The sequence below is a fragment of the Haemaphysalis longicornis genome, unplaced genomic scaffold (genome assembly GCF_048455015.1).
Source record: "Haemaphysalis longicornis isolate Haplotype H1 unplaced genomic scaffold, Haemaphysalis longicornis Haplotype H1 scaffold_7, whole genome shotgun sequence".
Lineage (NCBI taxonomy): Eukaryota > Metazoa > Arthropoda > Arachnida > Ixodida > Ixodidae > Haemaphysalis > Haemaphysalis longicornis.
Genome location: NW_027526422.1, coordinates 118,605,516 through 118,677,604, shown reverse-complemented (window position 1 = coordinate 118,677,604; position 72,089 = coordinate 118,605,516). Strand labels below are relative to the sequence as shown.

At 44.6% G+C, this 72,089-nt stretch overlaps 2 protein-coding genes across 2 annotated transcripts in view; both read right to left on the bottom strand.

Annotated features, from left to right (window-relative positions):
* The window catches only part of LOC144144965 (trans-aconitate 2-methyltransferase-like), a 23,325-nt gene extending 21,876 nt beyond the window's left edge, over positions 1-1,449 (bottom strand). The window contains exon 1 of the mRNA XM_077676465.1: positions 1,188-1,449. Coding sequence (XP_077532591.1) covers positions 1,188-1,438 — 251 coding nt within the window. The 5' untranslated portion in view covers positions 1,439-1,449. The remainder of the gene's footprint in view (positions 1-1,187) is intronic.
* Positions 1,450-14,106: 12,657 nt separating this feature from the next.
* Positions 14,107-37,834, bottom strand: LOC144144964 (juvenile hormone acid O-methyltransferase-like). The gene is made up of 5 exons (XM_077676463.1): positions 37,483-37,834; positions 34,907-35,156; positions 24,557-24,923; positions 22,580-22,739; positions 14,107-14,682 (listed from the first exon to the last, which is right to left on the bottom strand). Exons 2-5 carry the CDS (start codon positions 35,140-35,142, stop codon positions 14,513-14,515), a joined length of 933 nt encoding a protein of 310 aa, XP_077532589.1. The 5' UTR covers positions 35,143-35,156; positions 37,483-37,834; the 3' UTR covers positions 14,107-14,512.
* Between the last annotated feature and the right edge of the window lie 34,255 nt (positions 37,835-72,089).

Below are 72,089 nucleotides of genomic sequence, written 5' to 3'. Positions count from 1 at the left end.
CAAAGAAGGCTGGTGTGTTTAACGGTTCGCCTTTTGTAGAGAAGGAGTACAAACATTTATTTTGTAAATTCAACACCAAGTAAGGACATCCACATTAAATAAAATTAGGTATCATAATCACCCTATTTGGCCTCTAAACCAAAATTAACTAAGCTTAAAGTGCGGTGTTTCTTCCCACCTACCATCATTTGAAGGAGCCATGAAGAGAAAACACAAGTTTGGTTCATTCAAAAGATGGCCTCGTTAGACATATACTGACACCACTTTTACCGCAAACTTCGCTCAAATAAACTAAATAATTAGGACAAAAGGGAATGACCATGCATCCCACTATCTCATTTCCCGCAACAATACCTAAGATGTCTCACCAGACAGCTGTGCGATTGGCGGAGGGCGGCAAAAGCAAACGCAAATTAGGCAGAGCTCATAATCCTGCCGAACGAGCTATTTGCGCTTAAATTTAGGACACATTCTTTTTAAAGCCCTAAGAATGGTGGGACAAAATGGAACTTACAAAAGCGCACGTAAACGTGGAAGTACCCATGCGTATGATGCTGCTGTTGGTACTGCGTCCACTATGCTTGGTTTAGCTGCACAGGACTGCGGGGCTTTGGGGTTCTTTCAGACGACACTGGCCGATTGACGCAAGCGACGATGTCTTACGTGACTTTATTTGTCTAGCGAGCCCCATGTTTTAAGAAACGATTGCCTCTATGAACAAAACAAACCAGGTACAAAATACGTTCACAAAACAACTAAAGGCAGGAAACGGTGTGCCGTGGTGTGGTGGCGCCATCTAGGTTCACTAACGGTAAACAAGGCCCTGTGATGTCATTGCAGATGACGAAAATGTACAGTTTAAAGGGAAAATCAAAATTTTACCTTAAATTAATTAGTTTATCAGCGAATAGAGCCTCGTATGCATTCGGACAAGTGCTGGGGGCACTATAAAACCACGAAATCTTGCGAATAACAGAAACTTGTGTTTTGTCTTCATGGCTACTTTAATCTTATTCCACTTCTCTGAACATGCTTCCACTATCTTTCACATATTATTTTGTAGTACTTTAAATACCGATCGGCAAAGACATCTGAAGGCTGCAGTGTGCTGCAGCTATCAGTCCAGTGACGCTACAGGAGGCGAGAAAAGAAACGGCCCCAAAATTGTTGTGATTACTGCATCTTACCTCCCAGGTCCACAACCGATGTCAAGGACGGTGTTTCGCCGCTGTTCCCCGCCAGGCTGTGCGGCAGATTCCTTTTCCGTGTCAAATGCCATTTGGAATGTGTCTAATAAAGCGTTCACGCAAGCCTCAATCGGCTTTGCCGCTGCATCGTATATCCTGACGGCTTCCGCGGTGCCGAATCTCGCCGAGTGTTTTGTGACAACGTTCTTGCTGTCGACGTCAGCGTTTGCGGTGTTTGAGGGGAAGGTCATCCTGTCTTGAAGGTGTACTGGAATTATGGTGCGTCGATACACTTATTTTGTGCAAATCAATACATTGGAGTGAAAAAAATACTATCAGTGGCATTTCATTTCTCATTGACCTCCCATTTATAAGCACACCAAAGCACTCAGTATATGGATCCCTTACACCTATCTTACTATGGGTAGAAATGCGCGGAATGGCTTTGGAACTCTGCTTCCTGAAGCTGCGAAGCTTGTTCACGGTTATATATTAACACCCGTTGTTCATACGGGGGAAACGCAGAGTGTAGTTCGTATTGCGTGATCATGACTAGTTTGCGGTGGTTCTGGTCCTAACAAGAGGCCGGATTTTAGGCAAAAGTCTATTTTGTTCCGTCCGCTCTTATCGCGCCACCTTGATATATGAGCATTATAGAGGTTGAGAAAGGCTTTTATGGGGTTTTTATATGCCTATAAATGACTGTTTTCAAAATCAGCGCCAATATGAGCATTATATAACGTCAACTTTCGCTTTTGAGTGCAGAGCTAGATCGTTAGTCATGTGGCCGAGCAGCTTGCATTGACTGTTCGGAATACTGTCAGGGTCAACCTGGTCCCCTAGCCCAAGCCACTCCCGTAATACAACCGCTATCAGCAGTGGAATCGTACGCAGAGAAAAGCGGCACAATTTTGAGTTCAATAATCTGCAGATGGTGGTAGCTTCTACTGTTTTCACAATTTTCACAGTAATTCTTATGCTACGTAGCGCATGCTCTGCACATCTCTTCAGGCACGTGCAGTCTCATCCTCGTTTCTACAAGCATACTAAAATAAAACTCAATTTTAAATCGAGCGGTTGAGCATCGACACACCATTGATAGTAGGTCTTTCCCGTATTGAAAACGCGACGGTTAAACATCATTGAGCAGCTGTATTTCCTCACGCTTTGCAAGGCACACTGCCAGAGGTCTCTAAGACACGTTTTTCCCAGAAAAGGTGTGGCTGCAAAAAACCTCTTGAAAATGCTCTTTCAAGGTGTGGTAGGGTACTTCGCCATGGTACGTCCTGTCTGAATAATTTCGATGATATCAATGTACATAGTGAAATTTCTAGAGTTGCAGCAAACAGTTCTCATGCAAGATCATGTTAATTTCTTGATAAACCGTCGCCTCTAGCGATCATTTTACGCCGAGTCGTTTTAGTCCTTCGCACCAAATTATCGTAGCCTAAGAAAAAAATAGGCTTAGGGAGGTCCAAAGAATCGAAACCAGTAGCTTAACGCAGTGAAACCGGCAACCTAACCACTGGGCCACCCAAAAGTCCCGACGTGTACGGGGTTATCAGTGGCGGAGAAAAATAGCATTTGCAGCCAATTGGAAAAGAAAAACACCCTTTCCATAGTGGGAATCAAACCTTGGTTCCTCGCTTTACGTAACCAACGTTTTTGTAGCGCGAACCTTGGGCTTGGACTTCGACTAGGGTTCTAGCGCATGCTAACGAGGTCCACTTTGGAGGAGGTGTGAAGGCCTGCGGACAAAGCGTTCTGGCCTAACAGTGATGGAGAAATTTCAGCGGAAAGTTCAGAAATATATTTGAGGAGGAACATTTAGGTCTCGACTAAAGAAGAGGGGCCTCAGGACATGCGGTTTCTCCAGCCCAGCACCACTAGTGTATGCAGCGCCAATTTTTTGTTGTGCCGTTAACAATTTGCGCCAAGCAGACATAAAGTAGCGCTATATACATCTGTCAAATATTCTTTCTGTCAAATTTTCTGTCAAATATCAGTATTTCCAGCTGTCAAATATTCTTTTTTATGCCTGTTTTACTATATGCGACGCTCGGGCAAGCGTCAAAGGCCATTCAACCCGAATATGAGCAGTAAGCGTCTTGAATTCGGCAAATGGATCTTCATCATTGCAGCAGTTTTACGGGACAGTTGAACGGCTATATTCAACTGTTGCCGTATTTGTCCCGTCATAACTAATAACTTTTTGGTTTAGCTATCGTAGATAGAGTTCGCGAACGTCTCTGAGAATATTTACAATAATGTAGCGTTTATTCCGCCTTTATTTATGACGTCGCAGGCCTAGAAATGTGTTTTGCCGGCCTATTTTAAGGCCTAAAACGTGCTTTTTTAATGCATCAAAATCTGTTCTCTGGTCATAACAATGGCGGGCTACATAAAATCACTTCCTGACAAACGGCGTTAAATCCCTGCTCGACGTGCAGAAGTACTCCAACGGAGCCCACTGCCAAAATAAAGGCTCAACAAGTGCTGTTGCGCTCAATTTTTGCGTAAAGAAGACCAACGTGCAAAGGGTATTCTTAGCCAGTGGCATTCTCTCTCCTAAAGCCAATAGTGTGATGAGTGTACGCCCTGCCTGTTTACTCGCAGATTAAGCAGAGGGGATGGAGTTGTTGACTTTCTTTGGCGACGCTTTGCATACGAAAAAATACACAGGTTCCTCGTGCATTACCACGTAAGAGGCAGTTTAGAGTACCGAGTAGCTTCAGTCTAAGTGATGTAACGATTAGTTAATTGCGTTCATGTCAAAAAATAACTTGCACGCAGTAATAACGCAATATAAACGGTTTTGTGAAACACAATATTCTTTCTCTGGCTACGCCAACGAGGAATTTTTGTCTGCCTGTAGCGCTATACCCCACCTCACGAAAAAAGAACACATGACAGAACTTTTAACGGGATGATGAAAGGCAAAACGGTACTAAATACTAAAAATGCGGTCATGGCCTATGCAGTCACTGTTGTTAAGCGAAAACCGAATCTTAGAGATATTTCTGGCAAGATATGGGTACATTCCCGAAAACACAGGCGTCTTTTTAGATGACCGGTCTGCATTACACACACAAAAAACACCTTGAAAACGCTGTCGGAGAGAGATGCGAGAAAAGGAAACAATAAAAACATGGCGTCTGAAGTGGTTGTAGTACCCCAGAAAAAAAGCTCTGCACAAAAAGAGAAAACCGACAGGAATTTAGCAAACGTTCATTGCATTAAAATCAGGGGACCAAAGGAGCAGGTCGAGAATGTGAGTGTTAAATGGGGAGAGGCTGTTCATGCAGATACGCAGCAATTCGTTTCCTGCCGTAGTAAAAAAATTTACAAAGTAACTGCGCAAGGACATTGCGATTTTTATTCTGTAGTTTTTCTGTGTGCTATGTAAAGCACTAGAAAAACCGGACGTGCAGATAAACGATTCCACCGAGGAAAAGCTGTCCGCATCGTGAAAGCATGACAGCCGCATTAAACTTCTGAGGGTATACTGGCGATCCTAGTTCGTGGCCCGCCCTGTCACTCCCACTTTTGTCCAGACGTTTGACAGCGTTAGTCGGCCTTTCTAATCAATTTGTGCCAGCGCAACTATGCGCACAAGCTTTTCCTGCGTCACAATCGCGCCGGCCCATATGCCAACTGTACAAAACCTCGGCACTCAAACTGCGAAATTTTCTTTTTACAGTTATCGTCCAATGCTCCGAATTCTATACTGCCCCAAGCATTCTGAGAGCGGAGAAATGCTTTGTTTTTACCGAGATTTTCGGTCTTTTTTTTATCTTTCCTTCTTTTTCCCGCAATTTCCTTCTTTTCTATAAAACAATAGGCAGGCAATCAGGTCGTTTGAATTACCTAGTTGCTGGGCAGCTGAATTGGGCACTGGAATGGAGTGGATTTTAAAAAAGAAGAATAACCGTGGAGACGCGTGCTTAGTTTGACGAAGTATCAGGGAGGATGGCGAACATTTTATATCACAGCACAAACACCTCATGGCGCGTACACATTACATATATCTTTTGTTCACAAAGTTTCTGACTCCCAAGGCCAGCATTGGAGAAGTTCAGGACGTTTAGGCCTTTTCCCGCAGGTAGGCTTTTTTCGTAAGTTTAGTACTTACAGCCACACTCACAGAAACAAGCAAGAATTGTAAATCTTTTTATCTTTTCGCTTCAACTGAGGTAATCCAATTTCGAACATGAAACTTTCAACTTTCAAATTCAGTTTTGGTAAAGGGGCTGTTACTGGTCACAGGAATACAGTGTAACCATACTGACGGACTCTGTAAGCAGTTATATATTAGAGGACAGCTTGCTACCAACCCGCACAATATTAAAGGACAAACACAGCGCATCGGCGGTCAAACACTATAATAGGCATAAATGTGTGAGTTTGGGTAGTTCCAAAAACATCATTTAGGGCTTGGGTGCCGTAAAAAATACCTCAAGGCACCTAAATAAGCTTGTGTGCTTTGCAAACGAAAGCCTCCTGGCGTTCACTATAAATGTGTTTGCTGATGATGATTGATGATTCCTATTGGTTTCCCCTTTGAATCGGGGTGATGACATGTCATCTTACCAAAAAGGACTAATGTTTTACACTCTTGGTTTATTACTAGCGCTGCTTATAAGCTTATTAGGCCCGAAATACTTTCTTTTCCCTGTTACAGGTGGTAACTGTCCTAGGCAATATTCCCCTCTCTGCTTTTCGTCCACCAGCATTCTAATCTTCTTTTCGTCCCCTCGACAGACTTGAAGTTAGCTTCCTCTCTGATACCCTTGAATCCTAGGGCTTCTGAAAGCCCAATATTCTCTTCATGCAGATTCGGATGGATACCCTCACATTCTAACACTATGTGCCGCATAGTTTCTGTTTCTTTCCCGCAGACCACACATACCCCATCATTTTGTGAATACTTCCCCACAAAACTCTTAGTTCGCAGGCAACCTGCTCTAGCCTCAAAAAGCAAAGCACTGCCCTGGGAATTATTGTAGAAATTTTCCTTTCTGATGTTCATCTTCTCAGCCCTGTACATCTCTAACGACGTTTTAGCTTCCATTTTTTCCCTCCATTTATTTGTTTTAATTTGCCTTGCCTCTTTTTTGGTTACCTTGGCTGTTTTGGACTCCCCACTGTTCTTTCCGTATTTCATCGTTAGCCTTCTAGTCTTTCTTAACCACTGCGTGTCCACGCTTTTTAATTATAGGTACCTAAAAACCTTAGCTGCCCACCTTCGTTGATCCATTGCCCTCAACCTCATCTCAAAGCATATTTTACTCAAAGCATATTTTACTCTGCTGACCCGTCGTATTTGCCTCTTTTTCTTTTTGGTGTCTTCTATTATTGATGCGAATTGCATCGACAGCAAAACTCTTGACACTAAAGAGCAGCGCCTTCTCACTGTCAAAATTATGTACGGCCGGGGTACACCTGTTCTTCTGAGGTGCAGTGTCGTCAAGCGTGATGCGGAACGCACTAGGGTAATTCTTGCTCCACCGCCGAAGTCCTACGGGGAAAAGAGTTCGCAAGAGAGTTATCAACTGAAAGGAGTTTTTATGTACTCATTGCAGCGCGCGTCATTTTCGCTACCAGACCACAGCAGCAGCCACTGTTTGTCGCAGAACTGAGCAATCCAGGCTTCCTCCATAAAACAAATAGCAAGTCAGTAAGCTACATAGTTCTGCATTACTTTAACTCATTTTGTGTACACAACCGGCTTAGCATAAACATCTGGAATACGCTGTATAGCACCTAGAAAAAGAAGACTCAGTAAATAAGTAAATGTACTGAGTAGCGGGTAGTACGTTCAAAATAGGAGGTGACCGAAAAAAACTTACACGTTGCCTCAAACAGTTGTCCTAGAAGATTGCGCGATATCGTCGGATGGCGACCAGGTGTAGGCAATTGTGCTTATATCTTTAGGACTGTGCGTTTGCGAATCTCTAGAGGTACCCCCCATAGATGTGACCAAAGCAGAAAATAAAAAATAGCGCTGCCCGTTGTCTTCTTGTCATGGCGTTTGCGATGTCTGATCTGTGTCAAGCTGTCGCTTATGTGGAGTCTACGACCACACAGGCGACGTTTTCCCGACCGGCCGCTCAATGAAAGCAGGCTTGTGAAGCACGCTGTTCGCAAGCCTGTCAAGCGCGGATTGCGCGCAGAACTTGATGACCTACATTGCACTGAATGAACTAATATAAAAAGGCCCCCAGAAAAACTTCCCACAGGGAAAGAGCGCTATGTTTCGGCATTCCTTCTATTACAGCTTGAAAGACAACTTTCTTAAGTTTGTAGGTGGTTCTGTTGGTTGAGTCTGTGAAATAAAAAGTACGGTATGTTCGTATGAGGTTGCTGAGGTGGTGATGAGTTCACAATTATTGTGTAGTACTCACAATAAATAATATTTACTATATTCTGGAAATTAGTCTGTGGTAGGACCAGGAGATAATTACTTGATTGAGCCCCAATGTCGTTGAGGCAGCCTTTGGCTAAACAAATGAGCACGGAGAGAGCAGTACGAAGCGGCAACGGTGAAGGCATTGGAGCACGGCATGTACGCTCAGACTCAAGGCAGGACAGCTTGTCTCTCTATCTCTCTTTTTCTCCATGTTAGACGAATACCATGCTTTAGCGGGCCACAGTCTTAACTGAGTAACTGGCATGCTCGTTTTAACAGCACCTGTGTGTCTTCTTTGTGAGTATAATTTGGCACAGAAAAAGCCGTATATGACTTCAGTGTTGTGCATTATTGATCTGCGCGAGCCCATAGAGTTTGCGACAAAGCCAACAATTCCGCGGACGCTCAGCAGAAAACGCCTGTCACTAATGTGTTACAAAACTTTCCAAACAAAAACAACATGAACATGGACCGCTAAGATGACCCTATCATGACGACACATTTCATTTGCCCGTCGTAATTTTTTCAGAGGGACCTTGGGACGTCATAGAATTTTCGACTGCTGCAAATACATTGCACATAAACGATAGAAGAATAATCACAAAAAACGGGTCTAACTCTTCCTTTACTCGCGGCTGAATTCCCAGATGGCTTCAAAATGTCCCCAGTCCAACGTTTTTCTTTTATTCACCTCAAAGCACTCACTCACGCACTCACTTAGTTGCTCACTAACTCGCTGTAACTATTTCTTTGTATCTGGTAAACTCCATGATGTGGTAGAAATGCCCCCAGTTTACCTCTTGTTTTCGCAGCATTTTTTTGCAGCATACCCCCTTTCTCCTCCCACCAACCAGGACAGTATACCTCTCTGCATTTACACAGAAATGCATACTTGGCGGAAGTAACACCTCTAATCGTTATAGTAGCATAAATGAAGATAATTGGTCGAAAAAAATGTTGAAAACCAATAAAAAAGAAAATTATTGAAAAAATAAATTTTTCACAAAAAAGTTCTGACAAAAGAAATATTCTTGTTTTATATATCCCTCCAAAAGCCAAGAATAAACAAAATTGTCCCGAAAGAAAAACGTTGAAAATACAGATTACAATGGCGACAATAGCAAAAACCGTGTAACGCCCACAATTTCCGCAAACTGCAGATTTGGCGAAAAAAAAAAACTGTAATCGTTAAAACAGCAACTGGTCGACCATAATTTCGAAGAACCCAAAATAAAAACAAAGAAGCAAATGAAATTTTTCCGAAAATCATCTGAAAAATCAAGCTATGCCTCGTATAGATCTCCCCCGAAAACCAATGAATAGACAGAAAATGTCCGCAAAAGAACATTTGAAATACGAATAGCAAAATGCCGAAAATGGCAAAAACCGTGTAGCGCCCTGTATTTAAACAAAAATCCAGATTTATCGAAAAACGACCCGCAGTCATTTTGATGGCGTGAATGGAGACAATGGGTCGAAGAGAGTTTCCAAAAAAAAGAAAAAGAAAAAGGATAAGATAAAAATTTATTAAAATGACCTGGCAAAATTAAAAATATTCACCTTATAGATCTTCCGCCAAAACCGAAGAATAAACAAGCAAATACCGTAAAAAATGGTCGACAGACGGATAAAGACATGGCGAAAGACAGTGTAACGCCATGAATTTCCACATAAATGGACATATGTCTAGACATATACCAGTACTTCTCGTAATAGCGGAAATAGGGACAATTGGCATTACAGAAACTGGTGAAACCAAAAAAATGAAACAATCCAAAAAATAATTTTTTCACGCTCCTTTTCTGACAAAATCAAAACTATGCATCGCATACAGGTCCCTACAAAACCGAAAAGCGAAAAAGTCCCCAAAAGGATGCTGGATAAAAGAATAAAAATACCGTGAATGAGCCAACCCTGCAGTGCCCTTGCTTCTACCGGAAAAAATACGTAGGAAAGTAAAGGCAGTTCGACGTTATAATGGTATATATTCAAGTCATTGGAGATAAAAGCAACAGAAATAAATTCAGGGAAGCTGTACTCACGTGCAAGATTGGAATGGTGGAGCTGTTGTGGGTGATCATTGCCGGACATATAGTTAATTTTCAGCATCATTGTTTATGTGAATAGTTGCAATGCTAGTGAGCGTCGTCATGTGCATCGAAGAGGTCGTCGTCGGAGAGATCGTCGGACAAAGGAGAGGGGGGGTGCAAAGTCATCCTCAGTATTGTAGAATTCGACCAGCTCTTCGTTATCGACTCGAGGCTGCGGTGGCGGGATCTGCAAGTCGTCTCCAGAAGGATTGGCCAAATTGTAGCCATGACTCCAGTTATCCCCAACGGCTTGAAGGAAATGCTGGCGCCTTGGTGGCCTTTCCCAAGCAGGGTGTCTTGTCATCGTTAGCATTAGCGCTGGAGGTTTTTTTACTTGTGCGGTAGCTCTTGACGACCGCACTGGCATTTGTTTTCAGTCCGTGAGCCTGCGAATCGGTAGTCGCCGCGAGGCACGCGCTCACGAGCGCTCGCAATTTCCTTGCTCATCAGGGATTGCGCCTGTTTTTTTGTGAGAAATACACGGTTCCTTCCAAAGAAGCTCGGCGGTCGTCGCAATGCATGCGATCACGAGCGCTTCGCATTTTCTTGGCATTTTTGTAGCGTAAGCTACACTGGCCTAGGTTGAGCAGTTACGCGTGGACTCTGAAGGGCCGTTCTGCGCAAGCGCCAGGAGCATTGGATTAGATTGAATAGGATTGGATTGAATTTGGATTGGATTTTATTGGATTGGAATAAATTGAATTTTATTGGATTGGACTGAAAATCCAATTTAGTTGGAGTACAGGGGTGTAGAGAATCGGGTCTGTACATTCTCCGGTCTGCGCATTCCAGATAAGTGACGTCTTAGCTGTGGCAAACACACTGGTGCCGGCGCGTGCCCAGCTGTGCGCCTCCGTTGCGCAGTAGCCATGTCTGACGCTGCGCTGGAGCCGCTTGATAGCCGCTTCGCGTGGATCCTGGAGTAGTAACTGGACCGGACAGGACTGAACTGGACTGGACTGGACTGGACTGGACTGGACTGCACTTAACTGGATTGAGTTAGATTGGATTGCTGAATCTTAGCTCACGCTGGCATATCTTATACTGGCATAGCCGACCTAAGCCACTGCTAATTTTTTCCTGCAACGCCCACTTTAAGGCTTGTGCAATTGCGCCGCTGTTAAAATATCCAATTATAAAAGTCTTTCGGCACTCATGGCCATATTTGGCTGTAAAAAACAGACACTCAAGATAGGCGGCATAATATTGCTGTGCATTAGTAGACAATTCTCTAAATTTCTGCAGATTTTCTTCCCCTCAAACCATTCTTTTATTTTCTCCCTCGCTCTAACGCCTGCGTTTTGATGCTGGTGAACAACCAGACGCGTTCAAAACGCTCCAGTCCCCTCCGTTTGTCTTTCTTGAGCTCAAATCACTCAGTCACCCACTCAATCGGTCTAACTCTTGCTTTGCAGGCTGGTGAACTCTCGGGTGAGCTGAAGATGCCCCCAGTCCACTCATTTACTCATCCTTCATCTCAGATCACTCAGTCACCCACTCAGCCGCTCTTACTCTTGCTTTACATGCTGGTGAACTCCCGGATGACTTGAAAGTGTCTCCAGTCCTCCTCTTTTCCTCTTTTTTCACCACAAATCACTCACTCGCGCACTCACTCACTCACTCACTCACTCGCGCACTCACTCACTCACTCGCGCACTCACTCACTCACTCACTCACTCACTCACTCACTCACTCACTCACTCACTCACTCACTCACTCACTCACTCACTCACTCACTCACTCACTCGCTCTAACTCCTGTTTTTGAAAACTTGTGAAAAATTATATCACGAGAGGCTGCTAAGACAATTCTTGAAGTATACCAAGTTTTCTGTGCTGGCCTGAATTAGTTGAGAATGAATGAGTCCGCACCTCTGTTAAAATTTTGAGTCGTATGCTTAACAGCTTCGCTGGTCGTCCACCTTGAAATTAGTAATCGCTGATGATTTTGGTTTCTCGAGTCATCTGACCAGATATGCCTTTGCTTTTTCTCGGCACGCGGTTGTTTATTTCGCTTTTGTAAAAATGTAGTTTTCCCGCGCTCCCGCTAAAACACCGGTTCCGTCGGATATGTACTTTATATTGGCCTAAATAATGCCCCATTTTTTTTTGCGCTCAAAAATATCGGCGATGTTTCCCTGGGCCAGCCTTTCATAGCCAGCCTTACAACTTCCGGTTGAGAGGGTGGGGCTAGGCAGTCAGCGGTTCTGAAAATAACGGGGTCCTACGAACCCCAAGCCGGAGGTGATGTCGGTGGTCTCTTGTGTCGTGCAGTCATCTTCCCGGGTTAGGGAGCACTACAGTGTAGTAAACAAAAGAACGTAAATCCAGGCTGGGCCGATGGCTGCCCTTAACGGGCGTTATAGCTTTAATGACACAGAAAATGCAAATAGTACAAAGCTATCAGTAGATACCACAACCAGGGTATCAAAGCGGAAACGGAACCCAGCGGAAATCCGGAACCGAACCTGAATTGTCTCTCCGAACCGTAACCGAACCGAACCTTTTTTTCCGGCATTTTGTAACTGTAACCGAACCAGAACGAATCAAAGGAACCGTTCCGAACCGGGTCCGGAGCTTGAAAACTGTAATATTGAGTTTTTGGTTATAATGCTCCGGCTTGCGTATAAAGGTTTTTCTAGTGCTCGCCCGACAGGACCACCAAATATTATAATGCAATCCACTGCCTATAAGGTTGTCTTCTTATTACCCTGAATTTAGTATAAAGTTATCCGTATATACTATCACTTTTTTAGGTACTGCTCATCTCCCCTAATTTTTTTAGCATTTAGAATAAGTTACGTAAGAACTGTATATTCTGAGGCAACATATCGCAGATTATTTGTCATGGTGTCTGTGTGCATGGTGTGGAATATTGCGTAATATTTTCAACGGGGTGTAATGTGAACGCATTCCTCCCCGGTTAAAGGCCTTTAGTTAGGTATATCAACAGTAAACCCATAATGCCGCAAGCCATCCATTGTCTCCGCCAGAAAAAATGCGGTCATACTGCTTAGCACGCATTTCGAGGGCTTTCTCAATTGTGCAGGCTTTGGTCACGAATTCGGTGACCGTTTTTTTTTTTTTTTGGGGGGGGGGGCGGATTGCGGACAAGGCCACCACAGTTCCTCCTTCACACCGCGCAGTATGAAGTGTAACTTCTTTTCTTCCGCCATGCAAGGGTCAGCACGCCTGAAAAGCTTCATCTGTTCGGCGCGTCTCCAGCAAGACTTCGAACCGCTCCTTTCGCACAACCGTGGTGAACGTCCTTACAAATTGCGCTCTCAATCAGTTCCAAGAGTCTAGGGAGCTCTCATGGTTTTCGAACCAGATCCGTGCTGAGTCCTCAAGGTAGAACACTTGCCTGAGTGTCGCCACGTCGTCCCATCGGTTAAACAGCCTGACCCGTTCGACCGGCTCAAACCAGTTTTCGGGGTCCTCCGAAAGTGGCCCATGAAAAGTTGGGGGCTCCCTTGGTTGCTGAAGAACGAGGGCAGGATTGGAGGCGCTGGTCACGGTGCCTGCGCTGATCATGGGTGTTTTCACGACCTCTTCTTCCTTCACTTTATCCGGAAGCAGTCCAAAGTCTGGCTGAAGACCTTGCAGACGGCGGCTAACACGAGTTGGGCTTGTTGTCGGCTTGACGAGGGCTTAGGGTGCATATACCTAGCACCTTACCAGATGTCACGTAGCCAAAGACGGAACAGCTGTCTTAAAGGAAAAAAGTCTTTTGAAGCGACCTTGGGCTCGCTTAACAACCCAACGAGTACACAGGTGGCAAAGCAGCTGTCAACAATGTGATGTGCGCAGGCAACTGTCGGCGAATTCAATGACGTGGCGTTCGCAATGCGGGCATTTATCTTTCGGCGGGGGTGTTTGTCGAACCGTGGATTGACATCGAGAACAGTGTAGATAAATGAAGACTATAGTAGGCTACTGGCGCTAGGGCGAAGCATTCTCCTTATCAAATAAGATAACCCGTGCGGCATAAGAAAAAAAGTAAGAAACATGCGCTTCTTGTGGGACACAGATAACCCAGCCCGGCGCAGCCTGGCGGTAAAAGCAAGAACGTAAATAAACAAATCCAATGCATGGTTCGTGACATCCGACGACATGGACTCAGTGAGGAGCTTCTGCCACAGTATTTGGGACCCTACCGGATTGTAAAACGTGTTGGCCAACTGACCAATGAGGTGATCCCCGATGGTGATTGGGGAACATCAAGACGAGGCACGCGGCACGAAGTCATCGACGTGGTTTGCCTAAAGCCTTATTACGCAAGATGACGGACGTTATTTTTGTTTGTTCGGACTGTCATTTTATTTTTGCATCGGGTCGACGCACTATTAGAGGGGGAAGGGGGGCAAAGGGCAGGGCGGATGCCTAGGCTTATGTGTTAAATAGGCATGCCCAAAATTACGAAAAAATACGCATATGGCCTGAAGTTCCAGCCACATTTAATAACGAAACATAAAGTGCGTATCATTTTCGGCATGTAGATTGTTCCAACCTAGGACCTTGTTTTCCCGCCATTGCTTGAAATTGATATGGGACGTGAGAAAAAATACGCATATGGCCTGAAGTCCCAGCCACTACTAATGAAGAGTATCAAGTGTGTATAATGCTCGGCATGTAGATTGCTCCCACGTAGGACCGTGCTTTTCAGCCGTTGCTTGAAATTGAGATGTAACGTTATTCTGGGGAATGCCTATTCACAAATTTCTATGTGAACACTCCCTCAAAATACAATTTATTCTTGGAAAGACGGCAATTTCGGAGCGTTAAGACCAATATCTTGACGTATGTAGGGGATGCCTGCGAGCGTGCCTAGTTTTCTGGCTTGTAGGCGTGGATAATAAGTAGCGTCTGTTCACTATATGGATCCCCCGCTGTTCGCTCCTTCAAGCTTTTCAAGAATTCGAGCGTGAACATTCGGAGCTCAGGCTTTTCTTCATCCTTCAACAGGGGATACACAGGATTCAGCAAGAGGAAAATTTCTGAAAGAAAAAAAAACATGGTTGGCTAAATGAAAGATGCGACTTCACACGTGACATAAGATGCGACTTCACACGTGACATTTTTACTATTTGCGGGCAAATATTTCGGATAGGACAGCTACACTTAATTCCGTTGTCAGGAAAGAGAAAGATAGTTTTCTATCACACGTATTATAGACTGTATTTCCTAATCGACTGCCAAAATTTTGAAAACTATTGTAATTTATTTATTCCTGGTGTGTGTTTTTCACATCGAATATCGGCGCGTGTGCTTACCGTTCACCCAACCTTCCGACCGTATGTCTTATATTAGTATCCAGCATCGCTAGTTAGTACCTTTTGGTGTGAATTCATACGCATAGGCTACGTCATTGATTTATTTTGTGAAAACAACCTATTTTTGTCCCAATTCGCCTAAATCTCATTTTGGCAGGAGCACCGTATTCCTACATCTACTTCACAGCTAATGTAGGTATGTTTAAGCTTACATTTGCAAATTAGAGATTGCAACGACGGCGTTGTATTATTATTTTGAATTTATTGTGTGATAACAGCCTTAAAATAAATCCTTCCAACCACCAAGGTGGGTGACCAGCGCAGCTGGAACCATCGGCAAAAAACCTCAGGTAACGACTCTATTCTATCGCTCAAATCCCATTGAAAATTCTGTCACTGAACCCACATTAGTGTCACTATATTATGCGCTGACAAGCATATTTTCTTAATCAGTCATTTTTGCACGATGTGAAATGCACCCACGTACGCTGCGAGAAATTCTGTTCTGTCGGGTCACTGTGGCGTCGGAAGCCAAACGCCCCCGTGCGACGCTAACCGCTCGCTTTTATTCGTCAATGCATTCCAATTGAAATAATTCACCACCACTTTAAAGGCAGTGTCATAAACACGAAAACTGTGTACCTATTCTCCTTTAGAAACCACAGCGCGATGCATTCGGCGATATGTACATGGTAGACAACAATATGGCGCACGTGCGTGATCACAGGCAGTAACATTTGCATCCCACGACTCTAGGACTACACTTGCACGTGTGCTCTGCCCTTTACGGCTTGTCAACGGGCAAGAAAATACACGGTACACTAGTCATGAACAAATACTACCCTGTAAATGCAGTAATGAGGAGGTTCGCGTCGTACTTCCTCTAAGAACGACTACATTCCGCAGCTACACACTAAAATATCTTACACCCTTTCTGGCCGAAAACGGTGCAAGAATCCTGTTCTATGGCGAACACCTGTAAAAAGGTGTTTTGGCTAAAAAAGGGTCTAAATATGACAAAAGGGTGTTCGTGTGAACACCCTAAAAACGTGTGTAAGGTTGCTCAACACCCTAAAATAATGGTGTGGGCAGCGGAGCTCCGCATTACGCTGTGGATGGGTCGAGGGTGCGGCATCACATACATACACATTCTACATGCACGAGTCACACTTGACCATCAAATGAATTGAGCAAGAAAACTAACTGGATGCGTAAGGACAGCGAGTACATACTTATTTAGAAATACACCTGGAAAGTGCTGCAATAGAGCCGGTTGGCTTGTCGCAAAAATGAGATATTTCAGCTCTAATTTCGGAATTATGCAGTTTAATATAACGCATGTACAATTCACCATGCGGATTTGCAAAATCTTTTTAATCGAGAGGTAGTTATTATGTTAAAAAAACACAAAATTGTAATTAATAACAGTCAAAGATTACCCGCCATTTCAAAACCCTTCCAGGTTGGTGTTCAGTATTTTAAAACCCTTTTTCCCCAAAGGGTGTAAAGCTACAGGTTAGAGTGCTGGAAACAAAGAGAAATGGTGTAAAAAAAAGGGTGCAAGAAAAAGGGTTTAAGAAACTTCCAACTTTGGAGCTATTTCATAGCCGTTTACACGGGTAGACAGAACATGTTCTACAAGCGGAGTATGTTTTGTACCTCACGATGTTTCACACGACATAATTTTGCCTAATTTATTAGAAGTGCAGCTGTTTAAACCGGAACTAGGTTCGGTGGCGTTAGAAAAAAGACAGAAAACGAACTGGGCCCCCTTGTAAAGGGTGCACCACCGCAGATAAGGTATTATACCAGTGAAGCCGGCTTTGTCGCCTGTTCGAGTGGTATCACAGAAGGCACAAGCGTATAGGCACCCCTTGCTACACCATTTCAAATGTACTAGTTTTTTTTATTCATAAGCGCAAAAAGAATTGGCGCAGCTTGCAATGGTGGTGCAAGGCTGGAGAAACAGCATATTTGGGGGTCGGCTTAGCTTGTTTCCTTCCTGGATCTGCTGTCAGTGTGGGGGACAGACTGGAACAGCCTTTCAAAATCCGGTTAAACTTGGCCTCACTCCTGAGAGCTTATCCTAGCTTAGCAAGACCATTGACAACCCTAGAAAACGTAGCAAAACTTAGCGACACCGGAAGAAACTAGGTGGACCCACAGCTGCGCTGTTCTTTTTTGCAACTGAACATTTTTTTCAACACCCTATAGAAAGCCAGGCGTGTTACCGTCGTTGAACACCATTTTTGCACTCAAATATGCTTTTTTAATTTAAAGTGTTGCAATTGATATTTCACGTGCCAAAGCCTAAGTTGGGGCAGGGATACACTGTATATGGAAACGAACAGTCTTTTTTTGCTTTTGAATATTTCTTACGAGTAGAGGAGGGTATAAGGGGATGTCTTGGTCTTTAGAGTGCAATTATACATGCATGCGTGCCCTTATTCAATGAACAGCTAAACACCTTTTCCACTCCCTTTCAACTGCCTAAGAACAACCAAGGGCGTTGAAGTTTATCAACACCCTTTTTTTACACAAAAAAGTGTTTAGATTCAAGAAGAAGGGTGTAATGGGCTCCAACACCCTTTTTTTCACTTAGGCTACACCCTTCTCAACCAAAACGGGTGTAAAAAAGTTTAGTGTGTACTGTGGTGCTTCTTCGTTTCTTCGCACTAATGTGATTTTTATCGCATATGAATCGCACCGAGCTGTGCACCTTGGCGTAGGATCTGTTTAGGAGTTTACTCACGCCACTCGGTGAGCGTACTATAAATTGCGAGAAACTCCGCTTGTTGTCTACAGCGCTCGCCTTTCGAGAAGTGCAGTAACTGAAGCAGCAGATGTAAACAACATAGAAGATGAGCGCCGACCATGTCAAGGACAAAAACAATTTCATGAAGATTTTCTTGTGTATTGTTAGGAATGAATGGATATCTAGCTTCTTCCGCTGTTAACCAGTTTCGGCACGCGATCGCTGCTGAACACATTCCGTACTATTTTTAAGACTACTGGCCATTGCAGCAGCCGCACACATTGTTGAACCTTATTAATCATAGGTGGCATACGGCGACACGTCTGGTGCTTAGTTAGGCCGCGCATCGCTGGTAGGACTGCTTGCGCTGAAGCTGCCCGAGTGAGAAGCACTCGGGAAGACGAGAGAGTGAGTAAGGGCAGGAAGCAGCCACATGGGGCGCGTATTCCATGCGACGTCGCATGATTCACTTTGTAAGGCAGCTTTCTTCGTACGCTGTCCTAACTCTATTTTCGTCCTTGCTCTCAAAATAATGACACAGCGACACGTATCTCTTGCGGGAGGAATGCGTAAATTTTGCGCTCATGCCCATCTAATGCTCCAGACACGAAAATAGTTAAAAAAAGATGGCCGTTTTATTATGTGAAGAAGGTTAACCACTGAATCTTGGCATACTAAAAAAACAACAACAAAAAAAAACACGCTTGTTTCAAATTCTTGATTTAGGACGCTTGTTAACTAATCAGCCGAGTGACAAATGGAGGGACGGGACCTTATTCTAGCAGACAAACGTTGGGCTGTCCGTTACCCTATCGTGTACTAGGCACTTTACTGTTTGCATAACACACCAACAAACTACTCGACCACAGAGTACAGCAGCAAGGTCGCACCGAGTCGTAATATGTCAACGTTAAAATCTACCCTGAGAAAAGCGGGAATGTCAATGATGAGCGTGTCAAGCCTTTCTGCGCGTGCATGTCTCCCTCTCCAAATGCACATACAAGGGAGACACTGGTGATGTTCGCGTACGTAGACGTGAAAGACGGCTGCCGAAACCTCACCGAAACCACCGAAGGACGCAAACAAAACAGGACAATACGTCACTCCGGAGGACCCAAAAAACAAAACTCAAAAACGGTCTAGCTATGGTATTGTTTTGTTGTAATTGGGTTTCGCTATAGAGAACCTATACATTATCATATTGGTTCACCTCAGCATTCCAAGCGGGCAAGTTGCTATTAGTTCGGGAGGCACTGGGAGTATTCTTCAACCGCGCGAGCGACGTGTGTCCGTCATATAGCGAGGTAATAGTAGAACTGCTGATAACAGTGCCGGTGACGCTATCTGACGATTGCGTAACTTTTGGAAGAGGCATCGATGTTTGTGAGCGGTATAAAAGTGTTGAAAGTGGAGTCAGCAGTAGCGTGGAGAAATTAAAGGTAGGTGGAGAAGAAAATATCTACACCTTCGCGAGAACCTGGAGGATTGGATATATACAGCTTCGCTGTAGCAACTGCTGTGAGAGGCGAGTAGTCCTGGTTGTAGCTGGCCTAATGACTGCGCCCAGCGCTCCCCTCACAAGAGTTGGTGCAGGGGGACACCCACGCTGACAAATTCTTTGGTGTTGTACCGTCAGGTTACACCAGGGCTATGAGGCGCGCCGAGGTGGCGTACTCAGGATCCGTTTTGACCATCTGGGGATTTTTACGGAAGATTCACGTTCATTGCAGTGGTCGAAATGAGCACGGACAAAAAGGGTGAGTCTTAGAGGAGAAAAGATTAGATCCTGTGTAACTAACACAGTGCTCACATGTTTGAAACACATTTTCTTAAGGGAATATTTTTGAAAACAGAAACTTTTACATCGACAGAACACTCAAACACATTTCGGTCTTTTAGAGGGGTTCTTTAGTAGTTAGGAAAAAATGAAGCCAACTCACCCTAACGCGTAAGACTTGAAGGTAGCAAAGCTGTACGCAACCTTCACGGCAAGCACGAAGGTTTAAGTCCACAATTGAAGCCGATTTGCTATAAGTGTGAGCTTCCTCTGTTTTTTTGGAAGGTATAATTATGTGACATCACCTTGAAGGGGCGTACGCTCAAGCGTGTCGTTCTCGTTCCGACCAAGTGGTGCCACGAATACCCATTTGGTGCCACGAATACCCACAAGCATACACATTTTATCCATAAATGGGTGTGCTTGGCTTGCAAACGGGCGCTGGTGACGGGGCGGCCAACGTGAGGCACGCACACACGAGCGTTAGGAATTATGTTGGATTTTTTAACTGCCGCGTAGTCAACGAAATCATGGCCAATCTAACTGAGTGGGTATGCTTGACTTGACAAACACGCACCAAGGTCGCTGGGTGCTCTCGGCAATTTCATGGTATTTATAAGTTCGGGACACACGAATTTTCAATTTCATAAACAGCTTCGCTTTTAATAAAAGTTGCCGAGCTTGGTGTAGGTCTTTTATGAACAGATCAAAACTGGCATGCAATGTTTGCGGCAATATATGTGTACCTAATGAAGATCCTAATAATCCTTTGTAACATGTTAAGGCTTCACAACAACGTTTACGGGTCACGTAACAGCATCTGCTTCTTAACGCCTGGTAGTCCGCACGTTTTAGGAGGCACTTCAGCCTTGTTCTGACATAGCCCACCCACTCTCCTTCCACTAGGTTAATCGACACTGACAATTTTCATAAGGTTACCAGTGCCTGTTTTGTATTGCATCGTGTCGTTGGCTTTTATCCTTGAGGATAGGCGTTTTCTTGCGCCTGAGCTGGAATCGCCAAGACTCTACCAAATGCAAGAGGGCATTATTCCTTTGCAAGTTTGCCAGCTACACAAGTGGAAAAGTTACGTCAACAAAACTTAATGCGGCATTTTACATGCGACGGCATCTCATTCACTCGCCTTGTCTCTCCATACGGCGTTGTCGTTGTCCGTCCACACCCCTCCCCCATTCTCCTCGCCGCGCGAGCTGCGCTCTCCGCCGCTCACCCCCTCTCCTCTCCGACAGCGAACACTCTCTCGCGAGGGGCATTGGATTGGATTCGATTGGATTGGGTTAGCTTGGCTTGGCTTGGCTTGGATTGGATTTGGATTGGATTTGGATTGGATTGGATTAAAGTGGATTGTGTTGGATTGTGTTGCGTCATAGCCGCGGCAGGGGGTTCACGGCACGTTTCACGCGATGGGAGGAGCAACCTAACGGAAACAAGAACGGAACCCCCAATGCGTCGCATCTACACAGGGGTTCCCGCGACGGGAGGTGGGAGTAATTTTAAAAATAACCCATTCTCCACCTTCCTTATAGCAAAGGTAAAAATTACAAATTTACAACAAATTAAATTACCAACAAAAGTCAAATGTGGGTGACGTCACTCGCTACGCAAGCAGCATTGCCCCAGTCATTAATCCGCGGATAAAAGCTCTACTTTCCCTAACGTCCTCCGGAACCTATGCTCACAAATTTGCGTATGTCTTAAGTCTATTCTAAAGATTGATAACAAATTTCAAATTGCAATTGCAAAAATTTCAAAGCTGATCCTTGGCTTGGTATGCATGGTGGGGCATGTCACCCAAGATCACACACGCAGTGGAACACTGTCACGTGCACATTAGGAGGACTTGTCAAGGACGGGTAGAATAGAACGGTTTCAACATGTTTGCACACATATTGTATTACTGATTCGCCACTCGACAGGTGATTTTTAGCTGCTCGTTGACTGGATTACGCCCGCTAGAAAAGGAAAATTCTGCTTCCTTCGGTAGCCCCAAAGGTTAGTAAGTTCCGAGGCTTTCAGGTGCACTTTTGCCTGTTTTTTGACAATGCCTTTCAACGTCGTTACACAGAAGGCCACCGCTGCAGAACAATTGCTTGCCCGCAATGTGATTCTCGAAAAAAAATGCACCGACATTTATTGTGCGCCAACCTGTTACATTCCTCCCTAGACAATCTGAAAACTTCCCCTCCCTTAACCCAACTTCTCATCCTTTGCAAGGCAATAAAAAACATACTTTCTTTGCGTGTCGAATCACTTCAAATAAAACGTTATTAACGTTACTTTCCTTGAAACGTTTTTGTAATAAATTACTCTGAAAACAAAAAATAAGCTTGGTTCAATAAAGACTTTCTTATAAGAACAGGTCTCGTAACTTTCACACATAATAAAGGTAGTATTCAGAACATGTGAGGCAGTAGTGACGGCGACTACCCAGCCACGTTCCTACTATTTCAAAGGGCGCCAGAGAATCTTGCTTGTGCGATTGGCGGCCGCCGCTCTAAACCATCTCCAAAAATCATGTCTGAGCTATTATAGGAGGATTCCAGGTACGCTTGGATGTGTCAATTAAACGCTAACTAGGAAATAACTCACTCATGCGTAAGGTTATGCTTGGTGGAAGTAATTACAGCGCAAGAAAACCAGCAAAGGGCGACTAAATACAGCACGTACAACAGTTACCTTCGCCACAATGTACCAACGCGCCCACAACAACCTCATGTTTATGCTTGACCATATTACAACACTGCAGCAAAAAATTTTAAAACATCCCAATTGACGTTTTCTTGGTTAAAGTCTTTATGGGCTGAAATAAAACTGAGTCTGTGACGAAAGAATAGTTTTCTTTTCAGAATAAACAAAAGTTCTGTTTTGATCGAATGGTCCTTGGAATAAGCGTTGAGTATATAACCGGGCGACCGGCCGCGTTTGAAGTTGCATAGTTACGGTTTGGCAGTACTTATTAACATCAAGTTTCAAAACGGGAAAGTCGTTTTTTCTCAGTTCTTATAAATCGAGCAAGTTCTCAAAGCACTCATGAAGAATCGCAAGTTAAAAAACCGGTTACGGCGTACCAATAGCGCGTTCCTTGTTCAAGCCCATGATAACCTTAGTCCTCATCACTTCACAGGCCAGTGGTGTGAGGTGCGTGCCAGCCACGATATTTGCCAGGTACGAACGAAGCTCGCTTATATCCGTCATGGTGCTCGTTGGTGGAATGAAACTTTGGAGAAGCTGTTGGGAAAAAAACAAGCCGTTGCATTGTTGTTATAATTATAAAATCCAAGCTTATATTTGACCAATAATAATAGGACGGGAAAACAATGGTGCAGCCAGCTACCCATCATTTATGCGCGCAATGTTAGAAGTGCAGTTGCCAAAAGTATTATATACGGGGCACTGAACGTTACTAGCGTGATTTGAAGGCGACAGGCTAGCGATGCTTATGAACAACTTCTTTACTGCTACATTGTGTTTCTGTTTCTTGCGTTGTTTTAGTTTTACCTGATGTCAAAATGACTTTAGCGTCTTCTTTTGATTTACTGAGGTGGTGTTATGTTTAGGTGTCATGCGGCAAGCACTATTCTGCAAATTTTATCTTTTCAATGCATAGTTTTGGAAATTTCGTTAAGTGGGCACATTAGGTCATCAAAGCTTTGCATATATAGCCTATCCTCTTTGTCGGTATGAGGCCTTAGAAAACAAAGACAACTTTTTTCTAGCAGTATAGACGTGTCAAACAAGTACCGACGAAGGCAGCTGGAGGCGGGCGCCTGTCTAAAGGAAAAAAAAAATACCGCAGTAGTTTCTTATCAAGCTGGTACTGCGCAGTCCTGGGTTCCCATCCTAACGGATAACTCATATGTTTTAGTTTATTTACTTTTTGCAGCGGCCGCCCTTTTCAGACCTGAGAACAACACCAACAATGGCGGTTTTTAAGTAATTGCGGAATTATAAATTTTTCCATCTTTTGAGGCAGTGATGGCAACCCCGGAACTCATTAACAGTATAAGGTGAAAATTTTCCTAGATGGTGTTCAGCAAAATTCGAGTGTTTGAGCCAGCGCAAAATATAAAAGTACCAACTGTCGTCCCCATGCGTAATTTGTGCGAGGTGGTATCCTGTTACGCTGACTGATGTGATTGAAATGTTTAAGTAATCTCATCCTCCCACTAGATCAATTCTAAGAACTCTTTTTCAGGGGGCAATGACATGAACCCACACTTAACTGCAGTGAGGAGCGGATTGGGGAGAACAGCCCGACATGCCTTGGTGTTTACATGAACAACGACAACGGGATCAAAAAAGTCCGAAGAACACACTGTGGGCAAAATTGGCAAAAATCTGCAATTTACCAGTCTTTCAAAAGCGGTTATGCAATGTAAATTTAGATATATATATTCTCTGCAAGACAGCAACCAAAATGACCGAGCTATTCACCACCTACAGAGCGCAAAGAAAGCTCGGCAGAACAGCGGAAACAAGTCGAGGTTGAGTTTCAAAGCGGGTGTTCGTAACGCCACAGCCGTGAAGGGGGCATAGAAAGTTCTGGACAGATTTAAAGACTGAAACAGTCTCTCTGCCACCACACCTTGTGGGACTATCGTGTAAATCTGATAATCGTATTGCACCGCTAAGTTGCGTTGCTTGTGGTCTTCTAGTGGTACCCACGTGCTAGTGTTGTTGCCAAAAATTAACGAAGAAAGCACGGGGCGTAATATTACTTTCAATGAAAAAGGCGTCAGCATCTCTCTGAGAATAGAAGCCGGCGGTGGTTTAGGCGTTTATAAAAGTAACACGCCAGCAAATTTTTCTTTGAGGTTTATACTAGGAGAAGGCCGTCACAACTTTTTTTAACCACCTACAAAATACTTGTTTCCAATATGCCAAGTATCCCCCGGGCGATGACAGTAGGTGCTGGCGACAAAGCTATTCTCCTGTGAGTAGGGGTACAGGGAAATTATTGCGCACTGAAGCTTTCTATGAACGTCAAAACATATATACGCTACAACAGAAGATAAGCGTACGCGACAGGATGAAAGATATCTTACGTCAGAGTATTTCGCCCATCGGTCTGACTTTATCATTGCTGCAAAGATATGAAACAGGACGAGCGTTTCGGAGAAGATCAGAAAGCATTCTCCTCCAGGAGCCATCAGGGTCTCGATGTTCTTCAGGGCATGCACCTGATCAGCCATCCAGTGAAGCGTGAAGAAGGAGTAAACCCTCTGGAAGGGCCCTTTGTCAAGCAAGACCCGCACGACGTCTTCATCTTTCATCAAGTCCAGTGTGTGGTACTCGATCCGGGGGTGCGCATTATTCTCCCGAGCAAACTCAAGCATGGCCTCTGAGTTGTCGACACCCACAAGTTTCTCGCACCATGGTTGGAGGCGTGGAAGGAGGTGGTTCAGCGTGTAGCTGCCAGATAAAAAAAAGTGCGCAATGAAACATCTTTTCTACCCGCAGAAGTTAAAAAATCTTCGATGTTTTAACATTTTTTCCGTATCTCGAAGAATTTCAGCAGTACGAATTTCAGGTGTGTTAAATGCTGTTGTAAGTTGCGATATGCGATTTCTCAGTGCTGGCTCCTCACACGGTACCTGAAGAACTTTTGGGATATTGAACCGGTAGCATCGTTCAGGCGTAGTGGGGGTTTTGAAACGGTGCAGCACACCGGTGTCAAGTTTTCCGAGGCCCCGCAAGAAAGAGCTGACAAAAAGTCGGATATTGTCGACATGCTACACAAAAACTTGATTGGAGACATTCTGAATATTTTCAGTGATCAGAAAATGCCCAGGATTTACCGGCTCGCACCAACGAACCCATTAAAAATATTATAAATAAGAGATTTCGTGAAAAAAACATTGCTAATTTTTAATAATTCGAAATAAACACGGTTTAAGTCGTTCCAATTTCAAATACCATATTTACTTCTTGTACTGTACTTTATATTTTTCCAATGTTCACCATACGGACATTTTAGAAAACCCAGTATGTTTTCCCAGTTTTGAAATTGACTGTAAACACATTTATTGCAGTTAATCGTCCTTCTCAGGGAATAAGCAGTAATGCTCTATCACTACCAACAAATAAGCAATCATTATAACTTTGCTGTAAATTTTCACCAAATATCTAGAGTGTGCACTATCTTTTTAGGTGAAAGTTGTTTTGCGCCTATTTGTCCCATTGTTCCTGACAGTGTTAGCAGAGTATCCGTTAAATCAGAGCTCTGATGACTTCGTATACAACGGCAGCCTGTAGGACTACTATACGGCTGCGAACTGCGACCACTACACTTTTTTCGTTCGCGATTATGTAGCTCCACGCCACGAAATGCCTGTTAAAAATCGCTGTTGTCATCGAGGCTAGGGAATCGGAAGTTGCCCCGAGGACTCAGTTGGGTACCTTTCCATGCTTGCCATAATGGAATAAGGTGTGGATAGTCAAAGTGCCAAAATATTCGTTGGCCAAGTTTCTGTCTTTATATGGTCTGCATGTTACCAAAATTCGCTGCTCTTCGGCCGTAAAGAATATAGTGTTGTGTTTATTTTGTTTGTGCTTCCAACGTACAGCCACTTGAAGCTGGGGGAGAAGCTACCACACGCACTTCCGGCGGATGTCTTGAAGCACGCACGTAGGTTGTTGCTTTTCTTGATACCCAATAACATAAAGGGTGAGTTTAGAAATTACAACGCCGGTTGCCAAAAGTGCGCTATATCTACCCCCGACGTATATTCCACTCACGCTGAGTAGTGTTATGGTTTGTCTGCCTGGTAGACAGACAAGGAGTCAATGGTCCATTGATCGATAAAGCTCTCGACAGACACCTTTCGTTGTTTCTAATTTTTAACTTTCAATACAGGGGTGTTCCAATCCCCCGCACCCACCACTCATCATCGCCGATTGCTCGAGGTGGACCGTACGAAAAAAAACATCCAAATTACGGGTTATGGTTGCCTGCATTATACAAAGAACCAAATTCTGTACACGTATTCACGGCTCGCCAAGTTACTGCCTTAGACAGATAATGGCAGGAACGCTGCTGGGGCCTCGTCATGCTAGGGGGCTCTCAATTTTTTTCAACGCAGTAACCAGAAGCACTGTCAGCACTTCATAGTTTAAACTTAGGAACGTTGTTTCTTCTAATATTAGCCTTGACATCTGCCTAATCATCGTCATCATCATCATTACCACCAGCCTATCAGCGCCCACTGCAGCGCAAAGGACTGTCTCATAATACCTCAGTTACCCCGGTCCTGTGCTAACTGCGACCAATTTATCCCTGCAAACTTCTGGATCTCATCTGCTCATCTAACTTGCTGTCACCTCCTGCTACGCTTGCCTTCTCTAGGGATCCACTCTGTTACCCTTACTGACCAACAATTATCGTGCTTTGCGTTACATGCCCTGGCCACGTCCATTTCGTCTTCTTAATTTCTACTAATACATCCTTAACACGCATTTATTCCCTGACCCACTACGCTCCCTTCTTGTCCATTAGTGGTACACCTATCATGTTCCTTTTCATTGCTCGTTGAGTCGTCCACAAATTAAATTGGACCCTCTAAGTGAGCCTCCAAATTTCTCCGCCGTAGGTGAGTACTGGTGAGATGCAGCTGTCATAGATTTTCTTCTACGGGGCCAATGGTAGGCTGCCATTCATTTCCTGAGAATTCCTGCCGAATGCACTCCACCCCATTCTTATCCTTCTAATTAGCTCTACCTCATGATGGGGATCCGAGGGCACAACTTTGCTTACGTAGGTATATTCGCTTACCCCTTCTACTGCCGCGCCACCTATTTCAAACCGCTGTGCTGTGCCGAGGTTATTGATCATTACTTTAGTTTTCTACATTATAATTTTTAGGACCATGGTTCTACTCTGTTTGTCCAGTGCGGTAAGCATGCTCTGTAATTCGTCCCCCGAGTTACTTAGCAAGGCAACGTCATCAGCAAATCTGAGGTTACTGAGGTATTCTCCATTAACTCTTACTCCAACCTGTTCCTAATCTAATGTTCTGAATACTTCTTGTAAGCATGCTGTGAATAATATTGGAGAGGTTGTGTCTCCTTGTCTGAGGCCCACCCTTCCTTGTAGGTGTTTTACTGTTCTCCTTATGGAGGATGATGGTTGCTGTGGACCCATTTTAAATATCCTCTAGTATTTTTACATAATGCTCGTCTAAACCCCCGTTACGTAATTCCTGAATTACTCCTGAGGTTTCAACTGAGTCAAATGCTTTCGCATGATATATGAAAGCTATATAGCGGGGTTCAGTATACTCCGCGCACTTCTCTATGACCTGATTGACCGTGTGGATATGGTCCATTGTTGAATAGCCTTTACAGAACCCTCCTTGTTCTTTAGGTTGACTGAAATCTAACGCGGAGAAAAGTTCTGTTAGCGATAAGCTTGAGAAATGCCTTGTAGACGGCTGACAGTAAGCTGATCGGCCTGTAATGTTTGAAGTATTTCATGTCACCTTTCTTATTGATTAGCAAGATGTTAGCGTTCTTCCAAGATTCCGGTACACTCTGTGGTCATTTGAGATTGCGTGTACTGTTTTGCCAGTTTTACTAGTACAATTGGCCCGCCATCCTTCGGGAGGTCCGCTGTTATCTGATCTTCACCAGGTGGTTTGCCCCCTTTCCTTTCTTTCAAAGCCTTAGCACTTCTTCTGTCGTTACTGGTGGGATGTCTATCTCCTCTGAACTACTTTCTACTTCGTCATTACCCTGGATGTTCCGGCTACTGCACAGATCTCTATAGAACTCATCGGCTACTGTGACTATTTATCCCCATTTGTGATTACATTGCCTTGCTTGTCTTTGAGTGAATATATTTGATTTTTCCCCACGCCTAGACGCCTCTTCACTGCTTTCAGGCTGACTCCGTTCTTTACAGCATATGCGATCCTCTTCATATTATACTTCCGTATGTCAGGTGTCCTAAGCTTATTAATTAACTTCTAAAGCTCCGCTAGGTCTATTCTGTCAGCTGGGGTGGAAATTGTCCCGGTTTGCCATCTCCTAGTGAGATCTTTCGTCTTCTGGAAAGATTTACCAGTATACTGTCTAGCCATCGTGCCCCCGACTTCTACTGTACACCGTGATAATGCGTGTAAGATTGACACTTTCTTCCTGTGTCGTAAACTCTGCTGCTTCGGTAAGAGCTGAATATCGGTTCTGCAGCGCCATCCTGAATTCTTCAAATTTACTTCTTACTGTTAGCTCATTAAACCGCTTCTTTCGTACTAGGTCGTTGCGGTTCCTCCACAAATGCAGCCTAAATCAAGACCGTACGAAACGGTGGTCGCTACATCTTACGCTTCCGAGCACTTCCACTTCCTGCACGACGCCAAGGTTATCAGATAATATCAGGTGGAGGAGGAATAAACCTCTTCAGCTCTCCTTACCAGCCAAAGCTGGGCGTCAGGGTCCGAGCGGGACAGTGCTCTCGCCCAGTGCTCAGGGGAGGGGAAAGTCTATTTCATTTTTATGCTCCCCATTCGGGCTCTTCCATGTACACTTATGACCCTCCCGTTTGCAGAAGAACATATTCACGATGCGTAGATTATACCGTTCTGCAAACTAGACTAGTAGGTCCCCCCTGCTATATCTACAGCCAAGACCATAGTTCCCAACTGCCTTGTCTCCAGCCTGATTCTTGCGTAATTTAGCATTAAAATCTCTCATAACTACGGTATGCCGTGTTTTACTTTAGCGATTGCCGATTCCACATCTTCATAGAAGCGTTCAACTAGCTGGTTGTCGTGGCTGGATGTAGGCGCGTAGCCCTGTACCACCTTGAGTTTGTACCTAGTATTAAGCCTAATTACAAGACTAGCTGAAGCTATATCATTCGTTTATGTTGCCAGCTAAGCTTTTGTTGACTACAAATCCCACTTCCAGTTCTCTTCTGCCCACTAGACCACGGTAACACACGACATGGCCATTTTTAAGCACCGTAAATGCTTCCCCTGTCCTCTTAACCTCACTAAGCCTTATGACATCCCGTTTAATGCCTGTTAATTCCTCCAACAACACATCTAGATTTGCTTGGATAGATAAAGCTCTCGCATTAAATGTTGCAAGGTTCAGATTCCATGGTGGCCTATCTGGCTCCAGGGATTCTTCGCACCCTCTTCTGCGTCACAGGTCTGACCGCCGCCTTGGTGAATTGCTTCGCAGCCACTGGAGACTGAGGGCCGTGGGTTAATTGGCGTATTCAAGTCTGCGTAATACGGCCCCCATATTACTCGCCAGCAGTGCGTTTGAAAGGACGAGTCTTCACAGAGCTAACCCTTTGCAAGAGCGAAGTCCGGTAAATGTGTTGGGCATCAATTGTGTTATTGCCATATCTGTACCGCAGCCATGGCTATATTACATGTTTTTGTTACTCATCATCTTCACATGGTGCAGTGCATCGTGGAACAAGGTATTGACTTTCCTCCTCTCCACACAGCTTGCGGAGCGCCATTAGTTGCTCTTAAAAGCGCGCACCCACATTCCCTCGCATCCGTTACGGCATCCTCCACCCACACTCCATATTTAGGACAACCTTGCGTACAATGTATCGCTCAGAGCTTCAGTTGAGCCTTCAATCGTAAATAAATGGCTTAGGCTCTTACCCAGATTGCACGGTACAGTGCATTCCACAGCAATAGGTTCCTGAAGAGAACTAGAAGCTTATGTCGTGCCAACGGCAAAACTGCAGCAATTATTCCCGCGAAAAAAGGTAACTTTGTGTTTTAGACCTATGGTCATAAGAATACCGGGTATTGGACAAGGAAGTCCCAAAGGACTACTAACACCAATACAATTAGTTGCTTTCAGGAATGCTTGCTTCCCTAACTTCGTTTTGGAGTTACGAAGTACCGCAGTTCATATTCGTATTGTATGCCGTCGGCACTCCCCGAAGAAAACGTGAATTAAAATGTGTTATATTTAGAAGGCTTGCTTCAAAATGACTCAACAGCGAGGCATTATAACGTGCATCGGGTCTCTTCTAGACAGCAATAGCAAAATAATATAAAGACCGAGGTATTACTGGTGCGAACTTTTATATTTGCCACACGATATTCGTGACAATGTTGAAATGAAACCTTTTTCGCAAAACTGGGGCTTTGCGTTAAAAATACCAGATCAAGTTTCGGAACACATCGCCAAAATGTACTAGTGGTAGCAGTAGCCGTAAAGGTAGCAGAAGTAGTTGAAGTAGTAAGAGTAGTAGTAGTAGTAGTAGTAGTAGTAGTAGTAGTAGTAGTAGTAGTAGTAGTAGTAGTAGTAGTAGTAGTAATAGTAGTAGTAGCAGCAACATTAGCAGTAATATAGTAGCAGTAGTAAAGGTTCTGCAAAGAAAACCTGTCTCAGACTTGCACAACCTTCAAGGCTTACAAACCAAGAAAGCGGTTTCTTTTGCGGTTGCGATAGCTCCTTTTAAGAAGGAGATTTGTAAGCATTTCTTTAAATGGGTGCGCTCTTCAGATGTGGAGAGTCAACTCAAGAAAGGAAACCACCCCTGCGAATCTACAAGGAACCGATGACGAGGGGGGTGGCTGTCTGACTCGCAGCAGAAGCTGTATAATGAAACTAAGAATCTGTACAATAATAGTAGAAACTGAACGCGGAAATTTGTGACAAGGTGAAAAGCAAAAAAAGCCCATGTGTCGTGATTTTTGTGTCGTGATTGTCGTGTCCAATGCGGGTAAAATTGTTCAGGAATCCCCCACTATGGCGCACCTTATAACCAAAGTGTAGGTACAGCGGCTTAAACACGCAAAAGTTTGGAAGACTTCCTAACCGAATTGCTCTGAAGCAGTAACTGCATCAATGCCCCGCATCTTTAGAAGACATTCAACACATATCAATCGCCTCAAAGTGCTTCACACGTTACCATTAGGTGGTCACCATTCCCTGCTCATTGAAGTGTGGGGCTCGTGCACATACAGTGCTTCCATGACACCGCGCCCATCAACAACACCCCTAGTACAACTTGCGTTGCTACCACTTCAAGTGGTTACACCGGTATTTTATTGAAACGTACGTGGTAATTTTAAACTAGCCGGCACTTCACCCTTACCATCACCCAGATAAACTGCAAAGTAGAAATGCGTACAGTTTATTCTATGGGGTACTTTGACAAAAATTTGTATCATCGATGCTCAGATAGGGGGCACTATGTGCCCTGAGAAAAACTTAGCGCATGGGGGCAGGGATGTCTTCAGCATAGCCGGCCATCGGAACGGCTGCGGTGGCGCTGCACTTGCACTGCTGTCGCCCTGGTCGCTAAGGCGACGTGAAGTCACAAGAACCCATTTAACGCCTTCGTCCCACGGTGCTTTTACACGCCCTATCATCGCCTATACGCCTTTTTAAATGTAGGGTGCAGAAAGTTATGGGTAAAGCGGCACCATAAAAAAGAATGGAAAGGGAAGGAGGGAGACGAAATGCGGACACCCGTGGCAATAGAAAGGAGGTACTGATACATAATGCCGCCGCTAAAGCGAGCAATCGTAACCATTCAGACGGTTTCAACGCAAAGTACAGTTGGCACAGTGTGCCAGTGGCCCGACAAAATTCTGCATGCCGGGCTTCTGAAGCCGTAAACTGTCGGGCGTGCTGCGCTAACCCTCTTTTTGGCGAGCAAAAACCATGAGTTGCTCGCGCATTCATAAAGCTCTACCGAAGAATCCTGCACTTATATTAGATGACAACGTGAAAATCTGCGCCCTTGTGGAACGGCCCAAAGTCTGGCCAGATGTCCATTTACTGAGGTCATCTAGAAAATTCAATCCATAGAAAAGGAAGCTACTTTTAGATGACTCGCCCTTCATACTCCCACTCTTCCCTTTTATTTTTGTATTCGGCGGAAAATTTCTTGCCACTTCAGCGACAGGAAATGTGGGTGTAGAAACTTTCTAATCATCATCGCTGCACCGATGAGAACATCATCTTCGGTGCCCGAAATCTCTCGCGAGCAGCTCTCCCTCGAGCTGCTTCGTCTTTCTCCATCCGCCATCTTGATAATAGAACATCACCGCATCACCGGGACGTCTCGGACTTTGGTCTCTCCTCTTAATTTATAGTGGGTATTTCCTTTAGAGCGCTTTAAATCGCACTAACAACGCCGGTTAAAAGCCAGTGCCACGAGGCCCGGATTTTTCTATAATAGGGCAAAGTTTTGTTAGAGGCCAGTGGCTGCACCTGTCATTTGGAGTGTGTACTGGCATCCTCCTTATTGATAAGCATTTTGTTGTCCCTGTTGCTGTGAAGCTATAAAATTATTACACCGAGCGAGAGCGAAAATGAGTTTCGGTATGATGAATGGTGCTACCCTAGATGAACAACTATGAAGACGAATGGAATCTGCCACCGCCTAGCCGCCGAAAACTTATGAATTCCTCAGCACTCAAACCACTATTTTGGCAGGTACTGCAAGTATACTTTGATAGTTTGGAAATACAGACAATTTAAATATGGTTAGATAATTATTAATCAAAATATAAATTAGCCATCGTTACTGCCTATAAGGCCGTAAACGCAAATTCACTGAGTCATAGGGACGATGAGGCATAGAGACCACCAAGATTATTTTAAAGGGACACTGAAGTGAATTTGTCAAGCTCCCGTTTTTGCTTGCACTGCGTAGACTGGCTCAAATTAGCACACTTTTCATCGTTTATTCGGTTGACAAATAGGTAATTATTTTACAAAGCGCGAAAGAAGAAAAACTACCATGCGGGGTTTGCGGCGGCCGCACCAACTAAAGCTGCGACGTTAGGAGGAGCGGGCACCGTGATTGGACGATGCCCAAGGTGAGCAACCACACAAGTTTCGGTTTTGGTTTCGGTTCTGTAAAGCACAACCGTTGGCGTTGTTGGATGGGCATTCTCAATAACTCAGTAATCATCGTACCGCGCTTCTGCCATGTTGTCAGCTGTAAAAATGCATAAAGATAAGCCCCCTAGGACGGATTGGAATCGTAGCATTCACTAGCCGATACCTACGCAGTGCATGAACGCCCTCCGCGTACCCGCAGACGCCCAAATGGCATGCGCTTTTCCCCCATATTTGGAGCTTGCCTCCCTCATGCCTGTGTCGTAAAAAGCGTGTTCGCACCAGGCCAAGGGTGTGTTCATTCTGGCCTGTGCCCAGTGCCTGCAAGCAGTCGGTGCTTATGGCAACAGCACGCCAACGAGAACTCGCTAGCGCACCAGTGCCAGCCTGCGCGCGTTTTGTGAACTAGTTCGTGGAGCCATGAACGTTGCGGCCCAAAAAAAAGGTGAACTCAATATAGAAAACATCGGCGGAAAACGAAGAAGTTAACTTACAAAAAAAAAAGCACGTACCCGCGGGGATTCGAACTCTTGACTTGCAAAATACTTGCGGTGGCATACCTAGCAACCCAGACCGCTCGGCCACGGAGGGGGCTCCGCTGGCATTGGTAACATAGGGTATATACTGTACAACCAGTTTACACTTTTATTTAGTTTTGGCATTTCAAGCAGCTTAGGTGACTATTTGTTGTATTGCGCTCGTGCAGTAAGCGTCGCCCGAGTTTCCACAATAGCTCACGTCTAGCAAATGCATTTCGTAGACGGAAAAGCGTTCGCAGATGCGTAGTCGTGCTGCTGACCGCTGTGCTTGTTCGCCCAGCGCAAAAAAGTGCTTCCCGCACCCTAGTCTTACGCTGTACGGTTAAAATATCAGTTGATTTTATTTCCTTAGTACCTATATTGACTTCGCTGACTCTTCTCCTACTGGCATACCAGTCAGCGAAGCGTCGCATGTGCGCTTGTGCAGCGCTTGTGTGACGCGACCTTGACTTGGAGCTAGATGCAGTGTACAAACTAACCAAGTAAGGAAAGGCAAATTCTACCATTCACAAACGTGTCCTGGCTTCGTTTCAACTGAGCGAACGAATTGCGACGACCCGTCGGCGGCCGGCGGACGAAACGCTGGGCCGACTGACTGTCTGAAGGCCGGGGAGCCGTGCAGTAGCGCAGCCAATTGCCAGCTTATCCCCTCCTGACGTCACACGAAAACGCCGCAGAAAATGGGCGAGCGTAAAGAGAGGAGGACAACATTTTCGAATTAATTTTTCTACAAAATAAAATCGCGTAAACGCGCCCAGGGTGGTCGAAACATGGCCTGGGGACTCCAGACTAAAATTTCCGCAAGTAATCCCGCAATGTTTACATATCACTTCAGTGTCCCTTTAATGAATCACGTTTTGATTAACATGATTGTACCGGCTGTTATATCTTTTTGTGTATAACACGAGTACGAATCAGCAAGGGCGTTTTTAAGCTACAATTTGTGAACGCTGCAACACCTCGAATGCTACAGGATGAGAAGTAACAAATAGCCGCGTAATACTTGCAGTTGCTTAATCTTACCTGCCAGGTCCACAACCGATGTCAAGTACGGTGTTTCTGCGCTGTTCCACGCCATTCGGTGTGGCTGATTCCTTTTCGGTGTGGATTGCCATTTGAAATGTGTCTAATATAGCGTTGATGCAAGGCTCTATGTGTTTCGCGGCAGCGTCGTATATCTTCACTGCTTCCGCAGTTCCGAATCTCGCTGATTGTTTAGTGCCGACGTCACAGTTTACGGTGCTTGAGGGGCAGGTCATCCTCTCTGAAACGTCTACAGAAAACACTGTTACTCAAAACTGTTGCACTTAGTTTGCACAATTGTTTACATCTGCCGTTCGTTTACAAGTGCTCAATATCCAGCATCTGAATCGTTAACACCTCTGTTGAACGTCTTAGAAATATGCGCAATCGCTTGGAACTCTGGCTCCCTTGACCCGCTGAGTTTTATTTTGCGTTCATTTTATAACGCATGGTTTGTAGTGGAAACACTTACTATAGACTCAATTCCATGCCGTAATCTCTACGCTATGGCTAACATAATGAGTCGTCTACGACATTGCAACGGGAAAAGATTACGGTGAATTTATGCACTTCGTCTATCATAACTTGAAAGACAACGTTTCTTAGGTTCGTAGATGGCGCCGTTTGTTGTTGCGTCGGCAGGCCAAAACAAGAAGCAGGTTCGTGTCAGGCTTCTAGGATGATGGCAAGCTCATCATTTGCACTCGTTTCTCACAGTGCACAGTATTTAGTGTTTTAACAAAAGCAAGCTTACTCGTAGGAATAGCAGAAAATTGCTTGAACGAGCATCTGGTCACGCCAATACATCCTATGACAAAATAAATGATTAGGCAGGGACCAGTTCAAAGCAGCAAACGTAGGGAACGATTCCGTGCGACCAATGCGGCCACAGAAGTACAGATTTTCTGTCTATCTCTTCCTCTTTTCTGGACGTTAGGCAACCACCATATTTCACACCAAGATGCTAGAACAGTAGTTCTATTGCAGGTTCCAGAAGCACCGGAGAGGTTTTTTTTTCCGTTCATGATTTTACAGTGAAGCTTTGAATAAATGCAGTCCCACGCATTTCTCACTTTCGTTCGCAAGACAACGCCCCTAAACCCATCTTTATTACAATGGCTAGGCAGAAAAAGGATGTAAACCTTCTTTAATTCAAACTTTCCAAACAAAACTTTACTGATCATTCGCCGCTAACACAACCTCATTATTATACCATGGTTACGTATTGTCATCATGACCTCACAGTGAAATTCAATCTTTACATGATTTCCGAATGCCGTAAGTACACGGGAATGTACAGGAGCACTATGGTTCGAAAAAAAATAGCATTGGCTTAGCTTGTCTATGCCCGGATATACGTAGCGTGAGCTAAGGTTCAGATGGTTGTTCTTAGCTTTCCTGTTTGTCTAGGATTAGCTTGATTATCATGCTTGCCGCTGCTTCAGTGACACACACCCGGTATACGAATATTGTGACACATGTATATTTATCAAGCGGCTCCAGCGCACCGTCACCAATCGCCCCAGAGCTAAGCTGGTTCCACAGGCGCACGCCGGTGTGCCTGCAACGCGCGAGCCATCGGTCGACACCCGGCCACCCCTCGCATGATCATCAAGTGCACCGGGCCGCCATGCGGGGAACGGAGGTCGGCGAAAACGCTGGGCGCGTGGGGCATGTGAGAGACGCCGGGCAGTGAGCAACGTTCTGTGCGCCCTGTGACGTCACTTCTCCTGGCGCATGCGCACAACGGCTGTCCAGGAGGCATGCGAAACTGCTCAATCTCGGCCAGTGTAGCTCACGCTACAAAAAACATCTGTAACTCTGATTTAGGCAAAACTTGGCAAAAAGTATATGACAATGTGCTCTTAAAATGAATAACGGTAAATCGAGTTTTACTTTCTTGTCATTATTAGTTGGTTAGAATAAACAATCCCGTAGCCATCTTCAAAAGTATTTTCCACATTTTTGACGTACGCCTAATAGCATTGCTGGTCAACTCCGTTCACAGACTGGAATGGGTAGTAGGCTTTATTTGTTCCGTCATCCCAACTAATTTCACAGTACTGCTTGTTGACGTGCCGCGATTTTACTTCGTCACCAAGGTTTAGTCAGTATCGTTATTTCAATAACATGGTTCCTTCGAATATGTACGTGAAATTTGCCTCGAAAAGGTTTAATGCTTTCTCCGTGCTCAAGCATATCTACATGCATTAACCCTGCCCTTAATGCTAGTGAATGGAAGGTTGTTCGCCTATTTAATCTTCGTCTTCTGTAGAATCTTACGCTGAAATGTTTTCTCAAAGAAAACAGTTTGATCAATTCGAAAACACTCTAAGAAGCGGTATCAAGAAATAGGCGACGCAAAACTATCCAAAGCACATACTGTGTGCTTACAAATTTAGCAATATCACACAAGGAATTTATATTTTGGTGTATGAGCACTGGCGGGCAGCACGCCGAATTTACAGGTTGATGTTTGAAAATGACACTTAGTTTTCAGCAAAAGAACCGAAACGATAAAGACAAAACCCTGAAAGTAAAGTCAAACCTTAAAAAACCCCAGAAAATTGTCTCACCTGTTAGTTGGACTCCAGGTTAAAGAAAAAAAGTTTAATATTAGCAGCGAGGGATATACTCGCTACTGAGGTTGCCTGCAGAGCCGCGTTTCGCTGTTTTAAGCAAATATTATTGCCTGTACAACTCGCCAAAAAGTATGGCCTTGGACCGCTGTATCACACTTCTAATAGCGGGACCTTTCTACGGAAAAATATGGCAATAAATATAGCGGTCGGAGGGCCGTGCGAATAAACGAGCAGTCTTGTCTGGTGCGGAGTCCTGATACTGTCCAGATAGTATCAGAAAAATTAAAGCCGTTCCACTCAATGTGAAAGCTGGAGGAAGTGCACAGCAGTGATTCGCCATTATGGGCTGTAGCACCGTTATCCGCTCACATCTGCCAGCCAATGAAATTCTAGTTTCCGGCCTTTTCACTGCTCGCGCGCCCCCTGCCCGAAACTGCGCCAGCGGGAGTTCTGTTCTTTTTGGGCTTGCTTTTCCTCCGGCACGTGCCGGCGTTGCACTGCCACTTTTTTTTTGTGGCTTACTATCGTAAAAACCAACCCAACGAGCGTTCCTAACTAAATGAACGCGGGCGCTGCCCGTTGTCACGTATATTTTGCCTCAAATGTACCTACCGTTTTCTGTACGTTAAATGACGGGAAGATGTATGACAAGCGCCAGTGGTTCACGAGTTTCGAACGCTTCTGACTATATAAACCGCTTGAACATCGAAGCCTTTGGGTTGCGCCGCGACGACGGGACGCGGTGTGTAAATCTCCTTGGGTCTAGCGAGTGAGCTACGACGACAAGGCGAGCGCCCAAAGTGCTGTGCACTTAACAGAGCCCCAGTTCAAATGGAGCTCAGCCGCTCGTAGCTGAAAAGATTGTGACTTTTTGGCTGGCCCATATCTATGTGGGGGCTGAAACCTCGGATAGTAAGAGGGTGATTTTGGAATATCCTTAAAATTGTCAAAGCTGTTCACCGAAGCCCCGTCGGCCTGTTAAAACAGCTTGAGACACACTTCGGAAAGAGCTTCCGGCTCAACTTCTCCACTTAAAACAGAAGAGCAAAAACACACCGCGAGCGAGCAAGGTTAGCGTTTAAATTTCCGGAAATCTCCAAAAGAAAAACTCAGACTGAAGGGCACTTCCAGTAAAAAGAAACTTATTTATACATGATGATAATTGTGTTTGGAGATGCCTTAGCTCCTTATTGTTGTAAATATTGCCCAAATGAACCCGCACCAAATGCTAGTAGACCGAAAAAAGAAATAACAGCTGGAGTTACCTCGTTTAAAAAATATTTTTACGACGAGTTCGTCGACCTCATGCCAAATTGATCTCAATAAGACAGCGCGCAATCATGTGATTGATGTTTCCTCCCCTCTCCTTGTGGTGCTTCACGTGTGAGTAGGTATGTGTTATCGCAACAAAGCTTCCCCATACTTCCTTTTCTATGCAATTCCTTGCGGTACAGCGGCGGCGGAGTTTGTCAAACGGTCTTCCCGGCGATAGATCAATCAAGAAGCAGTCTGCAGAATATTTTATACTCCTCCTCTGCATTTGTCATTTAAGCCTATTTTATTGATGATACCAACGGTGGGTGTGGCAATGCAATGTAGGTTGCACATGGTTTTAGATAAGGCCGGCCAAAGTGTGGCTTTTTGACCTCTCCAACCTTCTTGATTTTTTATATCGCTCCTGTATGATTTTAATGTCCAAGTTCACCAATATTTTCCCCGGAAAAAACTTTTTTCTAACTATAAAAGTTTTCAACTCGACAACGTGCGCCCGCAAAACTACCTGCCAGTGCGTCTTGGCCTGCTTTAGGGACATCTCTATACGAAAATATTTATGATGGTCAAACATAACTTGATGCTGAAATTACGCCTCGTGTAAATTTCTCTAAAACAGTTTTGGTGCTGACAAGAACATAATTTTTTCGGAATAACCTGTAGAGTTCGACTCGGAGGCGACTTTTGCCGAAATGTGAGCCTAAATATAACCAAAAGTACTTCAGTTACTCCTTACCTTTTTAACCCAAAGAATAATATGCATTAGGTACAAGAAAGATGCAATGGACACGCTAGTAAAGAAAAAACTGGAAAACACAAAGCCCAGACGCTGATTTAAAAAAAATCACATCGATTCTTCTGCAATTCTCCGCAGATGTAGACCTTTACATGTACTTGCATTATCATCAAAAACATGTTGCATCATTTCGTTCCTACAGTCCGTGCAGCGCAACAGAAAGCCCTATGCATCCGGCTTTCGACGACGTACTGTAGTGATACCGACTTCTCTCAGAGTTGTATAATTCATCTATGCTGTGTATAAAAAGCAAATTATCTGTTCACGTATACAATAAGGGACAACACAACAGAAAGACTGGCATTCTGAATGTCCACATCGGCACCATAAGAACCTATCTGTGCCGAATGTAAAGTGTATTGATTGGGAGAGGGGGGGCGGTGGGGGGACGACGACAAAACTCTTACGTTGAGCTCCATATTTAAAGAAAGTGCTTTTCTCTTTCTGTAAAATTCTTCCATGATGTTGACAGCTTAATTTAATCTTTTTAGCGGTAGCAACACCTTGAATCATATTAAAAATAGCGAGGATACCGCGCCCCCTTACTATAAAGGCCGCGCCGCTGGAACGTATTCTGGAAATGCGTGCTGTTGTCAACAAAAGGGAGCGATGTTCTTCGGGCTTAGTTTTTAGAGCTTCCTCTGGATTTCTTAAAGCGGTGGCATTCTTCCTTTTGAAATGCCGTTTTACATTACCGATTTGTGAGCATTATTGCTCACACGCTTTGTCCGTGTTTTCTGTTCACGCGATAGTATGGTTTTTTGTGTATAAATACGGGTTTTCTTTATAATAAACTGTCAGTTGCGAGTGAAGCGCTGTGCGTCGTCCACTCTTCTTTTTGTCCCTGTGTTCCTTGTGCTGAGTTTTCAACATGAATCTTAATCTGCACCAACAAGCCCAACTTGCCATATTACTTTAATTTGTGCATGCGCTACGCAGGTAAAACCAGGCTATAAGAGGGTAGTTCTCTAATGTAATCCTCTTTTTTGCGTGGGCGTGTGCCGTCTCGAGTAAAATAAGTTGTTTCGCAGGTTGTAATATGCTTTTTTGAACAGTTTTTATGCACCCAAACCGCACTGGGCAGCAAAATTACGCATGGTCTTCCGCGAACACAGTCGATGCTGTCCTCATCACTCGCGCTCCTTAGTTCTTTTCCCCCAGCCTCATGCAGGCAATGATAAAATTTTTATTTTTGGCGTATATATTCGCTTGTACCGTTGAATTTGCTCTACTTTTCGGCGAATTCGAGGGGTGAGGTTAAAATGTGAGCATGCACCATTTAGTTATGGCTAGTAGCAGGCAACTGGTTATGAATGTTTCAGCGCAACACATCAACTACACTTGCTCTTGGCTAGAATTGCACCTTTATTCTTGACCTTCCCCGTATTACCACAATTCAGAGCATGTAACGCAAATGCTGACCAACCGATTGCGCCTAGCGACACTCCTTACCAGCCAAGTGTCCTCAGCAGGTGCTTGATAGCTTACATTGGGAAAAGCCGGCAAAATAAAGAAGAAAGTGCCAGCATACATCTCTGAGAAAACTAGCAAATGGCTTTTGAAATATTACAGTATCATATTATTTATCTGTCTTGCAATAATCTTTGTGTTATTTAAGAATGTATAGGGCACCATGCCACCAACAGCAGTCGCGCTTTGGCTGGGCGTTACTTCCAAAGGGGAAGCATATAAAAAAATAAACAATTGGAAGGGAAGTTCGGAGGGTGGGCGGATTGCACTTACGCGCAATTCCATTAATAGCACCTTAATTGCAGGATTTTTGAATACTTTTCTGGTTTGGGTTTACAGTTTAACTGCCGTTGAACAAACACGGTTAAAGATGCTGAGTATAGGTTCATTGTGGTGGGCCCCCACCTGACGCGGATTCTTAGGAGGCTGGAGTAGGTAAAACGGAAAGCATTTATGGGCGTATAGATACAAACTAGCCCAACAACAAGCTTTATTCAAGCCATGGGCGACAGAGTACGGCAAAGAATTTTGCATTGCTGTCAGGGAACAACGGAACCAGCCACGCGGATGTTAGCACTTAAACCTAGCCCAACCTCTGATTTGAACCCATAGGCTGTGAGCCAAAAATTACAGGATATGAAGGCCGTGAATATTGTGGATGATCACAAGCGTCAGAGGAGCACGCAGGGATGGTTTTCTGCCGAGTTAACTCGTGCAACAATTGCCGAGAACCAAATCCCCTGACTACGAAAATGTGATGTTCTTCCCGTGGGGACCGAATTTCGAGGAGAGGAGAAGTGTTTGGGGGAGCAAATTTTTTTTATTGTGGTGCTTTCTACACGCTGATGAGTGGGGACCGTAGGTTCCAGAGCAAATACTCAAACGAAACTTCAAGCGCGCAACATTGGTGAAACATTAGGCGAGAAACGCCAGCTGCCGGGAATTTGGGGTGGAATCTCTCGGCTTGTTGCACTTAAAGTTATTCGGGAGGCCTTTGTTATCTGACAATATACATACAGCGGTCGCTCTCGGTGCTTTTCTCACTTGCATCCGCTAATCTAAAAAGAGAGAATGAGTTTTCCGGAATTTTAAAATCTTGTATGACTAAAGCACATAAACGAAATTCAGACATTCACATTTGAAGAATAAAAAGACATTTTTAAATGTTCCTTCAGACAGCCGACCTTCCTTAGTTTCCGCTCTACTGTACGTATATCACGTACAGATCCAACACTGAAGCTCCCATTGGTTACGAAAGACGGCGTATTAAAAAGTATGAATTCGCTTATGGTGGTCCCGCCGGCTATGATACAAAGCGACTAGGCGCTACGCCCATATGAACACGCTGATTCAGGACGTAGACACTAAAGGAACACGCTAGCATTCTATTGGGTATGCTTCACAACGAACGACGCGGTTAATGCGCTGATCTACGCAGCTGTAGACTCCCCGTTCCCTTATTCATCCGAACAACGTGGTACCCGGCCAGCGGAAACTCCAACAGAACACTTATGAACAGCTGGCAGCGATGTCAGATCCGCAGAAATCTGTGGAAAATAGCACAATTGTCATTTAAAAGTGCCGGCGTATTCTGAGCAGCTATGCGAAACACTAACGTTGGCTTTTTGTGAGAACCTAGTGCAGGTCACCTTCGCTGTTAGAGATATTTCTCCGAGCTGTGGTGAGCAGCGCAAACAGCCCCTAACTAACTAAGGTTGCGCGGAATTTGATCAGGGTTTGAACCGCACGGACCAAATCAACTCCATCCGATTTCATAAAAACGCGGCAAAGTCGTTTACACCATGAACTCGTGCTCCTGTGTTACGATTTTGTAATAACATGTCCCTTCCAATTTGGTTTTTAATTGAATACTTGCGAGACGGCATTCCTCGCCCCACAGCGAGTCTGCCCATGGAAGCCAGCTAGAGCACGTGTTATATTTAGAGATTTTACCCGGCGCCGTTGTGACTTAATTTCCCTTTGGCAATTGTTTTCGGTGATGACGTGTTGCGCAGCCATTTGGAACACAGTTACGAGACACTGTATTTTTTACTGAACGGCAGAAGAACTTCCATAATATCATCCCATCGGCCGACCGAAATGACAAAGGAAACTCACTCTCAGATGATTATAAATCATTACTTCGGCATTCCATTCCTAATTATGCCTTTTAAGAGGATAACGCAGTAACAATACGTCTCGTAACCACTTCGTTGCAGTTACCAAACCCGCAGTGAGGGTATCTGTAGGCTGGAACTATGCCGGCTGTAATTGCAAACCTCTTTACAGGATTCTTACAGCCTTTGCCCAGTAAGGCTTTCATAATTTTGTTCCGCTGGGCTGTCAAGAGTTTGCTTAAGAAATCCGCGCATGTGACCTGCGAGTAAAAAGTAATGCGAGCAACCATGAGTGCTTTTACAAAGTAAAAGTATTATATACTGGATGTGCAATGTAGACACATATGCTTTATACAATGCATAACTCCGTAGCTTCCAGTTAGCAGCGTATGTCGTCATAATGGGCCTCATTTTGTGCAGCTCCAAGTTGTGGACGAGACCAAGTTCGCGTTCCTAGTGTCGTACTACAGTCGAGTGAGCAGTCATCTCTCATAGTTTGCTGAGGTTGTCGGATCCAGACCTCAAGAGCGTGCCTAGAAATGGGAATCATTCGATTAGCGCAAATTAAACAGGGGGAAGGCGCGAGATTCCTGTGTTTGTGCAGATATTATTAGCATCACCAGCCCATCTACGCCCACTGCAGAGAAAAGCCGTCTCCAATTACACTCCAATTATCCCGGTCCTGTACTAAGTGCGACCAATTAATCACCGCAAAATTCTCGATCTCGTCTGCCCAGCCACATTTCGGCCACCCCCACCACACTTGCCTTCTAAACCCTATATACAGTACTACATTATAAACACTACTAAAAATAGGAACGAGGGGGCCATTTATAGTGTCAGTTCTGGGAACGTGAGCAAGTACTGTTTTGATGAAGTTCCCAGCACACAGACGTGCGTATGTATGTATATATGGGCAGGCATCGTATATATATATATATATATATATACTTGAGCAAATGGTAGACGCACGATTAAAAACAAAAACAGTGGTTTACTGACGTTTCGACTGGAGGACCAGTCTTCATCTTGAGTAACATACAACGTTGGAGCACGCACGCTTATATAGGTGCAGATGGTGTGCTGCAGTGTACCCTTTTTTTAACAACATTGGCGGGTTGGGGCGAGGGAACAGGGAAGGGAGGGCATTATACATGTGGCACTATACATTATGACAAACTCTTTTCTAAAAAGCCCAGCAATATTCAACTTCATCCATAAAAAAAAAGACAGGGTAGGGAGCTGTTCAAAAACACTTCTCATACGAATTACACGAATGTGGTATATTTGCTCGAGTGTACGGTGTGCCACCTACAATACATCGGGCAAACACAAAAGTCGTTCAGAACTAGGTTTAATAATCACAAGTCACATTCCAAAACTCTGCCATCTCTCTCGTTGTCAAAACACGTTAACCTTCCTGGTCACTCATTTGACCACCTCAGAGCCACGATATTAGAATCTGGGTTTCGCTCTCACTATGATCGACTAATCCGCGAATCGTATCTCATTTACAAGTTCAAATCCGCATCCTCAGGCATTAATGAGAGTTTTGGGGAAATTATCGTCTTTGGTGGGTACCTAAGCCATTTTCCCCGTTTTCCTTTCTTCTTTTTTTTTTGTTTTTCATTCGCCCTACCAAACACTGTCAGCCACCACACGTTTCCCCCCCCCCCCCTTCCCCACCCTTGCCTGTCTCCCCTTTTTTTTCGTGGAATAGTAGCTGCATTCCCAGTACGCCTCCCCTCCCGCGGTTGGCAGCCCCCTTTGGGGGGTTAAATTTGTTATCGCGAACGCGCCGTCCGCGCGGTCACTCGCCATTTTCTTCGATTTGCGCGGTTCCCCAACCCCTCCGCTTCTTGGACTGTCAATCATTACTCACTTCTTTGCATGCCTCCATCATGCTGTGACTTGCCTTTATTGTATGCACAGAAACTTGTTGACCCTTACTGGCGACCGATTCAATAGTTGCTTCCACGCAGGACACACCTACTTACTTCCTACCTGGCTAAATGATTGGTTGCGTTGCTGGCACGTGCGCTCTTCTGTGACTTCTGTGAACTTGTAAAGTGCCCTGACATTCCCCACGCCCCCCGTAATTGGTGTTTTCAGGAATGGATGTGTCACCGGCGGCTTCCGTTCTGTATTTATTTATTGTTCGTGTACTTTGCATTTCGTGTGTCGAGACGTCCCCTGCACCATTCATTTATTAGTGTAATTCGTATGAAAAGTGTTTTTGAACAGCTCCCTACCCTGTCTTTTTTTTATGGATGAAGTTGAATATTGCTGGGCTTTTTAGAAAAGAGTTTGTCATCATGTATAGTGCCACATGTATAATGCCCTCCCTTCCCTGTTCCCTCGCCCCAACCCGCCAATGTTGTTAAAAAAAGGGTACACTGCAGCACATCCTCTGCACCTATATAAGCGTGTGTGCTCCAACTTTGTATGTTACTCAAGATGAAGAGACTGGTCCTCCAGTAAAGCACTGTTGTTGTTTTTAGTCGGGCGTCTACCATTTTCTCAAGTATTTCTTCTGGCTCCTCGAGAAGTTTTTTTTTACTGCATATATATATTTATATATATATATATATATATATATATATATATATATATATATATATATATATATATATATATATATATATATATATATATATATATATATATATGTATATATATATATCGAATCAGAATAGGGAATGAGGGGCTCGTAGAAATAACACAGAAATAAGGGTTGGCAGCCAAGAAAACCTCGGAAAGCAAAGGGGAGGTTGTGGTAGGTCATTGAAATAGATAAAGAATTTGGAAAGAAAGAAAGAAAGCGGAGAAAAAATGCCCGCCATGCCGGATGCAAACCCACGACCTCCAGAATACCGGTCTGGTATGATAACCACTACGCTACCGGCGGGGCGATTCCCCCCCCCCTCTCTCTCCCCGCTTTCTGGGGTATTTATGTCAATGTAATTTTTTCCTGTGCTTGGAGGTGGTAGCCAGCGCCACTCTGACTTCTCGGGGTGAAGGGGACCTTCTTTTTTAAACCCCGCGCCGTGACTAGAGTGTCTACATGTACAGAGTGGTCAACAAGCGTTAAACCCTTTTAAGCTCCCTATGGCACCAAGACTGCCAGAACAGATGCCCTCGCTATGCATGTAGCGAATCAGAATAGGAAATGAAGGGCTCGTAGAAATAACACAGAAATAAGGGTTGGCAGCCAAGAAAACCTCGGAAAGCAAAGGGGAGGTTGTGGTAGGTCATTGAAAGAGATAAAGAATTTGGAAAGAAAGAAAGAAAGTGGAGAAAGTGGCAGCGAACTTGTGCTTGAAGTGATAGACGTGAAAAGGGTGGTGGGCAGCATTGGACGTAGGCAAGCTTTTCAGTGGGACGGAATTCACTTCAGCCCCAGGATAGGAAACAAGGTGTGGTAGCGCTTAGGTGGGAGAGCGGTAGCTTTTTAGGAGGCCCCGGGCAGCTAACGAAGGCAACCTAGGAGACAAAGAGGAAGCGAAGGAAACATGCACACTCAACGCTGGGGGGCAGCCAGGCTTATATCTAACCGGAGAACTTACCGACATGACTGAGAACGTTGACAGAAGTGATTTAAGTGGAAAGAATAGAGCAAACACTTTTGTGAAAGACAAAAATAGACCCCGTAAGTGGAACGGGAAAAACAAATGCAATAGATATTTAATCGGCTACATAAATGTGCAGGGAGGCAGAAAGCCTGATAAGTGGGTAGAAATTCAAAACCAACTTGAACGCGAAGAAATAATTGTGTACTCTACAGCCGAGACTCACCTCCGAGACCTAGAAGCCCCACCTGTCATAGACCACTATGTCTGGGAAGGTTGCAACACGACCACAGGATTGAAAGGAGGGGGAGGTTTTGGCATGCTCATTAAACAGGGGACCGACTGGCCGAGAGCGCATGAAAGCTGTAAAAAGCATCTATGGGTTAGACGCACCATATAGGGGAAAATGCATGGTTAGGAGTGGTGTATCTGTGGACCGGAAGTAGTGCTAGGTAGGAAAATGAGGAAATGGTATACTGTTTCAGAAAAGATATAAACGAGTTCAAAGATTCGGGTGAAATAATATTAGTTCGAGATAAGAATGCCCACAAGAAAGGTTTGGATGGATACACAGACCACAAGGGTTCCCTAGTGATAGATCTATGTCAGGAAAACGGGCTTGTAATAGTAAACACGGAAATCATGTGTGACGGACAAATAACGTGGGAAAGTGGGAACAGACAGTACAGCATTGACTATAGTTTAGTATCCGAGACAGTATACGAAAGGTGGCGCGAAATGAGGATAGATGAAAATGGAACAGAAAGCTTAGGACGCGAACACAAGCGGCTTACTTTGCACTTTGGAGGCGCAAACCGGAGAAATTTAAAAATAGGTACAATCGGAGGAACTAATTTGAACAATGATCAGTTAAAGATCATCGCTGATAGAATGGAAGATGAAATCGATAAATACCCAGACAAACAATGGGGTTACAACGAAATGGTTGCGTTCATAAAGGATAATATGAATGAAGCAAAGCAACGACACCGATATAAGCTTAAGAGAAAGCCAGAAAGCTGGTGGAAGATGGAAATAAAAAAGGCTTTTGACCAGCGAAGAAAGGCGTAGAGAGAACATAGAGAAGCAAAAATAACTAGTATCGAAGCGCAGGTAGTGAAGGAAAAATGGGATAACCACCGGGGGAAAAACTAGAAGTGCAGAAAATGGTGCAAGCAAAGATCAAGCAGAAAAGCGAACAATAGATGGCAGAAATACGGAAGAAGGACAAAAGCGCATTGAAGAAGTTTTGGAATCATGTAAAATTACTAAGCTCAATAAACGATATTCATCAAACTTCTTGATTGATGAGGAGGGAAAAAGTTAGAAGGAGAGCACGCTTTGGCGCATATTCATCGAGTTATGAGTGAGAAGATTTGCGCAATAGGGGTAGGGAAGCTTGCACTGATAACATCAGTGCCACAGAAGACTGTGGAAAAGGAAATAAATTTGAGCAACCTTGATTGGAAAAAACGTGATCAAAAGGCTTCCCTTTCCCTGAAAGCAGTGGGCCCGGACGGGATACCAATACAACGGATAAACCTGCTTGGACCTAAAAGTAAGAAATCATATACGAGGGCAATAGACAAGGCGATACAAACCAAACAAATACTGGAGGACTAGCTAGAAAGTAGGATGGATTTAATTTATAAAGGTGGAGGCAACAAAGCCAGGATTGATTCAAACAGACCAGTCATAGTAACGTCAGTGGTTTATAGATTTGTTATGCCGGTGATAAAATCAGAAATTCAAGCATGGATGAATAAAAAATGAGATACTTGGGGAACTGCAGTATGTATTTAGACAAGACAAGCGATTGGATGATAATTTGGTCGTGATAACACTGTGCATTGAAATTGCGGAAGAACAGAATACTCCATTGTGGATTACGTTCTTGGAAATTAGAGGGGCATATGACAACGTAATCAGAAAACGGCTGTGGAGAATGCTGAAACTCCAGGGATTAGATGACGACTTAATACGGTTCCTTATAGCAATCTATAAAGACAATAGAGTGCACGTTACTTGGGAAGGACAGAAATGCGCTCAGCAGGTCAACATCCATCAGGGACTAAAACAGGGATGCCCTTTTAGCCCAATACTGTTCATGCTTTACATGCCAGGGTTAGAAAAGAAACTGGAAGAAAGTCAAGTAGGGTTTAGCCTAACCCATATGCTGCAAGGCGAAATGGCACAACAGCGTATCGCGGGAATGTTATACGCAGACGACATTGTTCTTTCAGCTCATAACCAGACCGGTATGCAATGGCAAATACATATTAGGGGCGAGAAAGAGACCGACCTCGGGTGAAATTTTAGAGCAGAAAAATCGGGAATAATGGTCTTCAATGACGCTACCACGGACCCAGTGTCTATCCAACAAGGCAAATTACTCAGGCTGAAGGAAGATAAATATTAGGGAGTGTGGATAAACGAAGGGGATCACTACTTAGGAACTCACGAGGAGACACTAAAGGGTAAGGGAGAGCGAAACGCAGCTGTAATAAAGCATAGAACTCTGTGGAGGTATAACAAATATGAAGTAGTGAGAGGAATGTGGAAAGGAGTAATGGTTCCCGGTCTCACATTTGCGAATGTTGTACTCTGCCTAAAATCAGACGTTCTATCAGGCCTTGAAGTTAACCAGAGAGCGGTAGGCCGTTTGGCATTAGGCGCTCATGGAAAAACAACTAACGAAGCGGTGCCAAAGGATATGGGGTGGGCGTCGTTTCAAGTTCGAGAAGCACAGAGTAAAATATGTTTTGAGATGATGTTGAGAGCAATGGATCAGCGAAGGTGGGCAGCCAAGGTTTTTAGGTACCTATACTTGAAAACGGTGGACACAGACTGGTTAAGGAAGACGAGAACGCTAACGATGAAATACGGAAAGAACAGTGAAGAATCCAAAACTGCCAAGGCAACCAAAAAATAGACAAGGCATACTGAAACGAATCAGTTGGGAGAAAAAAATGGAAGCTAAAACATTGTTACAGATGTACAGGGCTGAGAAATTGAATATCAGAAAGGGAATTTTGTACGATAATTCCCAGGGCAGTACTTTGCTTTTTGAGGCTAGAGCAGGTTGCTTGCGAACTAAGAGCTTTGTGGGGAAGTAGTCACAAAATGATGGGGTATGCGTGGTCTGCGGCAAAGAAACAGAAACTATGCAGCACATAAGGCTAGAAGGTGAAGGTTTACATCCAAATCTAAATGAGGGAAATATTCGGCTTCCAGAATCCCTAGGATTTAAGAGTAGCACATAGGAAGTTAACTTCAAGGCTGTCGAGGCGAGGAAAAGAAGGTTAGAATGCTGGTGAACGAAAAGTAGAGATGGCAATAATGCTAGGACAGGTACCACCTGTAACAGAAAAAAAAGTATTTTGTGCTTAATAAGCTTTTTGTTCCAGCCCTAAGCAGCGCTAGTATTAAACCAAGAGTATAAAACACAGGTATATTAGTCCTTTTTGGTAAGATGACGTATCACCACCCCGCTACAAAGGGCACACCAATAGCAATCATCATCATCATCAGCGGAAAGAGAAGCCAGAGCGGGCTCTTTAGTCCCGGGCTCAGAAGCCAAATGAGAGCGTGGCCATGTTTGTGGAAGACGTATCGCTTTTGTTCAGGCGGGCTGACCTCGAAATGAGTGAAACAGTGAAGGTGCGCCACCTCATGCGTGGTGTCAAGGAACAGCTTTTCGCTGGTCTTCCTCGAAGCCCTCCTGCGACAGTAGCTGATATCGTGCGAGAGGCGTCCACAATCGAACGCTCACTATGGCAACGTGCCACGCAGTACGGACGTCAAGTGATATTGCCACTTGCGGATCACCATTTGACGACATGAGAGCCCTCGTGGAACTTATGCGTAGCGTTCAGCGCGAAGAACTGCAGCTACTACAGGGAGGAGACAACCTGCAAACCGTCGCTACTATTGCCGATGTCATCCGTGAAGTTCGCAGAGCAGTGGAGCCACCAACATCTAAAGTCAAACTGCCGGTTCCATCTGACACGCGTGTGCTGCGCACCGCAGCTCCCGTCACATGACCAGTAACAGCTTATACTGATGTGGTCCGCACTCCTACTTCTGTAGAGCCTGTGTTTCGGCTTGCTGCCCCACAGCCATTTCAGCGTGTCTTGAACCCTGCAACCCACTACAAACCAAGACGCCTGGAACGTAAAGCGGCCTTGTGGCGCACTTCGGACAACCGGACACTCTACTACCGTTGTGGAGAAGACGGTCATGTAATCCTCCACTGCCCTTATCGCCGAATGGGGCTCCGTGTGTCTTCGCCGGGTGCGCTGCGACCGCGCAATGGGGAACGACCACTGGAAATTCAGGAGTGCCTGGCCGTCAACGAGCTACCCTCAACACCCCGAGTAGTGCACCAATCTAGGTCTCCCTCACCCCGTCGCTGCTTCGCGCCTGGCAGTCCCATCAGTTCTGACCAGGCACGGAACAGGTCCCCAAGCCCACGTAAGGGAAACCAATGGCGACGCTAAACAGTTTCTCGTTCGCACAACTTCAGCAAGCGAATTGCCTGGAGTTGATGTAAGAAGAACTAATTGTGTTTCTGGCAATTATTATTCGTCAGGGGATAAATCACAACCCGAAATTTCTATGTATTGGTCGAACCGACCGATTCTCCGAAAGCCTATCGCCTCAGTCCCCGCACATTGTGCGAGGTGTGCGGACTGTGGAGTAGCGCTCTGCCCTATTCCGTGCTCTGAAATTTACCATACCAAGCCTTCTATCTATAATCTGATTCCTTTCATTAGGGTGTGCCCCGCTTCTCATCGTGCTTCTTTCTTTTTAATTTCAGAGCCATTTTGATCTCCGATGGATCCAGAGACTCAGGAACATTCCATGGGGCAGGTAGTGAACCTCATGTTCTGTTCATATCTAAAAAAATGTTTTGCATGTATAGCAGTAATAAAGTGCCTTTTACTTTTTTCGACAGTTCAAAACCCAAAGTATCGGCTAGGCAAATAAAACATCGGTATTTTTGAAACCATATTTCGCGAGAAAAACTCGCTAGGCAAAAGTTTAAAGAGCACACGACGCCGCTGGTATGGAGAAAATAAAACCCACGCTGTGAAGTTGGCTGGAAAGCAAAGCTTTAAACGACAACCGCAACAATTGCCCTTGCGACGTCAGTTGAAATCACACACGTGGCTCTCCAAAGTGTGAAACGAGAGATCCGGCCAGCCGTCGCATGGAATTCACGGGGCAGCGTCGCGAATGCAGAAGCGTCAGCCACGGCCGGGCTAGAGGGGTGGATGCCACCGCCATATCCCGTCCGTGTGTCGGCAGAAAGAAAACGGAAAGGAGCGTCTTTCGAAGGGCGCGACAGCGCAACCTAGCCATCCTGATGTGCTAGTTCGAGACTACACCACCGTTCGAGACAAGTGTAGACGCCAAAAGAATTCGTCATGTGAGCTTAGTGATTCCTATTTATACCGATTTAAACAAGTTATTTTAGTAAGTTAGAGAATTTGTCACTATAGAACTTCTATAATGGCTATTTATCACCACCAGTTGCAACTTCCACCTTTTGTAATACCTGTTAAAATACAACATTGGTATTCATCAGTGTAGAAAACGTAGTCCCATTCATTGCAAGCAGTGAGCAAAAGGTAGCGTTTTCTTATCGGCTAGATGTCTGTATGTGGTCTCTGCATTTTGTTTTCCCACCCTTCAAACCAATCCTTAGCGTATCTTTGCCGTACGACCACCTACTTCCGTCACGTCCGAGTTTCCCAGAAGGTGCTGTCAATCAAGTTAATGAATTCGTGCGAAGGAAGCGCGCAATAGGCGCGGAGCTGCCCCAAAAGAGGCGCGAAATAACCGCCGCTAAAGCAGAAGTCACAGCCGTACTGCCGACCCGCCCGCCGTCGAGCAGGCACCTCCGCGCAGGCAACGCTGGGTAAATTCGCGGCGCCATCTACCGTGTGCTCCGAAAATGAAGCCCTCCGTCCCCCCCGTCCCCCCCCCCCCCCCCCCACCGCCTCCACTACGTCGGGAGTTTATTGTCCCGCATGCCGCAAAAAAACCGTTGGCTGCATTTAGAAAGCTCTAATTTAAAATAAATGCAGAGTAATGCAAGCCACTCGAAAACATCCTTGCAGCCCAAACTATAGCATTCATGGGAACACTATTAAGACCGTGACTTCACATAAATGTTTAGGCATCTATATATTTCCCAATCAGTTCTGGGAACCACATATAAACAACAAAAAACAGTGCCAACGGTACAGTGGGCTATTTAAAACATAATTTTGTTGGTCTACCGTGTTTGCCGACACTACCAATATACGAAAGTCTTATACGCCCGAAACTGTAATATGCCGCATCTGTATGAGACCGTGGCATCGAGTATTTAACTTCATTGTCGAATATATCCCAAACCGCTCCGCACGCTTCATACCTTCCGATACCGCCTTACAGGCAGTGTAACTACCTTGCAATCACAGTTCCTACTACCTGACCTGTCCTTACGCCACCAGGTTCAACGTTGGATTTATTTTGATATTTTTTTATCGCGAGGCGCTTCACGATATGCTTATACGAAGTTTCTTTTTCATATCTCGTCGCATAGATCATCGGCATAAGAGTGAACCTATTTATTGTCACGCGAATCCGTTGTATTACTCTTTTCTGCCCCAAAGAATCACCCACTGGAACCGCCTTCCCGAGCCGCTTGTATCAATACGTGATAACGCGTTACATGGATTTGATGAGAGACCTGAGCGATATATAACGCGTTGTATAGATCAGCTTTGGCGGCCCAGGTTTTGTGATCATACTTCATTCTAAAATTTTCTTCAGCGCTGTTGTGCCTTGTTATCCTCATTTTGCTGACAGTTTTCATGTGTTGACAGACCTCACTTTTTGGTGAAACATCAATGCCCAATTATATGCCAAATGTGAACCACACCATGAAGAATTTTGTTGCGCCTTTTGCCTTTCCATTTCCCTTACTTATCATTTTTGAAAAGGTTATCTCCCGCTATGCTAGACAGCCTATAATATAGTGCAGTTATTGTGCCTCTTGTATTGATTTTGTGGTTTGTTGTTACTTCTTAATTTTGCTGTGTACACTTGTTTGTAACACCCTACGCTGGCTTAGAGGGTAGCGTTAAATAAAGAAATAAAATGAATGTTGACATAAATGTCGCATCCGTCTCCTGTTCAGCGTATTCGGACGACGTACGAGTACCTTTTAAATTATGTAACCTATCGATATGCAAACGCCAAATTTTACTTTGGCGTGAAGACAAAAATTGCTTTAAATTTATTCTCGAAGAAGCGTGGCCCCTAGGCATTCCCTGACATTACACTAATAGGTGGTTCGATTCCTGCAAAGGAGGAGCACCACTTCTTAGGTTTTGCTCGTCACGAAAGACTCACATTTATTCCGCAAAATAAAATACTTAAACAAAAATGCCCAAACACAATAAATATTCTGAACCACATTTGATCTCAAATCAATATATTTCTGCTTTCACAGTATCACCTAACGTGTTTTTATGAATTGGTGAGCTTCCTAGTTGTTTGTACCAGATTTGAATTTGTGCATGCCCGACGTGGGAAAAGATATTCAAGGGGGAAGTTCCGTGAAGTAAAACTGTATTTTGCGTGAGCGCACGCCCGGTTTAGTAAAAGAAGTTGTTGGGAAGTTGCGGGGTACTTTTTGAAAAGTTTCGTCGCAAAAAGACTCCACCGGACAGCAAAATTACGCAAGCAATTCCTTCAGGACAGCGGCTCTTATGTCCCCATTATTTCGGCGGCCCTAAATGTTCTCGCCCCAACTGAAACAGCCAAAACTAAACAGTTTAATGCGGGCGCATACATCCGCTCGTATAGCTGAATGCGCTCTGCTTTTGGACGAAAGCGATGGGTAAGTTTAAAATGGGTGAAAACACTACTTTGTTATGGACGGTAGCAGAAAACTGGTGACAAACTTTTGAACCAACAGCGCTACACACCTGCTACAGTTGCCTTTGCCTGGAAATGCATTTTCTTTATTCTTGATCCCTTCTCTGTATCACCACCATTCAGAGGGTGCAAATTGAGCAACTCTCTTTACCAGTCAGGTGTCATTAGCCGGTGCTCATACTTTACATTGTGACAAGCAGGCCAAATATTGTAGACATTGCCACTGTACAACTCTAGGGAATTACCAATATCACTTTTAAAATCTTAGCATCCAGTTTTTTATCTCTGTTGCTATGATACTTCATTACTTCACAATGTACTGAACAATATGCCACAAACAGCAGTTATGCGGTGGTCGGGGTGTTGTTTCTAATTAGGAACCATTGAGAATAAAACATACTGACAATTACAACGGAAGTTAAGAGGTCAGGCTAAAAAACAGGTGGATTGGGCTTACACGAATTTAGAGTAATTGCAACAAAATTGCAGGATGTGCGAATACCTTTCCGATGGGGGGGGGGGGGGGGTAAATTTTGAACTGACGTTTAATGAACGCACGTAAAGATGCTTAGTATAAAAATGCCGGATGCCAAACTTCCGTCCTCGAACGTTCAAAAGCCTCATTGATCTCCGAAAATAACAGGAAAACGTTTTGAACTCTGCCATGTTTCATGCGGAGCATTTTGATTGCAGTAAACTAAGGAAAAAGACAAACGCCTTGCAAGTTCCGGTCGTTAAAATACTAGCAATAAAATAGACGAAAGACATGGCCTGCTATCGAGGCCGCCATATAAGACGTAAATGTACAACTAGGTCCCCTATTGGCTTCAAGGGGTGGCGGGGGAGGGGGAGGAGGAGTGGGCGCAGGCAGTGCGACGACCTCTGAGCTTGAACCTTACACCTGCCTCACAAGGTACGTTTAGTCCCACTAGCTTAAATATATTAACGCAAGAAAGGTTTGAGAGGAGAGGCCAACAAGTCTGGTACGGGCAGAAAAAACGAATAAAACACTGCGAACTGCAGACCGAACTACCGCACGCACATGCCGCTGCAAAAAATAGCCTAGAAACCATACTCACATCCTCAAAAAAAGAAAGCCAGTGGACATCACGGTAAAGGATGAGCTCATCTTGTAGTACACCGCAAGCGTCCGCCCAAATAATTCTCGGTTCCGCTGCATTCGTTATTCACTGATACGCCCACACAGGGTAAAAATGCTACAAAAGCAGCCCGCTGCAGTCACGCCCCTCGGTACACAATAGTTTATTGTACCGCAAGAGATCAAATCCAGTCCAGTTGCGTTGCCGAAGACCGCTACAGGGCACCGTACCCCTACCCTCAACCTGCTGCGAACACCACTTACCGAACTAACGTTATGCATTACATATACGATAAACGCGTTTAGGTTCACAGTGGCAAAGTGATGTGGTAAAGAAGTCAGCAGTAAATGTTTTTGGAGCCCTGACTGCCGATGAGCGAAATCTCTGGTCTGTACAAACAGCGAATTGCCCAATGCTCCTCTTCCCCATGAATGGAATGTGGGGTTTGCCTTCACCAGTAAAAACGCCCTACGCCCGCCTGAAACTGTTGCTCCGCTTTGTCCCGTGCGGAGTCAGTTGTTTGGAGCATGTTTACGCTCGCCTATGCGGTTCAGTGCTGCGCTTACGGTGAGGTCAGATGTTTTGCTTTGGCCTGGCTTGATCAACTCGGGCTCCTTCGAAGACACCATTTTGACAGAGGCAGCGTCAGAGGCAGCCATCGCTGCCTCTGACTCTGCTACTTCTTTCCCGCCAAAATAGTGGGAGCTGCGTTTACTGGCAACATGACCAGCCGAGCGTCGCTTGCGCTCACGCCTCATTCTCGACCAAACGCCCTGTTCGTAGCACGGCGTCAAAACTTGGTAGTCCCCTCTACCGCTTTTGACACCGTGTTGAGTGACCGTGGGAAAACGTGCAATATGGGGGCCACCGACAGGTGCTACAGGCTCTACTGATCCGAGTTTATACAACTGCAGAAAAGACTTTGTGATCCAGTGTCGCGTACATCACACAGTGGCACGAGTGACACCCCGGCAGCAGTAGCGTAATGGCGCTCCAAAATGAGGCGCCCAAGGTGCATGGGCTCTTTTGTCTCGCGCACTACACATTTACCAAGGATTCATTACGCCATGTAGGAGAGAAATAATAAATTATATGCACTAAGCTAAGCGGCCACCATTATGAGTAGAAAATTTGAATTCAGCTACTTTCTAACGCGGTGGGTGGCTGGTTTGTTAGATTGCATGATACTTTTGCTAAAAAATGCTTACCGGAACAAAGCGCATCACAATGGACTTCAACCGTATGTCCACCACTGTTTGTTAGCCCCGACGGGAAACATTGTATTGCGAGCAAGCTCTTAAATGGTGTCAAAATTCTCGCCTGGAATTCAGCCAAAGCACCCACACTGAGCCTCTTCTTTGAACATGGATGTAAACTGGACGAAATCAAGCATTGCAGATATTCAAATTGTATTGGTCGTTTGTTGGTAGCATTATAAACTTCAAATGTCTATTCCGAACCGTTAGTCAAGCGCTACCTCGTCGGGACGTTGACTGATATTGTGAGTATTTTATGGACACTGACATTTACGTCATCTTCCTCTCATAGTCATCAGGCATCATCATTCACCTCGTCGGCGCCCGCTGACATGCATAAAATGTTCGAAACTGAATTTCATCGCTTTGTTCCTAAAATATACGCACGGTATCGCAATTCGATTTTTCAAATATTCGCCGACTTTAACTATCCAAACAATAAATGGTTTATATTGTCTGTTTCGTCCGCAATACTCAGGGACAAGAAATTCTTGATTCTTGGCTCAAATTTTCATTGTGCCAGCTTGTCGATAAATCTACATGTTGCTCGAAAACATGCCCAAACATTCTTGATGCTTTTAACTACTTACCATGAAGTTAACTACTTACCATGACATTACCATCGGATCATGGCATCATCCCTGGAACTTTACAGGTTTCCTTAACAAAAAGAGAATCACTGAAATATTATAACCGAGTCAACGTTAACGAAATTATTATATTATCCCCACTCACTGAAGCGTTTTTAGGTGCGAAATACCTTAGCACCGTAGAATGTACGTCCGCGTCCGTGCGCATAGCATTTAAAATCGCAAAAAGTCACACAGGCACCGACAGGTTTCAAGTCTTGTGTCTGGTAGGCCCAACAGAGATAGTGTCAGTCGTGTTACCCATTGGGCTACGACCGTGAGTTAGAACCCGAGAGTCAAATGGCTTAGTCCCTCGCCTGTAATGGTGCGGAGTACCTTAGGACCTGCCAATTTCCGTGTGCGACCACCCATGCGCACACCACCATCAAGCGAAAACCAAGCGAAATTCCATCTGATCGGTGAGTTGCAGTATCATTTAGAGAATAATGAAGGTGCAACTCACGGCTGAAATGGAATGACGGTCGGGGCGCAAATCGGATATCACTCGGGGTGCTACTTACATGTCAATTTGAGTCCCCGTACGCAGCACCCTCGCCATCATCCACAAAGTGGAGATGCCGCCAGTTTTGTTTGGTAGCCATTTGTTACGTATTCACTTGAACATAACTAGAGGCGTTTTAAAAATACTCTTTCTAACTGTGTTGATCAACATATAGCAGTCATGATTAACAAAACAAGTTACATCGCTACATCATTCGCTCAGCAACTGTATCGACCAAATAATAAAAAAGAAGCGACTATTCAGAATGGTAGACGAAAAGAGATTACCGAATTTATGGCATCGCTATAAAAAATGTGACAAGGAGTATCAACTGCCATGAAAACTACTCGTCGTCGTTTCTCCCATCAGTATTTGTCACCAATTCTAATAAATGTCTCGATGCGCTTTTGGCGAAGAATAAACCCCGCAACCATCCCGATGTCCCCCTCGCTGAAAATAATGGCACCTCTGTTCCTGAATCACAATGTCCTCAGTTAATAAACGATTCATTTGCGTACATTTTCTTTCTGGAGGATATTACATCATACCCTAACATTATTCTAGTCTCCGGTATCAATTTTTGTGAAGTAATAATTGACGAAGCTGGTGTTTTATCGTTACTTAGAAAATTGAAAACATTGTCAGCATCGGCTCATAATGGCTTCGACCACGAAATCCTTAAAAACACTGTTTCCGATATTTATCGCTGCTTGACAGAAGTATTATTGTTATCACTATCGCAAGAGTTTTGCCAGTATTTATATCTAGTGATCACCCATTGCCTCTTAACTACATACCAATTTCTTTGACGAGTACCATAACTTATGCAACACATGATGCACTCGCAAGTAATTACGTACTTAGGTAAAAGCAATGCCATCTTAAAATTCCAGCGCGGTTTCCGCAAAAGCTATTCATTTGAAAGGAAACTTGCACAAATTACTCACCAATTACAGTCAGTAGTGGAGGCAGGTGTGGAAATTCACGATTTATTGCTCGACATTTCAAAAACCTTCAATGGTGCTTATCACCACCGGCTGTTACTAAGACTTCGGGAGCTCAGCACTCACTCGTTTGTCCTCGCGTGGGTACAAACCTTTGTATTGAATAGACAGCCATTTATGTTTGTAAACAACTTTAGCTCTCCTTTAGCTCAAGTATTACCTGCTGTTCCTCAAGGCAGTGTGCTTCGTCCTTTGCGTTTTAAATATATAATTATGACTTGCCCTCTTCTGTCAACTCTAGAATTAGGCTAGCTGTTCGCTGAAGATTGCGTTATTTAGCGTGTTCCTTTGATAATGATCTGCAATTTATGAAATCTAAGTTTACGTTCAACTTCGTGGTATTTAGGTCTTACTTCGTGGACACTTAATTCTTCCAAACCAAAGATAGCCTTTTACGTTTACTAGCTAAATAGTACTTCAACTGAACCTACGAACGCGTATAAATAGCCTTGCTTTGATTTTCGTCCTTACCTGTCTTAGCATTACCACATTAACGTCACTTTGGCGTTAGCAAACCGATCGCTCGGGTTTCTGCAACTGAAAGCACACCCCATCACATTTACGGAAACTGGCCTATATAACTCTAGTTCGCGCTTTAATTACAATACTCGTCGGCCATATGGCCTCTCCATTAAGACTACATTATTAAAAACACCGAAGTCTGCAGAACGGTGCTCTGCGTTTCTTTAGATTACTCACGCCACCGCATCGTAACTTCATTGGAGAATTCTGCCAAACTACAAGAGTAATCATGTCGTCGGGAAATCGCTCGCTTATAGCTACTTTACAAGCTCTTACCATCATGCATCTTTCCACGAGCACTTTCTTAGGCCACCCCTTCCCTCTTTCCGCTCCGTGATCACCCATTTATTATTGAACGCTTCACGTGTCGAACATTGAATAATGCGTTGTCGTTCATAACACGCACGATACTGAGTTCAACACGTTGCCGTCAAAGATCGCTACAGTGACCGATATAATTACATCTCAGAAACAATTTACACTGAATGAAAGTGCGTCAGGCTTTATTACCCCTTCAATCTCTTTTTCTTTACCTTTTTATACTACAAACAGTGACGCAAAATTGGGTATTTGGCTTCAGTGCAATATGCCTATTATTGTAAATCCCGTTCCCAATTTTTGTTGCAACATCCTTATTAATTTTACGCGTGTTTTTGTTATGTGGTATATCATTATAAGAAGTATGTGTTCGTTTGTTTTGTGGACCCAGATCACTTTCCTTTTTGTGTTTAGTAGTGTCGCATAGTCTAACTTGTATATTTAGGAGTATTACTGAATATAAGGCAAGGATCTCATGCCTTTTATTTTATTTGAAATGTTTACAGTTTTTCTAGATGGTGCATTTGTGTAGCAGGTTGCATATTTGCTATATGTATATATCAGCCCCCCCCCCCCCCCTATGTATTATCCTCCTGGGAGAAGTCCTTTAGTGGCATTCTTAATAAATAAATAAAATAAGCAAATTAGTTTTTCTGATTTCTCCGCTTGAATATTTTCGAACACCACCTCGAAAAAGACTCTTAAATGGTTTAGAGAGATAGTGTCTTCACGTCAGTCTCCTTCTAATCGAGAAATTTTACTCTTTCCAGAAAAGATGATCCGGTTTGTTTATTCTGTGTTTATCCCCTCCAAGGCTTCATGTACGTCTCCCCCATTGCCGCTTGCTTCAATGATCCAAGGATTGCCGTGGCATTGGAAATTTCAAACGCATTTTTGTAATGCATAGGTGCGATGTAAAGGTCCCTGAAGTCCTCAGAATATTTTGCCGTTATAGGACAAATGACAGGAACGCGATTAATTTTTATAGCTATTCTAAATCTTGTCTCGGTTGTCCCAAGTGTAGAGGGTCTCTTAGGTGGTTCTAACTTTTCTGAATAAAAAATGAACTTCTGAAGTTTTTACTCGGCCACCCTTCTTCTTAGATAGGAAACGCGCCGCAGTAGAGGGTTCCGGCATGATTTGCACTATCTGTGAATCTCAAAGTGGCGACATCCTGGGAGCGGTTTTTCCAATTTTGCCTCAACAAAAACATGGCTCCGTGGGCTGCGTTTCGACATGAGCTTTTCAGCTCCAAAGCACCACGCCCATCACCTTGGTAAATTACTAGAATACGAAGTATAATACGCTGTTGATTGTGCAATTACACGCTGTGACATCAGCGCTGTTGTGAATGGCCACAAAATCGACATTTTGTTGCCATCATTTCAGGCTAGCGATAACAATATTTGAGCCCCTACGCGAGGTCGTCTTAAGGGTGCATGCCAATTTTTTTTCTCACCGAACCACCAAGTCAAAGCACCCGCAAAGTGATTCACAGAACGCCTTATCACTCCCCGTTTTAATGGTCTACTTAACGTGCTACTTTTGCACCAAGACAAACTGGCTCCACAGTGACATAGGATAAACACATGCATTTTTGCAACAATGACCACGAGCAAAAGATCCAACTTGTCAGGCATCATTCCTTGAAGTTGGGTCCACTGGCTTGCTCATATACACCTTTAAAAACATCACTATGATTTTAACATGACTGCACCAAAACTCACATAGTTTATTATGGCTTTGGTATGCGCCTTTGAGAGTTTTCTCTGACGATTGTCTCAAGCAAGAGCTTGTCACAAGAAGCATGGTCCACCCGGACGCACCCAATGGAACCCGTAGCGTCAGCTTGTTTTAATAGGCAACGGCTGCACCTTTTCTAAGACTGTACGTTTCCACGGTTTGGGCGTCTAGACTGACTTGTTTTCTACTGAGGTGACTGCAGAATATTGCGGCGAAACTTTATTTTGAGAAATATGTTTCAAGGGTCATTTTTAAGTAAGGTTGGATGAGCCAGGAGAGCAATTTTTTGATGACTTCAAGCGAAGCAAAGCCGAATTTATGTCCCTGTGGTGTTACCTTGGCCAGCTAGATGGGCGGAGTTTTTACTAATTTATTTGACTTACAATTCTTTCTACGAGACTTGCTAATTCCTGACCTAAGGGCTGTTGTACACGAATTAAAAACAGTTTTATGAATACCTAGAAGTACTGCTAAAGGTGTAGCTTACTTCTTTCAGAAATACATTCCATTTTATTGAAACAAAAAATAAACAAGAAATGCATTTTGGTTTACCCAGTTTTCACAAGACGGCGCTAACTGTGAAGCTAGCCCCAATGCTATGTTTTATTTCAGTAGAGAAGTGACATATCTCTAAAATAAACAAACTATGCCGTTGTTAACATTGATATCTATTTGTTAACTTTTCACCTTGGGTCACGGCGGTTTTTAGGTTTGTGGGTCATAAAGTAGCAAGTCCCCTAGGAATGTTACCTAGCGAGTCCCTCTTAAACTTCTGCTAAGCTTACGCAATAATAGTATTTTGCTGTGATCTTGGAGGCGGGGGTATCGACCATAAAACACTTACTGGCATTGTGGGGTCATTCTCTCTAGAGGCATCCGTTCGCTAACATGTAATTTAGAGCCGATTCCAATATTGCCAATAGACCCGCCTTGGTGTCTCAGTGGCTAAGTCGTGCTGCTGGGCAGAAGGCGCGGTTTCGATTCTCCGCCGCGCCGGCCGCTTTTCTCATTGAGGCGAAAAGCAAAAACGCCCCTTGTGTTCTAGATTTCGACGCAAGTTAAAAATCCCCATGCCGTGAACCTTAACCCGGATCCCTCCACTACGGTGCGCCTTATAACATTTGTAGTTTAGGGGAGTTAAACTCCATAATCAATCAATGAATAATGAAATACTACCAATGGATACAGAATCCGAAGAACATATCCGCAGAAGGACAGCATAATTCAAAATGAAGCTTTTATAATTTATTGCACTTGTAGAGTTGATCATAAAAGTGGGTCATTTTGTTGCTGGACTGGACTTGACCTGCCACTCACGGAAATTAGTCCCAAGCAGAGAATTTTTTCGAAGCACAGTTGAATTCTAACACCGCACTAATGGTGGAGACAGTGAATGTTATTATGGTTTCAGGTTGTGACTAAACGCTAGAGGCAAAGTTTAAAATATTATTTCTTTGAGTTTCTCATCAGGAGGGTAAATTTCTGATAAGGTTTCCCAGAGGAAATCTTCTGCACTTCCTCCGGGAAACGGGTGACAACTTGTACCTTGTAGGGCAATTGAAAAAAAAAATCAGCTAAGGCGTGTGCTGCAATGGTAGGCTGGAATAAATTCTGACCACCTAGGACTGTCCACACGCGTTTTGAATGTTCGAAATATGTTTTGAGGCCTGCCTGGCTAATTTCAGCGAGGCTTGTCCAGTGGATTTTCGTAGAATCAAATTTTGTGACTACTAAATCATGTTTCTGGTAACAGCACGAACAGCGCTGATAGGCAAACTCTCTGAGCCGTATTAAAAAACAGGGCAAAGAAAACAGTTATTTTAATAAAAGGAGAACACTGTCGCACTCCCGACACGTTCAGTACGAACTGAATGAAGAGGCACGCCCGGCCGCTGTAGACAGGGCTTCATGAACGTATTCAAAATTAGCGGGCGTTTGTTCGCGCGACACTTGCCGGTCAAAGTTGTGCTCTAGTCTATTTGCGATGGACTCAGACCCGTCTAGAAGAAGGGCAGCTGTGAGACGTGGTCGCCCACGGCAATGCGGCTCCAACTTCGAGAGGGAACGGTGAAGCGGGGAGAAAGATAGAGATAGAAAAACATTTATTCAGCTGTACAAAGGGGTTAAGCTGGAACTATGGATGCGACCTTCATCCAAGGCTCCAGTCCAATTCACTCCTTTCCACGCCCTAATGGTCAGGTCTCCGTAGATCTCTGGGTCGGAGCTCGCCAGAGGTGTATCTCTGCACAAACTGATTGGCGTAATTGCCTGCTAAGGGCCATATGTGGAGGCAAGACCACGTGACGGGGTGAATGATAAAGGGCCTTGCGCATTTATTGCAGTTTTTAGTGTGTTGTTTGGATACATTATAACTAGCCGTGTCTTGCCCCCGTCCCAACCAGCCTCTAGCTCGACACCCAGCGACGTGAAATCGCTCGCTAGGAAGAAACCGAGAGCACAGTGTTTGCGGCGATGGGAAAGGAGAACCACGGGCCTGGATGGCGAAGAAACTGGTGCAACTGAAATTCAATACGAGGCGACCTAGTCAACAGTATGTATGAAAAAGCTAGAGACATATGGTGCTCCACCAACTGGTAGCGCGCAAGCAGCACCCGCTAGAACACGACTTAAACACGGAACAGCGTCATTCCCAACTCAACATGGCGCCGCCCACAGTACCGTACTATCCAGTAATTGCACACTAACGGTTTAAAGCTGTCGCGTTCAGAAAATGATAACGACCACTTGGGTTCTTCAGAACTTTTTGCAGCTTTAGGATTAATATATAGCATCGCCTGGTTACCATTTCAAATACGGATATTGCGGCCCAAATGAATTTTCAGGGCCCTACGTGGTGGCTTTTTTGGAACCATTTAAAAAAATTATTTTAATAGAAACAAATCCTGTCAGGTTCCTTCATAAAATAATGGTCACTTTATGTTACAGTACTACATAGCAACCAAAAATGTTTTGGTCCCAAGAGTTGTCCAAGTGAAAACAAACCTACAATTCTTGGAATTTTCTTCGTATCGACGTTTATTTACGCGGACAGTCGCTTTACTAGGCATTTTTACTATTTTCTGTCCAGGCTATGCATATATACATACTTACTGACCTGAAGGTATTTTAGTGGGTAAGGGCTATTTAAAATAACAGCTAGAATATTTTCTTGTCTTTCGCAGATTTTTGGAAGACCCTCAGTGGAAAATAAATTACCCCATTCAATTTTGTTAAATCTTACTTCTCCTTTCGCCATTCATGAATAAATTGTAAGCATCTGGAAGACAGCAATATTGCCGGGCAGTTTTGGTGTAAAATCAATATCGCGGATATTTTACCTAGGTTTAATGTACTCAGAAGTGTAAATTACTACATTGCCATGCTATAGGCAGGGTCGCATACCCCTGGTGCAGCTTCAACGCAGAAATATCCGACACTTTAGGCCTTTTTCGGTGCTCCTGTACTAACCTACTTGTCTGTCTATTTACATATTGTCACGAAGCCAAAGATGACGCAGTTGGGTTGAAGGAAAAACAAGGTTATTGCAGCGAATTTGTGCTCCTCTAACCACTCAAAAAATACACAGGCGGTGAAGCAGCGCTCAAAAAACTGACATGCGCAGGCGAGTGTCGGTTAATGGAATACCGCGGCGTCCGCTCTGCGGGAGTTTATCTTTCGGCGCGAGGGTATCTCGAACCGTCAAATAACATCCAGAACACGGTAGATCAAAGAAAAAAATTCTAGGCCGGTGACGTTAGTTCAAAACACTCTCCCTATCACAGGCGATAACACATGCAGCATAAAAACAGAGAATTGGAAACGCCCTTGACTTAGCTCACAGATAACACCGATAACACACTCCGGTGCAGCCGAGCGGCAAAACCAAAATATAAAGAATCCCAAAGCATGCTTCGGGGCAATATTTACAGGGTAATTTTCTTTACTCGTTCAACATTTTCAGTGTACTGATGTATAATTATAGGCTACGTGTTTGGTTCGGTTCTCTCCTGCAGTCTGTGTTTTTTATCCCCATACACCGATCCTGATCATCTAATAGCCAATTTGTAAAGAATACAACGTTTGTGGGCAAATGCAATGTGCTACCCGCATAATCAAATATGACATCGACAGCGAGTTCATAGCAACTTACTTTGCCGATATTTTTAAAAGGAAAGCTTCCATATCGTCATTACTTTATAAATCTTTATTTCACTTCACAATATCCAAGCAAAAGGTTTAAAATATAAAAGCCGTAATTTGATATTGGGCGAAGGATATTCTCTGAGTTCACTCAAAACGAAGCACTCCGCTGATTGTGCACACCATCTTTGGTGCAAAATTTTAGGGATATTTAGGCCTTTACACCACCATCGGTATCACAGGGACCTTCGCAGCACAGTCACCGTGCAAATGTTTGGCGAAGACCCAAGCATATTAGTATATATACCCCACATTTGATTGCCGCCCTAAGGTGCGCCCAGCGAATATACCTCACATACCCTGGGCCATCCCTCAATATGACTTCGCAACCGTCCCCTCCGGAAAGCAGTGGTTGCTTTTGTTGTTGTTTCTTGTGCTTATTTTACTTAAATTGTCCCTTGGAAAGAGCTGTAAAAACTGAAAAGAAAAAAAGAAAAAGAAAATCCTTAACAGGATCAAAAATTGGGAAACCCTATCCAGTGCCGTTTCCTATCTCGGATCGAAGGCACAAGCCACCCATGTTCACCCCCGGAAGTCTTCCGATATGCAACTCATGCGGCATGCCCAAGGGCAAGGAGCCTTGAGCCAGTGGGCGGGACAGCTGTGTCCAGAAGGAATTCATGTCTTGGATGACATGCAGGCGTTGAAGTCTCCTGGTCACCCGAGTTACCGGCGTCAAACCCCGGCTCATGCAGGCTGCAGCCGGCACCGCCTGAACTCAACAAATGCTAGTGAGCATTTGTTGAGCCCATTTTGAGCCTATTGAGCCTGTTGTCCCTCACTCCCGTCCTCTGCCCCTCTCTCTATCTTACTCCGTCTCTACAGTTCTACTCTGAACTGAAAAGGTATGTCTTTTCAGGTAGCGTGAGTCTCTCTTCTTTGTTAAAAGGTGCCAGATGACGGTCGGCCCTAAATAAAAAGCGGAGGAGCGTGTAATTCGATTGCCTTCGCTGCTTCCGCCAGATACTTTTAAATGCGCCTAGGCTAAGGTATCGCTGCAGCATTTATGGTCCAGTTGGTGTTCTTTTTGGTGTTTCAGTTGAGCTATAGCATAAATAGTGCGAGCCCACTGAAGTGCGTTGATTGCGGTGCTGCCCGAAGCTCCCTCTGAACTCAAGGTCAAAATGGGAATTCGTATGTTTGTGCTAACTGAAGACGAGCGTGGAATGTTCATCCAAATGCTTGCGAAGCATATAGGCGTTGAGTTAAACCTTCATATACTCAATTACGAGAAACAAGAGATGAAGTCACCTGAATATTCAAAGGTGAGTTGGCCGACCATTCACGGTTATCGGCAGGATTTAGTCTTTACGGTGACAAAACCCGTTTCATAGTCATACTTTGGGGAGGGGGGTAAAATTGTTGTATAAACATTCCACTGCAGCTGAGGGCTATAACGGAGAAACCGATTTTCTTGTAATTAGAGTCACGATTTGGTTTGGAAATATTTTAAACCTAATACACAGCAACAAAAAAAATCAATTTATTACACAACGGCAATATTTTAATAAAGAAGAAAATTGACGTTCCATGTTCCTGAAACAACCGTCTTGCACGCAACAGATAACCATGTGCAATTAGGCGATGTTCTTGCGCATATTAGCAGAAAATTGTCGCTTCGTGCAAACTCTTTCTTGGTCACTCATGCATAAATGTAGGCGCCATGTGTCTACACGAACGCAACACAAATTGGTTATCTTTGTGAATGCTCCTTGCCTGTCCTTTTAATTATTTTCACGAAAATGCAGAAGCATGCGGTTCCAGGACAGTCCGTTGCCGGACACCGTCGAACGAAACCACATGTACACGCGCCGAGTCACGTTAAACAAGCGTTCGATCGAGATAACATGTCGTCGCGGAGACATGATGCCCGTTTGCAGAGCGTGGCTGATATTGTGGCGTATGCCCTCAGCGAATGGCCATAAATCCACTGCGGAATTCACTGCAGTCCGTGTTCTTTCACGATCGACGTCAAAGTTCAGCTTCACAGCCGCAGTTCTGGAAAAGGTACCAGTTATTAACGAGATTGTAGAGCTTCGTGCTGAAATCTTACTTGTTTACTAAAATTTGCAGAGACAAATAAACTAAGATGGTGCATACTGCATTTCTATACTGGTGCATTCTTTCTATGTAGAACATGTAGCTATAGCTCAGCCAACATCGGCAGACTCGTTAAAAATAAGCACGTCTCCCTGTTTCCTCCGGTGGGAGCGCAAATGGTTGCGGCTTAGCTCAGCTAATGTTGTATATGCGAAGGAAAAGATTGCCATAGTCTGGTTGCGTCTTGGTTTTGCTTGGGTAACGTTTGATGTAGCTGTATTGCCGAACACGGCTCAAAGCGGTTCGTTCCTGTGTAACGCTCAAAGAAGGAGGCCCGGCATCGCTTTCATTCGGGTGAACGCGGCGTTCCTCTTTCACAGCGAAGGCGGAGCAAGGTGAGTCAAATAGAATAAGCTAAGCAGCGCATACGTGGGAGGCTGCGGGTTTGGTCGGCGGCCGATCAGCTTAGCGGCCGCTCTTGTCGCGGCCGCCTCCGCTACGTGAGCAGAACGTCTCAAAACGGGGTTTTTGTGCGCAGCGCCGACAGCGGGCCCAGTGAATCACTCGATGCTCTTCGAGGGGTGTGTTGCCGGGGGCGTGTCTCCGGTCATAAAGTTAACTTGCGTATCCTCTGCGAAAGCGCTGGAGGAAAGTAGTAAAACTTCGCTTTAAAATGTACCGTTCGATTAAGTAACCTTTACGGCAATGAGCAAGAGACAATGACGGCCCCGACTTCACCCGACGGAAGAGTTATGTCTAGGCCGCTGACGTAGTAAATGAAGACACAATTATCCCATCGTATTTCCCCTTCCCTAAATATACCCATACCGACCGTGCGCTCATCTTTAGCAGCGCCCAAGCGCAACAAAATAGAACAAACGTGTTTTCACTCACTTCTACTGACTCCTGTACCAAAAAAGGGGCAGGAAAAACTCAACAAATAAAAATCCAATCAGCATGTATATCACATGGTAATGGACCACCTTTGTGGGCCGTGTTAAAGCAAGGGCCACGAAGAACAAGGATGTATATTCTCAAAGAATAATAAGAAAAAAACCCAAACCAAACAATGAGCTTTGATTGGTCTTTTACCTTAAAAAAGGGTATACTAAAAAGTTCTGAATACGATTGCTGCGTCAGGTGAAGTTTACCTGTGATGAATGATTTGAGGGCAACATGAGGTGGAAGGGTCCCTTGATGCAAGAGGCTGCTCAGGTGCCGCAATGGTCTTGGACACACCTTCCAATTCGGGATTGGCAACCACCTCGGAAAGTTTCTCTTCATCAGACAAGCAGCTAGAATAAAATCGGCATCAGATTTTTTTAAGAAGCATGTGAACCTTATTTAGGTTTGTACTAAAATAAGCGAGCTTGGTGCTTCTTCTAAAACACTTATGCGATGCTCACAGGCGCGAGCTCGGTTTGCGCATTAATGCTGCCAGGTGTCCTAGCAGAAATTTTTCCTCCTACGTTCTGCCAGCCGTACGAGCTACACTGTAGCCACGGCTGGCTTAGGTAAGATGGATTGAGTTTTTCATGCCACGCCAGCTGAACGGCTGAAGGCTGGTGCTCCTATTTCACCTGTCTCTGCCACCTCGCAGCACAGCGACAAAAAGGGGGCGAACAAACTGGGTGACGTCAGGCGATGCAGTGAGCTCGCCAGTATACTGAGAGGAACACTCGTAGCGAGAGGCGGCAAGCAGAAAATTTATGGTTCACCACCATGGCAATGAGCAAATGCTTTACAGAACACACCCAGAGGCTCCCGCCCTATTCGCAAAGGGAAAGCCGTCCTTTTGAACACGCTTCAATTGACAGACGCATTTATTTTTTGATGCTGACGGGTCCCTCTAGCCTTTCCTGTTAAAAATTCTCACCCACGACATCTGAATAAATTATCATATTCGCTGAACCTTTTTTTTCCACTCAAGGCCATGCAGCTTTAGTTTTAGCAAAGCTTTGCTGAAGAAGTATATGAACGTTTCTACTACAAGCAGCAGCTTCTTAACGGAAAGTTTAGCAAGAGCAATTTTATGCACAGGCGCCAGCTGTTCGCACAAGGTTTACCCACTCCTTCTGGGGCTCTGCCCTGCCGTTACGCGAGGAGGTCATTAACAAATAACGGAGGCACAGCTCATCCGGGGATTAGCAAGGTATATCCGCAAATTAGGGCAAAGTGAATAATTCTGCTTTTCAGTAGAATAGGCTGCGGCAGATTCGCACGGTAACGGCACCCCGAGGGCTGGCTGTCAACTTGCTTTCTCGCTGAGGAAACCGGAAGAGCAGAGCTTCCCACTGAATGTGACATTGGGGTAAGAATGAACATCCCGGCAAGTTTCTCATCACCCATTACAAGAGAAAAATTGAACATTGGCAAGTATTAAAGGACCAGCGTGGATCAGGAGAGTGGGCAAAGGGGGGATGGAAGTGCCCCTTTTGCACCCCGCTGCCGACGCCTATGCGACCATTCTATCCCGAGCAATGGAAGTAGTGCACCCTTCAATACATGCCTCAATCAAAGGTTCAACTTTTGATGTACATATTTGCATTTGGTAAAATAGACGACAAAGTTTACCTCCCACCCGCAGCTGTTGCTCAATGGCTAAGGCGTTGCGCAGCTTAGCACGAGGTCTGGGGTTCGATTCCCGGCCCCGGCAGCCGCTTTTCTGATGAAGGCGACAAGCCAAAATGCCCGGGGATACGAGATATCGGCGCACGTAAAGATCCCCAGGACGAGACATTCTTGCGCTGTTATGTCCGAACGTAAACTAAAGTCCCCACGTATCCTAATGTGTCCTCATCCTGGCATGCAAAGACACGGCACCAGCGCGTCGCTTTTGTTGCTCTTCCACTCCGGAAGCAAACTGCCATCAGATGGGAACGCCGCTACATGCTAGCCTTTCAGAAGATGCATGCTGGAGACCATTTTACTAGAAGCTGACATGGCCAAATGTATTTTCTTTGCAATTCGAGGCTGACGGCGCCTAAGTACCATGTAGGGAGCCGGTGGAGAAAGCTTCTAGAGTGCTTTGGCCCCGCAAGGCCTAAAGAGTGCAGTATTTTGAGATGGCTGATTGAAACCACGGCGTAGGGATGGCAACACTGTGAACATTTTGACTAAATTCCTGTCACCAGGTGACTTTGTTGGCTTGCATTTTAGAATAGACGATTAGAACATTCCAACGACGTTGCGAGGATGCGTGCCCTCTAGTGCATATACGAGTAAACGAGTTGTAGTTTCATAATTTTTTTAGGGGGCATGAACCGATGTCAGCGAAATACCAGGCTGCATCATGTACGTGAGAGGATCGTGGTGGGGATCGTGCATTGGGGTTTATGAGCAACCAGCACCTCAGCTCGCTTCAGAAGTGGTTTGCCTACACCAAATCAGATGCAGCCCATACGCGGTCTTTGTTATTGCCGAGCACAAACAATTGAATTCAACCCAAAGCGGACTGCCCCTTCTAGAGGAGCTTGTTGAGCAGTCACTGAAGTTTTCGATTGTAAATGATAATTTTCGACACCAGTCCCAGCTTGTGCACAATATAAAATAGTTGTAATGTATGTGGGGCCAAGTCTCTACCTGTCGGTGTGAATACAATATAGTTTAGCTAAGGCCCACAGTCACTTATAACTTCTGTGGTGCGCCAAAACCGGCTATCTCCACCGACCATTCGAAGCAGGTCAGTCGTAGCTGTGATGTCTGGACTTCTCGCGGCAAGCGTGTAATTATGATCCGCAGGAGCGAATATCTCGCGTTGCGCAAGGTTTGGTGGTGTGGTCCGCCCACGCTACGTGAATTCTTAGGATGCCGTTGTCGGTAAAAGGGAAAGAAGCCATAGGCGACATAGTACGGCAAACAATTTTGCATTGCTGTCTGGGAAGACTGGAACAAGCCACGCGAACGTTAGCACTTAAACCTAGCCTCACATATCATTTGGCAACCTTGTGTCTGGCGCACTATAGCCAAAATTGGCTGCTGCGCCAATAAAATTCAATTTCATTCAAATTCATTCAATCATAGGCTGTGAGTCCAAAATCGCACGATATGAACGTCGTGATTAGTGTGGACGGTCACACGCGTGAAAGGAGCAGTCAGGGATGGTTTTCTGCAGAAATAAACCATGCA

Excerpts from the sequence above, each read along its gene's own strand:
- LOC144144964 (XM_077676463.1), bottom strand. The coding sequence starts at position 35,142 with ATGACCTGCCCCTCAAGCACCGTAAACTGTGACGTCGGCACTAAACAA. Across the intron at positions 24,924-34,906 it reads ATCGGTTGTGGACCTGGCAG|CTACACGCTGAACCACCTCC; the intron begins GTAAGATTAAGC and ends TTTATCTGGCAG. Across the intron at positions 22,740-24,556 it reads GATGGGCGAAATACTCTGAC|CTTCTCCAAAGTTTCATTCC; the intron begins GTAAGATATCTT and ends TTTTCCCAACAG.